The sequence below is a fragment of the Hevea brasiliensis genome, chromosome 18 (assembly GCF_030052815.1).
Source record: "Hevea brasiliensis isolate MT/VB/25A 57/8 chromosome 18, ASM3005281v1, whole genome shotgun sequence".
Classification (NCBI taxonomy): domain Eukaryota; kingdom Viridiplantae; phylum Streptophyta; class Magnoliopsida; order Malpighiales; family Euphorbiaceae; genus Hevea; species Hevea brasiliensis.
Genome location: NC_079510.1, coordinates 44616589 through 44688677, shown reverse-complemented (window position 1 = coordinate 44688677; position 72089 = coordinate 44616589). Strand labels below are relative to the sequence as shown.

The following is a 72089-nucleotide window of genomic DNA, read 5'->3' as shown; positions in this document are numbered from 1 at the left end:
CTTCCAAGAAAATAGCTAAACAGAAAAGGAAGACTAAAGCTGATGGAGGCAAAGGAAAGTGTTTCCACTGCCAACAGGAAAGTGTTTCCATTGCCAGTAAGAAAGTGTTTTCACTGCCCAGAGTATAGCAATCTAAAAGAATGCAATGCCATGGTGAAAACCAACTCAAGTTCAAAATATATTTGGCACTTAAGGTTATGTCATGTTGCAGAAGATAGGATTGTAAAACTGGAGAAAATGGAGATTCTATCCTCATTGGGCTCTGAGCCTACTCCAACTTGTGAATCTTGCCTTCAGGGCAAAATGACTAAATCACCCTTTGTTGGACAAGGGTTAAGAGCTGAAAATATTTTGGAGCTAATACATAGTGATGTATGTGGTCCATTTAAAGAAATGGCTAGAGGGGGTTTTCATTATTTTATTACCTTTACTGATGATAAATCAAGGTTTGGGTATTTGTATTTGATGAAATACAAACATGAATCTTTTGAAAAGTTCAAAGAATTTAAATCTGAAGTAGAAAATCAAACAGGAAAGAATATTAAAACTCTTCGATCAGATCGTGGAGGTGAATATTTGAGTACTGAATTTGATGAATACTTGAGAGAGCATGGCATTGTTTCTCAGCTGACTCCTCCAGGAATGCCACAGCTGAATGGTGTATCTGAAAGGAGAAATCGTACCCTATTGGATATGGTACATAGTATGATGAGCTATACTGATATGCCAATCTTCTTTTGGGGATTTGCATTAGAATCAGCTTTGTATATTCTGAATAGGATTCCATCAAAATCAGTTTCTTCCACACCTTATGAGATATTGCATGGAAGAAAACCAAGTCTTAAGCATGTTAAGATTTGGGGTTGTCCAGCTTATATCAAAAAGCTGAACACTGATAAATTGGAGACCAGATCAGAAAAAGGTCGATTTGTTGGATATCCAAAAGATAGTTTTGGATATTATTTTTATTTGCCTACTTCACAAAAGGTTGTGATAAGTAGAGATGCCACATTTCTTGAACAACAGTTTGTTCAAGAAGGAGGCAAAGGAAGGCAAATAGAGTTAGAATTTGAGAATTTTGACCAACCAACAGATCAGATGGATATAGATCCATCTAGTCAACCTATACCCGTTGATGAAACATCTACAGCTATTTCTCGTAGAACAACCAGGGTATCTCACCCACCAGTGAGATATGGTTTTCTTCATGAAGAAGAACAAGAGTTATCTACTCATGAAGAAGTAGATCATGGAGATGATCCACTTACCTATGAAGAAGCTATATCAGATATAGACTCTTCAAAATGGATTGATGCTATAAAATCCGAAATTGATTCCATGTATAAGAATCAAGTTTGGGATCTTGTTGACCCACCTGAAGTAATTATACATATAGTGAATAAATGGTTTTACAAGAAGAAAATTGGTTCTTATGGAAAGGTAGAGACCTATAAGGCAAGGCTAGTAGCGAAAGGGTTTCGCCAAAGGCAAGGAATCGACTATGAGGAGACTTTCTCGCCTGTTGCCATGCTTAAATCAATTAGGATTTTATTAGCAATAGCTGCATACTATGATTATGAGATTTGGCAGATGGATGTCAAAACAGCTTTTCTCAATGGATACATTGAAGAAAACATTTTCATGGAACAACCTAGGGGATTTGAATCCCAAGATGGTTCCAAGGTATGCATGCTAAAGCGATCCATTTATGGGTTGAAACAAGCTTCGAGGAGTTGGAACATCCGTTTTGATGAAGCCATTAAATCCTTTGGTTTTATCAAAAATGAGGATGAGCCATGTGTATATAAGAAGGTTAGTGACAGTGCTATCACTTTCCTTGTCTTATATGTGGATGACATACTGTTGATGGGTAATGACACAGGTATGTTGACGACTATAAAGGTATGGTTGTCAAATACATTCTCCATGAAAGACGTAGGGGAGGCAACCTATATTCTTGGAATTCGCATATATAGAGATAGAGCGAAAAGAATAATTGGTTTATCCCAAAGTCTATACTTGGAAAAGGTGTTAAAGAGGTTTAACATGCTTGATTCCAAGAGAGGATTGTTACCAGTGAGACATGGTATCCATCTTTCTAAAGAGATGTCTCCAAAGACACCTGAAGAAAGAGATAAGATGGCCAGGATTCCATATGCTTCGGCTATTGAAAGTTTAATGTATGCAATATTGTGTACTAGGCCGGAAATCGCATATGCTGTTAGTTTGACTAGCAGGTATCAATCCAATCCAGGTTTGGAACACTGGATAGCTGTCAAGAATATTCTTAAGTACTTAAGAAGAACTAAGGATTTATTCTTGATTTATGGAGGTGGAGACTTGCAATTGGATGGTTATACTAATTCTGATTTCCAATCAGATATCGATGATAGAAAGTCTACCTCTGGATATTTGTTCATTTGTAATGGAGGTGCAGTCAGTTGGAAGAGTTCCAAACAGAGCACGACTGCATATTCCACTACAGAGGCTGAGTATATTGCTGTATCAGATGCTGCAAAGGAAGCTGTTTGGATAAAGAAGTTCGTGACAGAACTTACAGTAGTTCCTTCCATTGAGTCAGCAGTTCCACTACACTGTGACAACAATGGAGCAGTCGTACAGGCTAAGGAACTAAGGTCTCACCCAAAATCCAAACACATAGAAAGGCACTACCACATTATCAGATATATAGTTGGGCAATGCGATATAGCCATGCAGAAAAATAACATCAGCTGAAAAAATCTAGCTGATCCATTCACTAAGCTTTTATCACAAGCTCAGTTAGACCGACATCTTGAGAAGATGGGTCTAAGGTGTTGTAATGAATGGCTCTAATGCTAGTGGGAGATTGTTAGTAGTATGCCCTAGAGCATATCATTTAGTATGTATCTTGTACATATTTTATTAATAAAAGGCATTTTCACTTTTCCGTTTACATAATATATTTATGTGTAATAGAAAAGGTTCATTGATATTTTGTTAGAAATATTATTCTTAAGTTGTTAAGAATATGAGTGACAATATTTCTAGCACGAAGTATCATAAATAGGTTCACAATCGAGGATACTTCATAATAAGGACATGACTTATCCAGAAAGATTGTATTCATGTTTGTTCCCAAGTTATTTATATGAGATATAAATAAGATGGAATGGTGAGTCTCATGCCATATAACAAACATGATATGCACTTATAAATGATAAGTAGGCCGAACCAGTGACACTTATGACAAGCACATGGAGTTTACTCTTGTCAATGTTTTGTCATAAATCATATCGATGCATATAATCTTTAGACTGAGATAGCATGATTATCTTGTATATAGGTAGTTTGAGTTTGATACTGCTTTCATACTTGTACTGTGTATGGGTATATGGGCATGTGTTGGCTCCTACTAGTTATATATGGAGGTAGGTGTTGATCAAGATGGAATCTGTTCCTCTAAGTAAATAGAGATAAAATCCTATGTTCATTTAATTGTTCTTGATGTTTCAAGTTCCTGGCCAGGACAGATAGATTTATTCGAGAAAGAGTTTACGATGAGAAAATCTTTTAATCAAGAACTGGAATTAAAAGAGAACATAATATTCATAGCAAATGGAGTTTGACATAAACCATGACTCCAGCTTGAGTTGGGATTTTGTAACAGAGAGATTTTAGTGCATGGTAACATATGATTATAGGTTCATTTAAGGTAAACCTTATTACTAATTGGGTGGCCATGACATGCTATGCTAGGTGTTAACCATGGTCTATGAGATTCATAAAATGATTTAGAGAAATCATTTATGGTAAGAAAGAGTTCTGATGATATTAAGAGTTGATATCATGTCTCATTGTCAATTAGTGATGAGCCTAGTAAGTCACACACATACACAAGTTATCACCTAATTAAATATGATTTAATTAATTAATTAAAGAGTTTAATTGATTAATTAAATAGGTTTGGTTTGCAATTAGTTTGCAAAGTCCCTCGCATGACTTGAAACCAAATCTAGATTATTGGATGTATAATATAAGTTAAATTTATATTTAAAGTGTTTAAATATGAATTTAATTAATGAGAAATTAATTAATAGAGATTAATTAATTAATTTATATTTGATATAAATTAATTAGAAGAAGAAAAATAATTATTTTGGGTTGAGAACTCAAAATTAAGACACAGGGACACTTTGGTCATTTTGCAGTGTGACACGTGGCACCATGAGATGGTGACACATGGCATAACACATAAGCTTGCCAAATGTTTTTTTTTTTAATCATGTAAGATGATTAAAATCAAGATTATATATAGGTTTGACACTTGACACAATGTGATTGGGTCACTTAAACCTAGAGCTAATCAAAGGGTGACATGTGGCAAGGGTTTAATGTGTTAACCTAGCTATTTAAGTGTTGTTATGAGAAAATAAAATACAACCAGCAGCCACACTCCTTGGTCATGCCATTTTGCAGCCCTTCCTCTATTCTTCTTCATCTCTCATCAATTCAAAGAGATTAGCCATCAATCTCTTGAATTAAGAACTCTAGAAATTGTTTCTAGTGTCCTGTTTACATCTCTAATCTCTTAAAAGGCAGAACTTGAATTTCTAATTAATAGAAAAGGCTTTAGAAGCTGTTCAAGGGCTGCCATAGGTGTTCTTGGTATGGACAAGCTAGAGGGACAACATCCGTGTCTCAAGACGAATCTCAAAGCGCGCAGACTGCGATTGCATCAAGAGGTTAGTGTAATCGTTCTTGATTTAATCTAGGATTCTAAAATTAATCTGATTAATTTTAAAATCTTAAATGGCAAATACATATCCAAAAACATATTAAAAGAGTTTTAATATGTTGTTTATCATTGAAATCAAATAGATAAAAATAAATCTTGCATGATGCATGTGACCCTAGGTAAAAAATTTTTGAATTCAATGGTATAAACTTGTGTTTTTCACGCTTCCGATCCTTCAAAATAATAACTTATTGAAGTGTTTAAGGGGTATTTTGATTTATATTTTAGATACAGCTAATAATTAATAAACACCAAAACAGAAGAATTAAGGTGTTTAATAACTTTAAAAAAATTAAGCCGCTAACTTAGGGACAACTTATATTATTAGCTACAGTTTAGAGTTGTTTCTCATCAACTCTATTATTAGACATGTTTCTCATTAGCTGATAGCTGATTTGATTTTATTTTTTATTTACACTATATTATACTTTTTCATATAACTCGAAAATCAATATTATTAATATTATTTACTTTTATCTTTTTATTTTACAATATTAATACTTTAATTAGCATATTACAATTTTATTAAAATATTTTTTATTAATAATATAAAATATAAAATATTTATTTATTATAAAAAATAAGTTTTTTTCTAAAAAATTAAAATTATAAGATTAATTACTTTATTATTTTATAACTATATTTTTAAATTTATTTAATTATTTTTTTAAGGAATTTAATTATTTTCTTATTTTAATAATAAAATAAATAATATAATATAATAAATCAACAATTATATTTTTATTTTAATAATATAATAAATGATATAATATATAAAATTAATAATAATAAAATAAATAATATAACAAATTTCTAATTTTATATTTATTTCAATATTAAAATAAATCATATGATATATACCTTTATTGGTCATTTTATATATCAACAACAATATGTATATAAAGTTTTACTAAACACTTAATATAAACTCGTTATCATTAGCTACCAGCTATCAGCTATCGATTAACCGCTATCAGTTACATTCAACAGCTCATATACTTTATTTTATTATTAAAATAAATATAAAATTATAAATTTATTATATTATATCATTTATTTTATTATTAAAATAAATATATAATTATTAATTTAATTTAATATATTATTTATTATGTTATTAAAATATATATATTAATTTATTATATTATTTTTTTATTTTTTTATTAAAATAAAAAAAATAATTAAATAGTTGTAAAAAATATATTTATAAAATTATAAAATTATTATTATTATTATAATTATTATTAAAAAAATTATAATTTTAAAATTTTAAACTCACTTATTTAAATATCTAAAAGTTATCGTACCAAAACGATCAAGCACCCCTTCATCCCTCGTTTGCTCGACTAAGTCCCTATTTGGAGCTATCGTTTTTACTCTTTCCTTTTCTGGCGTCATTCCAATTCCAATTGCTGGTTCTTGGAGCTGTCATAGATGGTCCCTATCTGGAGCTGTTGTCCATGGTCCCTGATGTTGTTGTTGGCTCCTTTACTGTCTAAGCGTTTTGCATCCATTAACCATTTGATTATAAAGAACTGATGCGATTTTCTATCTTAGTTCTTTCAGCCCTTGACAAAAATAAAAATTGAAGCTCTGCTTGTCATTGAATTTCAGAGCTTGAGATTATAAATTATTTTTTTGAATAAAAATAGAAGCTTGTTTCGCCTACCTTCATTGCATCCCCTTCTAGACGGTGTGCTTGACCATGCATTAACTGACCACTACCATGTTATGGGAGACACTTTTGAAGCGAAATAAATAAATAAAAAAAATAAATTCAAAAAGTAAGATGCTAAGTTGTTGGTCAATTAATTTTATTTGCTCTGTTTTTCTTATTTTTAGTTATCTAATTTCATATGGATGAGTTGACAGAAAAGTCAACATTGGTGAGCTTATTCAGCTGGTGTATACAAGTGAGACGGTTATTGTTTTATGATCAATGAACGAAAATTATATTTCTCTTCAGCAAACACTGATTAACAAAATTTTCATGGTATCAAAGCAGTTATGAAGAAACTGAATTTTTTTTTCTCTCATTTTTCTCTTGATTTCTTGAGAAAGTAAAGGAAAATCGATGAGAAAATGGCTGAAAGTAGTGACAATAGGAATCATAATGTTGCGAGGAACAATAAAGAAGAAAGCTCAAATGATTTACTGGTTTTACAAAGCTCAGATCATCCTAGCCTGATCCTCGTTTCAGCTCCTCTTACATGGAAGAATGACAGAACTTGGTGTCGAGCAACGAAGATCACGCTTAGGGCTAAGAACAAGTTATCATATCTCCTGTTTACTGAATTCAATTGCAAAAAATCTGGTTGGAGGTTTCTTGTATACCTCTAATGCTAGAGATTTGTGGAATGAAATTCGGGAGCGCTTTGGAGAAAGTAACAGTCCTATGATTTATCAAATCAAGCGGAAGATGGCTTCAATTTCTCAATGAAACTCTTCTGTGATAGAGTATTATTCTCAATTGAAGCAGCTATGGGATGATATGACTAGTATTGAGGCCATACCACCATGTACCTGTGGCTCTATGAAGTTAGCAGCTAAGATCTTGAATACTGATCGACTTATGCAACTCCTAATGGGGTTGAGTGATGCGTATGATCAAGTTCAAAGTTAGATCTTGCTTCTAGATCCCTTACCAAATGCTCATAAAGCATACTCTATGGCACCAAGTGTTGAGACACAAAAGGAAGTCCAAATGAGCTTAACTGAGAGTGTTGATTTTGTAGCCCTAGCCACTAAATCTAAATGGCCTCGAAAAGAGTATAAGAAATATGATCCTCGCAAAGGTCATTTTGATCATTGTAACTTAGATGGGCACACTAGGGAGAGTTGTTTCAAGATTGTTGGTTATCGGGATTGGTTCAAAAACAAGAACAGGCTACGGAATTCTTCATCACAATCTAGGTTTGCTAGTCAATCTCAGACTTCTGGTTTGGCAGTTAATAATGTTATTGCTAAAACTCCATTAGAGGTAGGTGTGGATAGTGAAACTTCGAAGTATGAAGAGCTCAGTACCAAATTGGGATCATTGCAACTAGAATTATAAAGGTTGTTAAAGGGCAAGGCTCCCATTGCAGTTGCTATAATTAATCAACCATATCCCAATTTTAGTGCCACAAGTTTTATTGGTAAACTCTATTTTAATTTGTTTTGTTGTGCTGCCACAGTAGGTTTAGATTCCTGGATAATAGATACTGGTGCCACTGACCACATGACCCCTAACCATAATTTTTTTCACAAACTTAAAACAAATAATTCACCTATATCAGTTTGTTTAACGGATGGAAGTGTTACCCAAATAACTCAAACTAGTAGCATATATCTTAGTAGCCATTTTTCTTTAGTTGATGTCTTGTTTGTTCCATAGTTCAAGCTTAACCTTCTTTCTGTCAGTAAGTTGCTTCAACAAACTACCATGAGAGTAATGTTTTACCTTTTTTGCTGTTTATTTTAGGACCCGAAGACTGAAGCAATAGTAGCAATTGGTAAAGAAGATAAAAGGCTTTACAAACTTGATAGTTCTAGTTTTTCCCCTTCTCCTATAAACTTGTTTCTTGCAAAGGTTCAAGATTTTTATGTTTCTCATTTCACACCTTAATTCCTTTGTAAATACCAGTCTCTCTAAGACTGATATCAATAAAGAGAGTTCCCATTTTTTCAACTCTTCTTCCACTGTTGATTTTCGTATTTTACATGCTAAATTGGATCATACTTCCTTGTTAAAGATGAACCATAATAATGATTTCTACCAGATTATTGATTGTAACCTCAAATGTGAATTGTGTCCTTTAGCCAAACAAACTCAACTTCCTTTTCCTATAAGTGATTCTTATGCTCAAAAACCTTTTGACTTGTTACATATGGATATTTGGGGTCCCTATGTTGTGTCTTCTGTTACTAGTGCTAAATATTTTTTGACCATTGTAGATGATCATACAAGGGCAACTTGGACCTATATGAAACCACCAGCAGGTTACACTAAGGAACTCCTAGGTCAGGTTTGTCTTCTTAAGAGGTTTATCTATGGTTTAAAGTAGGCATCTCGTCAATGGAATATATAATTTACTTCGTTTCTTCAATCTCTTGGTTTTGTTCAATCAGCCAATGATCATTGTTTGTTTACTAGATGCATTGGAGATGAGTTTTAATGTTGTTGGTGTATGTTAATGATATTATTTTATTGGGTACTAGTGTTTTGAGTATGAATCAAGTCAAGCAGGCTTTTCATGATAAGTTCACCATTAAGGATCTGGGATTCCTTTGATATTTTCTTGGCTTGGAAGTTGCTAGATCAGCTACAAGAATTTTTGTTAGTCAAAGAAAGTTTATTTTGGATGTCATTAAGGAAGCAAGTTTGCTAAATGCTAAGTCCACTTCTTTCCCACTTCCTAAAGGCTTAAATTTGACATCAAATGATGGCGATATCTTACCTGATCCTGACAGGTTTCGAAGGCTGATTAGAAGACTATTATACATCAATATAACAAGACCAGATATTAGTTATTCTATTCAACATCTTAGCCAATTCATGGCTACATCGCGTAAGCCTCATATGGATGCTGCTATTCATTTATTGCGCTACTTGAAAACATGTCCTGATCAAGGCTTGTATTTTCCTGTTAATTTTGGTTTTCAGCTTTTGACTTTTTGTGATGCTGATTGGGCATCTTGCTCTTTCTCTCGCAAATCTCTCAAGGGTTTTTGCATTTTCTTAGGAGGTGCTCTTATTAGTTGGAAGACTAAGAAACAAAATATTGTTTTTAAGTCTTCTACAAAAGCTGAATACAGGTGTATGATTGCTACAGTCTATGAACTTTTGTGGGTTTCTTATCTTCTCTGTAACACCCTAGGCAAATCTCACATCGGCAAACAGAGATGCTGGGTTTATAAGTTGGTGGTTCGTAACCCCTATTAAGGCGTTTTAAAACCGTAATAAAAACAGGCAAACGCTGTCAAAATCATTAATAAAATAACTTCATAAAACATATATATAAAAGAAATTCATTCAATAAAAATTTTATGGTACAGTGCACCAGGGTGATGATACCCCACATCACCATAACAGATATCAATGCATATGATACTAATGCAAACCATAAACTGCAATGATGCATGACTTGACAATGCAACCTAATACCGTAATAGTCCACACGGCAAGGTCAGATAATAGAAACAGATACTGGGCACAGGCACCAATTCAAAATAGAAAATCAATTTGCACAAATCAATCAAAATCAATAAAAAATTTCAGATAGTAAATAATAACTGATAGTGGAATTCCAATAATATATTTCAATAGTTTCAGAGAGTCAATAAAATCAAATCAATATCAAATCAATTCAGTAACACATCGGTAAATTTTATAGTCAAATATCAATCAATATAAATACATTAAAGGCCTGTTCTCGGAATCCTAATGGGTCTAATGCAGAGATAGTTGACAAAATTAATTATTTAATCAAAATCGAAATAAAATTCAATAATAAAATAAAACTCAGAAAAAAATCACATATAAAATAATTGTTAAAATATTGATTTAAAATTTCATTTAATAACAAACTTAATGCTAAGAAATTTTAAAAGGGACTAAAACAGTGCCATATAATATAATTACCACTCACCTGGAACCTCCAAAATAATAGCTAGATTCAATAAAAGAGAGACAATTTCAGCTGACAGAATGAATATTTGAATCTCCTATATACCCAAAATATAAAAAAAAATATTAAATAATAATAAAATAAAATAATTTTAATATATATATATATAAACATTTGTATCCCTATTCGTATAAACCTTGTATCCGTCCACCCAATATCCACAAATGTAATGGCTCGGTCCACTAGTGATATTGTCCACTCTAGGCTGAATCCCTCACGGTTTTAAAACACGCCAATAGGGTTACAAATCACCAACTTATAAATCCAGCATCTCTCACATATTTTACCGATATGAAATTTGCCTAGGATGTTACATTCTCAAACACTTACAAGTTTCTGTTCAGTTGCCTATTTCTCGTGTGAGAACCAAGCTGCAATCCATATTGCTAGCAATCCTATTTTTCATGAGATAACCAAGCATTTAGATATTGACTGCCATCTGGCACGAGAGCAATTGCAAAAGGGTTTTGTTCAGCCTACTCATTTGTCCTCTGCCTATCAAATTGCTGATATATTCAGCACTTGGGTGCTGCTTCTCATCATTATCTGAAGTCCAAGTTGGGTTTGATTGACCTTCCCCAAACACCAAGTTGAGGGGGGGATGCTGGTAGATTAATTTTATGTACTCTGTTTTTCTTATATTTAGTTAGCTAATTTCAGATGGATGAGTTGGCAAAAAAGTCAACATTGGTGGGCTTATGTATATACAAGTGAGACGGTTATTGTTTTCCAATCAATGAATGAGAATTATCTTTCTCTTCAACAAACATTGATTAACAAAATTTTCATAAATAGTTGGTTTTAGTTGAAGTAGTTGGTTTAAGAGAGAAGGCTTGAAACTTAGGCCGAGTACATAATTTTATACTTAAATTTTATTAAAAAATTTTCGTGATACCATAAATTTTTAATATCTCATGACTCACTTTCACTGTTATAAATCTCGCTTAATACATTTAACTCTTATAAAGTGAAATTAAGATACCATTCTAAATGAAATGGTATTTTAATTTCACTTTATAAGAATTTAAGTGTATTATAGAATATTTACAAGAATTAAAGTATATCATAAAAAATTTTAAAAATTCAAGTTATTTTTTAATAAAATTCAAGAATAAATTTATGTATTCCACTTTTTAGGATTGAGAAAGAAACTAAGCTATCGTGCTTGATGCAGATAGATGCCATCATTCTCTACTATGCCAAACTATACCACCTTTAAGATGGAAAGTTGCCAACAAGTGAAAAATCTCAAAAAGACCCCAACACAAACTCTAATTCCTGTTTCAACCCTGTTAGCAAAGATCTCTTTACTATAAGTTCAAAACCATATTCGTTGTCAGGAGAACGAAAGAAGATTATAAAATATCTCTAATGCATATAAAAATAATGTTTTTCTCTCATAAAAAAAATGAATCTTTCTCACAATATAGAATATATCCCGAGAAATGGTGCACAGCGAAGCTAATAATCTATTCAAAGAAAAGCTCAACTGAAAAAAGACTCGAGTCTCTCTCCCTAGAAATGGAACGGCCCCACCACCACCTTTTCATTATTGTAATATTGAAATTAAAATAACGTTATCATCCTAGAAGACGAAAACAAAACGATAGTCACTCATGACTAATGAATACGATTATTGGCAGCCAGGTGTCCAGTTTAAGCAAGATAATGCAATATCATAATCATTTACTATTTTAAATGTTTGGATATTATTCATACCAACCCATAATTAATTATAATTATATGTGTGCAACTTGTCAAACTATATTATAGCATTGTTTGGAAAGTTTAAAATTATTTTTTAAATGTAATATAAAAAAAATAACATTTAATTGTATTTTAAAATTTTATATTTAAAACACATCAAAAATTAACTCTAATTGCTTAAAGATATTCATGAATTAATTTTATACATATAAATCAATTTAAAAATACTATTAATGGCAAGTAAAAAAATCAAATGATTGTTTTTATAAATTTTATTGCACTTATCCTAAGAATAATTTTATCTTTTGAATGGTTTTACTAATGAAAGTTTAAGATAATTTTATTTTTAAAATCCTAAATATTACTTTTCAAATCACCGACCTTCTTTTATTATTATTATTTTTTAACCAAACCTTCTTTTTATTATTATTATTATTATGTGATATCCATTATAAAATTTAAATATGCGTTTACTTGTGGGCATTATTGTTGAGTAGAAAATTATTTTCCTTATTTCTTCTTCCCACCTGCAGCAGGCTCACGTCATAATGATGAAGACTTGAAGATCCATGCTGCCATTTATTTAACTTATCCAGTTTGCTAACCTCTTCTTATTTTTTTCTATTCATTAGGATATCACTGTGTCCATCTTATGGTATACAAAGACTTCTTTTGAAATTTATGACTACTCCTTTCAATAATATATTCTCTAAAAATTGAACACATTTCCCCCCATAATCCTTAAAGTTCAAGACAACTCTTAAAATTTACCCTCAAATATAATTCTTAAATATATTTTTTAAAGCTACAATAAATAGATATTTTTTTTCTGGTAGACATAATAAATAAACAAATTAAACTCAATATTTTAAAAAAAGTAACTGAAATTCTTAATAATATTAATTATCATAAAAAAATTATAGTTGTCATATATTTATTATAAATGATAATACAAGAAAAAGTTGAATAATTGAAATGTTAATTTAAGTAATTTTTGTAATTTAATATTAAGAAATTAGAACAATTTTTCTAACCTGTATAATATTATACTCATTAAAAAATCGAAATTATAAATATAAAATACATGCCAATAGTTTCACAAAAGGTTATTGTTTCCAGAAAATTTTAAGAAGCGAGATGATAATGAAAGCTATGAAGCAAAAACACAGCAAATTGAATTAGACGACAATTAAAGCAGTCGTTTTTAGCATTAATTTCTAACTTCTTAACGTAAAATGTTAGACTTAGACCTGTTTATCTTTAGAGTCGGCTTGGTCTAGTAAAACTTCAATTTTTTTTTTTATTTTTTTTTATTATCTGGTATCCGATGGTCCATTAGTCTGGATTATTTATGAAATTGAGAAAGCTTCAAATATTTAATAAATCAGACATTATTATTTTAATTTATTTCATTTTCAATTAAATATAAATATATGAATTTTTTAAAACATAACCTGTTATTTTTAATTTATGAAATATCTTATTAAAAAATAAATATTACTGAGAGATTATTATGTGCAACTGAACCTGATACATATATGCATATACACCCTCTCTCTATAAATATAAATTTTATTTTTTTATAAGTAAAAAAAAATTATTTTATTATATTTAAAAAAATATTAATTTTAATGCTTATGGTATATCTAATAATAACATTCAGACGACCGATCAATTAGTAAATATACCAACGACTTAAGTTGAATGTATTGATTCTTGAAGACTGTCAACACCTAAATATAATTATAGCGCGTAAATGTCATAATAATAATGAACATGTGTTCAATAAATTTTGGCAGGATAGGAAGCAACCCACTTCCCCAAAAAATCTAGTATTCTCAAAAAATATGTCAGGAATTGCCTAGACCAAAAGAGGTTACAATTCAATTCTAGTTTTCCTTCCTTTCTGTTTACTTCTTTTTTTCATTTGAGATAATTAATCATTTGAAGTTTTTTTTTTTAACCGACAAAAAAAAAACTATCCAATTGTGACGGTCATTGTTTCGTAAGCGTAAGGTCCGTAATTAAATAGTTTAATTCACTCTAATTTCGCGAAAAATTTACTAGTAAATTTGAGATAAATCCTACCATGATACGCATTAGATAATTTATTGTCAATTTACATCTAACCATTGAATGAATATAGTATTTAGCCATCATATTATTGTATAGAATTGAATCGAAGTTAGCACTATATCTCCATATCCAACTAATCATTAAGTCATCATGCTCGGTAGTAATAATTTGAAGTTAATATTAATATTAGCAATTGTCACGACCCAACCTATGGGCCGGACCGGCACTAGGACCTGGGTCAGCCTAAAGCCCCCGAGGCCCGTAGTAAGCCTAACTGTTCATTTACCCAATTCTAAGGCCCATTTGGGCCCAATTTCAAGAAAACAAACGGACAGAGTCCGGCCATAAAATGGACTTTCCAACGGGGAGTTTTCGACTCACCCGACCTGTAAACACAATATAGTCAATTGGGGAGCTCAGCTCACCCTCCACATACTCATCAACATAAAAATAAATGGGAGCTCAGCTCCCTCATCCAATCCATCAAGCATGCATAGCATATTTAGTTTACAGGTCCCAAAATAATAATTTAGTTTACAGACCCAAATCAAATAAACATTTCTAACACATGCGAAAATTCTAAGATTTAACAAGTTTATACAAACAGTAATAATTGACCTGCGAGGGAGAAAGCAGGTTAACCTCAAAAAAATATCCTCCTGTGGCCTGTAAAATTTTTTGAACAGGAGTGAGCGTTCGACTCAGAGAGTAAAATATCAATTTTAACCATAATCTCTATAACTATCTAGTACTAATGCAACTGTGGGAGTGAAATGCAACAAAGAACAACATTTTCACATCATAACATCAAAAGGTAATTTGGAGCACTCACGCACTCGTAGCATCAATCATAACATATGGGAGCCGATCCCTATACTGACTCTCTTAAATCCAACTTTGGTGCGTGAAGAACTCAAGCGGACTTTCGCAATAAACCAAATCGAGGGTCCCATGAAGAACTCAAGCCGTGACTACCCCTCGAAGGATCGGGTTCCCAGCGAAGAACTCAAGCCGTGACTACCCGTCCTATCCATAGTCTACACCACATCACACGCACGCCAACGCACGCACACTGCTCCAAATTACCACAACAACACTCATGGCACGTTAACAGTTATGAATGCGACATAAATCGTGCCTAGAGTTTAACTACATAAATATATGCATATAAGTGATGCATGGGCATGCTGAACATATAATAATATCGAAATTACAATTAAAATTAATATTTTACTCACAGACTTGACGACAATCACTGTGGCGGCTGGGCGGAGGAAGAAGGCTGTCCCGGCTCACCTGACAATCATATTACATTTATTTAATACAATCTGACTCAATACAAACAAAGAAAAGACCAATTACGTCCTAAGTCGTGCCGAAAATCCGGCAGAGTCTCCCCTATACCTAGGACCTACCCAACCTGCAAAAGGGCTAAAAACGCACTTCTATATTCACAATCCATATATCAACAGTTCAATCATATCACACAGCCCCTCCTGGGCCCATCAAATCAGTCATCCATCACAATACGCAAAATTTCAATTTAGTCCTTATTATTGATCATTTTTGCAAAAATTGCCCAAACAGGCTCTAAAAATTATAAAACTTTGCTCCGCGGTCCTTAGCAATATTACTAAGCTATTGCAAAAAGAATCGTAATTTTCTAAGCTACCACAAATATTTTATGGATTTTTAATCCTATTTAAGCACTAGAAAATTACGAAAAAGCAAGGTTCGGGTTTACCTTTGCCGATTCTGACTTTGGGGACGCACTCGGGACGTCTGACAATGGGGGGCTAGCCAAAACCTCGGTCCAATTCGGAGACTTTTCCGGTAACGGGTCTGTCTGGTCGGAAATTCACAGACCCGGTCAACTGTTGAATTTCCGCGAATCGAGGATACCTACACGAAGCCCATAACACGGGGGTTAGTACATAAATTTTTCAGAATTTTCTAAGCTCATTTAATGCTCAAAAATACACTGCGAAGTTCCGTGGGACCCACCGAAAAACGGTGTCGGAAAAATTCGAAATTTATGTCGTTGCGAAGCTCTCGACGAATGGAGCGTGCTGGTAGCCTCGGTTTTCTCGTGGGATTCACGGTTTTCGAGAAATCTAGCCCAAAAGCCGAAATTGGCTAAAATCTTCCCGAGCAAAAATCGGACAAACCGTTCGATGGATTTCGGCGTTCTTGGTGTCTATGGAAAGCTCTCGCCGAGTAGATGATTTTAGACACAAGACCCGGTCCAATCGGTGGCCGGATCGACCGGATTTGGCCGGGAAGTGAAGCGCGCGCGCCAGAGGGCGCCGCGCTTTTTCCGGCCGTTTAGGCGGCCACGGCTTAGTCAATGGGCGCGGCGCTGGCTGGGGTCAAGGTGGCTAGCCGGCGGCTGGGGGTGGGGAGGAGAGAGAAACGAGAGAGAAAAGGGAGAGGGCCATCGCGCGCGGGAGAGAGGAGAAAAAGAGAAGAAGACCAGTCCGATTCAACCTGTCCGATCCGGTCCGGTTCGATTCGAAATACAAAATTTTGAATTTTTACTCTGCCTCGGGACCGAAAACGAGGTCCAAAAATTCTGAAAAAAATTCCATAAAACTCAGAAAAATACGTAGACTCCAAATATATTTTTAGTTTTGCCACGTGGTCTTTAAATTAATTTTTAAAAATCATCAAAGTTTATATTTTCGGAAAATCGAACCCGATTTTTAAAATCCGAAAAATCTCAAAAAAATTTCTAAAATTTAAATAAAATTAAAGTATCAAAAATACTCATAAATAATAAAATTTAAAATCTTGGGGTGTTACAGCAATGGCATCATGTGATTTCTTTTGAATCAATTGCTCAAATTACCTTTTTAAAACATTATTCGACTAGTCTTCACACACTAAAATTAAGTAATTTTATTGAGTGATATTAAAGTCACATTATTAATAAATAAAAATTATTTTTAATATTTTAAATAATTAAAAATATTTAAAAATAATTTAAAAAAAAAAGTTAAAGAGAAGAGAAGATAAACTTGGAAGTCCCTTGGCACTTGCAATAAACAATGGATAATTGTTTAATTAATCTATTATTGTCCATCATTTGTTGTGAATGTTGATGGCAATTATTACAAGAAATGGAACCATCTTCTCCATTGTTTTTAGCTCAATTCTTGTCATTTCTTAGACATTGGACTTTGTAAATTTTGTCAAGCGTATGCGTTGGCAGGTGCTTTGGAGCATGAAGTCTCTCTCTTATCTATACAATCAGACAGTGTTGATGTTGCTATCGCGCTTCTTTTGAGTTCTCTATTCACCAGGTACATCTTTTTTGTCATTTTCCTTTTATATTTTTTAAAAAAAGTAAATAATTAAAATTTTAAAAATGAAAATTCTTCAAATATTTTCTTTTGCATTATATATATGTATAATTAAGAATAACCTATTATCATACTTAAATGAAAGTTAGAAATTGGGAAATAAGAATGAAAAAACGGAGTAGAATTAGATTAAAACTTAAAATTTTAAAATTTAAAGGATATTTAATTTGATTTATAAATTTGTTAAATTTATTTATAAATATAAAGTCATTAATATATTAGTATTTAATTTAATTTATAAGTTAAAAAATTTATTTAAAATAAATAAGAAGTTATAAATAAAAATACTTTATTTATTAATTTATTTTAAAATTATTATTTAATCAAGTAAAAAAGAATATTATCTTAATAATTTTAAAAATATTAACATTATCCTAACACTTAATTACATATATTTTTATATAATTTTAATCAATAAATTATTTTTAAGTACTTTTTAATTAAATATTTAAACTATTTAAATATTATTTTTAAGTAATTTTATTAAATAATAAATTATTTATTTTTAATTTGACTCAAAAATTAAAAAATATATTTTAATTCAGAAGTTAAAAATAAGTAGCTAAATCAAACATTCTCTTAATGAGGTATAGCTAATTAAAAAATTAAATATTTTAATTAAATGCAAACAAAAAAAAATCTATTTAGCTATCAAATCTAAATTTAAAAAAAAAATCAATTTGGGCCTTTGACATTCTTTTTAAAAAATAAAAAATAAAAAAACAAAACTCAATCAAAAAAACATATGGATTTTGAGTTGCAAATCCTAAATCAACTATTCACACATAATAAATATTTTTTAGAACAAATATCCAGACACTTATTTGCAATATTATTATATAAAAAATAACTCAGTTAATAAGTGAGTATATTTCTTCGTCTTATTAATTATAATAATTTAAATTACGTGATTTTATTATAAAATATATTTTTATTTCTTCGTGAATCGTCTAATTCTAGTGTAGATGATCTTTATTTATTTGTATTTATAAAATAAATATAATACGATGCATACAACTTATCATCATCTCAATACTAAAAAAATAAATAAAGAAAATTTTAATTATATATTTAACTCACAAATATATAAAATATTTAAATATTTTTTAAATAATATTAAATTAAAGATATTTATTCATTTAATATATATGCATAAATAATTACGGGTCAGTGACTTTGTGCATGGAGTTACTACTTTAGAATTCTACATATATCTCACTATATATTAATAAAATTATCATAATTTTTTTTTTAAATGTGTAAATTATGAAAAAGGATTGTAAAAATATTTTTTAGGTTAAAAAATAAGTTGTGAAAAAAATATTTTTAATAAAAATATTATATTATTTAAAATAATTTAAAATTCATCACTATTTAATATATATATATATATATATATATATATATATATATATATATATATATATATATATATATATATATATCTATATATTTGAGCAGTGAACATCAATAATTAATAATTAGCTGTTTATAGCACTTATTATCATTACTGGTACGACTATTTGGTAGGTTAACAATCCACGTTGAGATCAGCTGCCCCAAAAAACAACAAGACGTTGAGATCACAATTTTTAATAAAAATATTTCTTTTTTATATATTATAATTTTTATACGAAATATAAATTAGTGATTTAAATTAAAATTTTAGCAATATATTACTATTTAGTATTTTTATATTTTAATTAGTTATTTTTATAATTTTAATAAATTAATATGTGTTTGATTTGTTTTCGCATTTTTGTTGTAAAAAAATATTTTTAAATTAATTTAAAATTAAAATTAATATTTTTTAATTAAAAGATCTCCAATAAAATAAAATATAAATTTTATAGAATTAATAAAGGATAAGTTTTATAGAATTGTAGTTAGCCAACCATATCATATCAGAATAATTATTGAATATCTAAGATACAATATAATCAAATAATGACACGTAATAGAGACACACGATTAATTCACGCCTCTCTTTTTTTTTTTTTTTTTTTTTTTAAAAAAGGGCTTTTCCTTCTCACAACAAAGTTTCCAACAAGGTTTTTGTGGTCGTGGATCCTCCTCCTATTATTGTTTCCTTCAGTGGTATAGGTTTATTATTATTTTTTTTTTTTTTAGTCTTCAGTTTAGAATTTTAGTGCCTCTTTTTTGGATAGGGCTTTTGTTGAATATCAGTGGAAGGATTTACATGTTGAAGCTTCCTGTTTGACTGTTGTGAAGCTCTTCGAAACAAGTGTTGATTGATTGTCAACAGTTGGTATCATTTTGGTTACCTTTGCGGCATAGCTCAATTAAATTGCACCAATTATCTTTCAACTTAAGGAACACTTTCATTCATTCTTTAACTTTATTTTGTTAAAATACAATTATTTTTCTCTTTTATTGCAGAGAAATTTCTTCTCAACAAAATTTGGTGAGAGTTCCGGCCAAACGTATAAGTGACATTTTTAACTTAACTTTTTTAAATTAAAAAAAAAAACGTGCCACGTTCACAAACTTCTCTCTCCTCCTTTAATCTCTTCATCTTCAATTCAAGTGATTTGCAACAATGAACACAAAGCATGAAATTAAAATTCTCAGATTTCGAACAAAATCTAAACATCTAGAATCAAATTTTCAACAATAAACACGAAATTTACACAATCGATATTTCACATCTTTGGACCTAGCATCAAAGCTCCACACGAATCCTACCAAGTTCATTGACTATGGGAAAGAGGCTGGTTCTTGCAGATGTATTGTTTGGGGCATGAAATGGCCTTTAAAGTCATTGAACTTTGTCTATTTAGTGTTAAGAAATGAGAAAAGAGAGAATGGTGGTGGTTTTATTATGTACTTGATAGTGATAGAGGAGCTTGCATTTTATGCTAGTGGCTTTGTGACAATAGAGGAGCTTGTGTTCTGTGGTGGTGCCTCTGTGTCAATGGAAAGGAGCAGTTGGTGTGTCATAGGACAGGCCGAATAATAGCTTGTGAGGGAGAAGGACAGTGGGTTAATTTGGAATACGCTAATGGAAATTTCGCTTAAAATTTGCTAAAAGCGATGAGATTTCCCTTGCTTCAGTCTCTACCCTTATTGGTTGAGAGGAAAAAAGGCGGTGTTAGGATGGTGATCGTGGGTATGTGGGTTTAGCAAGGAAGCAAGTATAAGTGAAATGGGTTTGTTGCGAGGTGAGGGATGAGAAACAGATAGCGTGGGTTATTGTTTGTACTGAGAGATTTGAGGGAAGATGGTGGCTATAGAATGGGAGATGTGAAGTGGTAAGGGTAGGTGTTGTTTGGTGTTGTGAGACCTTTTAATCTTTGATTGCAAAGAATGACATTGACACTAATTTTGTGATGGTCTGTGTTTATGGTGGTCGAGGGAAAATCAACAGAAAAATGGGGATGGCAGAGGCATAGAGTTGGGGGATTCAAAATCGTTGATTACAGAACTTGAGGTTGCTAGCAAGGAAAATTTTGTGTCACCAAAGGAGGATTTAGCTTCATGCAGATGTTAATTTGTAGGATTTGGCAGCGTCAAAAGTGTAAGCATCAAATAAGCCTTTGTTTTCTTTCTTTTATACCATTGATTCTTTTAGGATATCTTTTTTTTTTTTTTTTTCCTTACACTATCTGCTCGGATTTCTCAACGTTGCAACACAATAAAGGTAGAGGGCCAGAATGAGAAGTTCAAGATTGATTTGATGATGAGAATCTCTCTTATCGCATTTCTATTAGATTTTGATTAATATTTTCCTATCAAAATTTATCAAGAAGATGAGCGTCTTTCAAACAGGCTTCTCGTATGGTATCTTCTTTATAATAAAATGGCTCTATTGATTTTTTCTTGAATCCTAAGCCTACCGTCCAGGATTTTGAAATGGTGAATACAGAAAAGAGGTAAGAGAAAAACGATGAGAGAAAGAGGGGAAGGAGATGAAGAAATTAGAGAAGGGGAGAGAAGTATGTCAACGTGGTACAACTTTTTTTTTTTTATTTAAAAAAGTTAAGTTTGAAAAGCTACGTGTATATTTGGCTGCAGCTCTTACCAAATTCTGGTGAGAAGAACTTTCTCTACAATAAAAAATAAGTTGAATAATTTTATTTTAATAAAATGAAGTTAAATGATAAAAATCAAATCACCTTCTAAGTTGCCAGTATAGCCATACTCCTAGTTACTCTTTTTGATTCTATTGCACTTCCCTAATTTTTCATGGGCTTGCAAGTGTTGAGCAAGTTAGCATTTTCTCCCATGCATGGTAATCAACTAAAAAAGAGTAATATAAAAAAAAAATCATATAATCAACCTAAATAGTTGGAGATTCAAGTTCAACTGTTATAATGTTTTAGTTATAAAAATATTAAAATAATTTTTTTTATTTTTGAATAATATTTAAAATAATAGATATTTGAAAAACATTTTTCTTTACTTTGAATTTCAATATTAACAAATATTTTCATAATTATTTAAAAATTTAATGTATATTTATATAAAATCAACTTTTAAGCTAAGATTTCTTATTCGGGTTTTTAAAATTTTATATTATAAAATTTTGTATTATACATGATAAATTTATTATATTCTGTGATAATCTTTTTATAAAAAATTAATTTGTTTTGTGATTACTACTCTCCATGTATATTATTATTATTATTATTATTATTATTATTATTATTATTATTATTATTATTATTATTTTATATTTCCTAAGTGAATTGAGTGAAAATTCGAAATTAAGTCTATTAAATGAGCGATATATTTCTTTATTATTGAACTAAGTTAATATATAGGATTTTTAATTAATTAAAAATTTCAATTATATATTATTATTATTATTATTATTATTATTATTATTTCATAAGTGAATTGAATGAAAACTCAAAATTAAGTCTGCTAAATGAGGGATATATTTATTTATCTTTGAAATAAGTTAATATATAGGATTTTTAATTAATTAAAAATTTCAATTATATATATTGTGAAAACATCACAATATATATTTTTAGTGTCATGTATAATATATTAGTTATTTTTTAAATGTGCATTTTTTATTTTTTATACTTTTTAATTTAATATTATTTTATATAATTTTTTTATTAATTTTTATATGATATACTATTATTATAATATATTAATTATTATTATTATTAATTTTTTATCCTGTAGACGTATGTGTCTTATGTGCACTTATTACTTTTATATTAAGTTAATGAAAATAAAAATATATAAATAAAATAAGAAATCATTTTAGTAAATTTTATAATGAAAATTTTATTATTATAGTATAATTTTATAATTACAAGTGCTTCGTAAATATATAAATCTAACTATATGTTATTTTATTAATTCATATATTTTTATGTTAAATTTCTTTAATAATAAAATGTATTAGTTTATCAAGACGAATTAGTTTTTAGTATTATATAATTTTTTATAAAATATATATATAATTAGTATGAAAAATCTAAACTTTTTTAAGCACTATTTAAGAGTTTATATATATAATAGTAAAATAAATTCAATTTAATATAATTTCATATAATGTTGATTTTTTTGTTATTTTTGATTTGATCTTTAATTTTATTTGATAAAATTATTTATGGACACTCATATTAATAAGTATTAATATTATTAGTTTTTATTTGATATATAATATTTTATATAATTTTATATTTTCTTATGGTATTGAAAAAAACTCAAAAAATAAGATTGATAAATATATTAATATTAATAAATTTTTATAAATAATAAATTAATAATTAAATTTTTCTTTTTATATACAAAATAAAAAATAATGCTAATAGAATAAAAATTACTAACGTTTGTATATTATTATTTTTAATTGAAATGATTATATTAAAAAATGTATAGACAATTATTCGATTTACAATAAAATATTTTGTTAAATTAATTTATAATATTTTTTAAATTAATTTTTTTATAATTATTTCTTTAAAAGTAAACATCAAATTTTAACAGAAAAATTATTAAATCTAAATAAATTAAAAAATATAATAAATAACGTAATGCTTATATGATTTTTAAATCAAAATATTAATTTAAGTTTATATTTAAATATAAATTTATTTAATTAAAATAATAATTATATGTTCAAAATATGATTCCTATTTTTTTTATATGTATTTATTATTTGCCATTATAGTATTAACAAATTAAAAAATCCTTATTTTTTCATATGTACACATATTAGCATTTTTTAAATGTCTATTAATATACCATTTTAAATTAAAAAAATAGTATTATAAAGTTCAATAATTCTATTAATTATATTAATTTTATAATTAGACTAGGCCTAGCATATTATGTTAATTATTAAATTTTTAAATAATATATTTATCTATTTAATTTTTTTTATATATATAATTTATTTTATATGCTTTGTATTTAATTATATATTATTTAAAAATTTAATATTCACATAATTTTATTATTTATTACATACTAATTAATTATTTTTTTTATAAATTAATGAATATAATTTTTTTATTTTATATATATATATATAAAGCTTATCAGTAAATATAGTAGTATTTACATAGGATTTATAAATTTAATTTTAATTTTAATGAATTTATATATTAATGCAATAATTAAAAATTTTAAAAATATATCTATAATTAAAAATATACATTTATTTTATATAAAATATTTTAAAATAAACTTATAAAAAATTAAATTAAAAGAAAACTTTAAAAATATTAATAAAAGAATTCATATATTTAGCTAACCAAAATTAATTTATTTTCTTATTCATTTAGATAAATTTAAATGTAATTGTATTAAAATATTTTTATATAAATAATTATAAGTTAATAATAGAAATATATTAGGATTCATTGAAAAAGTTATTCATATAAATAAAATAATTTTTTATTTTTAAATAATAAAAATTATAAAGATATTTGATAAAATTTTAATTTAAATTATATTATAATAAAAATTTAATTAAACAGAATTAAATATAAATACTATTAAAAAGTTTAAATTTATATAAATTTTAAATTATATATAATTATATTTTAAATTTTAATAATTTTAAATTTATATAAATTATAAAATTAAATTAAGTAATAAAAAATATAATTATAAATATTATAAATAATAAAAATCAATTTGAATAAAACTAATATTTTCCTCTTTTTACATATTTATATATAGATTACAAAACATATGGAATAATCATTTCTTTTATCTGGCAACATAAGGAATATTCAATTTGAAAATTGGGATGTGGACGGTGGACCGTTCTACTAAATAACAGCCGTTCTACGTAATTAATAAGCTCCAAATAAAACCTGCCTGGGATAACAACGAATCAGAATTCATAGCCAAAACCAACTCCAGCCTCTTCGCACATCTTACTCCCATAGATTCAGCTCTCAGATTACAGATTTACGTCTCGGATTCTTTCCTCTTAGGCTCCGATCTTCCGCCAGATCTCCGCCACTCTATTTTTTTTTCCTTTTTCAATTTCCCCTCATTAAATAAAAAAAAAAACCCAACAACAAGAGCAACAATATGACAGTTGCAGGCGTGAAAAAGCTGTGATTTTTCCGTTTCATTTACGTGACAATCGATCGAAGAAAGATTTTTTTTTTTTTTTTAATTTCCTCATGGTTTTAACGTCCGTTGATTTTTCCGACTTTATGGGTTCCTTGTCTGATCAAACCGTCGATTTTTGTTTGCCTTTATCTCTCGACACATCTCCCTTGATTCTCGAGATTTAAAAGAGTTGTTTTTTTTTTTTTTCCCCTTTTGTTTGAAGCTTGTTCATCGTAGGAACTTTAGGGTTTCTATTTTCTATAATTAGTTTTCGTTTTTTGCTTTAATTTGAAGACGATGAGGGTGGTAAAGTCTCAGGTGTGGCAACCCTGCAAGAAGAAGAGGTCTTGATGAACAATTTCTAGGGACTGAGAGAGAGACGCAGGATTTGCATTTTGCAATTTGAATATAGGGAAAGTGAGAGTTACAGAGAGAATTTGGAATCCTACACACGCACAAAAACATAGAGAGAGAGAGGGCAGAATGACGTCTCGAGGGAGTGCTGCGACTAGCAGTCGGACGCGCGTAGGGAGGTACGAGTTGGGAAGGACGCTGGGAGAAGGGACATTTGCTAAGGTGAAGTTTGCTAGGAATTCAGAGACCGGAGAAAATGTCGCGATTAAGATTCTCGATAAAGAGAAGGTTCTCAGGCATAAAATGATCGGTCAGGTATTGATTAATTTTATATTATATCTTCCTTGTTTTTGAATGGTTTTCGTTGATAGCTTACACATTAATTCCATTGGATCCTATGATTTTGCAATTTTTTCAATCGTCTATTAGGAGGAGTTTTATTATTGTTTGCTGTTTGGTTAACGAGAAAATGAGATGGGGAAAAGGTCAAAAAAAAAAAAGAGGAAAAGTCAACTTGACAGGTTGAATCGTCGTTTTGCAATCAGGGAGGATAGTTTATTATTTTATTTCTTACGCTAGTACTTCGTTACTGTTTCATTGTTTATTTCTCGTTAGGTAAGCGGTGAGCTTTGCGTTTCTGTTTTATTGTTTTTTATTTTATTCAATTATTATTTCTCAACTTGACCGAGGGGAAGGAAAAATAAACATTTTGAGAAATTCTATTAATTTGCTTATTTTGAGGAAGAAATAATTTTTTAATTATTTTGGTTAAGCTACGCCTAGTACAGTAATATTGCGTTGTCAACTATTGAGGAAAAGTAAAATAGTGTGATTTCTTTTTTAATATTGTAAAATACAATAGAGAATAAAAAGAAAAAGAAGAAGGGGGGAAGGGGGGAACAAATTTAGCTGGCTAACCAAATGGAAATTTTGTTTCTGGGCATTGAAGTTTATTATGTGTTCTATCATACTGATGATATCTGATCTGTTTGACTATTAAATGTCATTTTTTTCTCGTTTGCCTTTTTGCAGATTAAACGCGAAATTTCAACCATGAAACTAATTAGACACCCAAATGTGATCCGTATGTATGAGGTTAGGAGGCCATTTACGTATTTTTAGTTTTTTTGAACCTTTTTTATTTGAGCTAGTAGCTTAGATTCTGATTTAGCTAATCTTCCTCTTGCATTTTCACTTAGGTTTGCAATCTTCTTTTTAATTTTTATTTTGTAATGTGTCACTACTAATGCACATGTTAACATTTTCTGTTCTTTGGTTATATAACTGACTTCCAGTGGTATTGCTGTTGTAGGTGATGGCAAGCAAGACAAAAATATACATTGTTTTGGAATTTGTTACTGGCGGTGAACTTTTTGATAAAATTGTAAGTGGATATGTCCAAAATAATTGCTTCCATCGTACAAAGTTTTTAACAACTCTCATGTCTTTATTTGATTTGTCTGCTATTTCCTTGAGTTAGGCAAGTAGAGGGAGGTTGAAAGAGGATGAAGCAAGAAAGTATTTTCAGCAGCTTATCAATGCTGTAGATTACTGTCATAGCAGAGGCGTGTACCATAGAGACCTAAAGGTTTAAGATTTTACTGTTTACTTCACTTAAAATTTGCTACTGATGTTCACCCTCTGAATTTCTTCAGTAGAGTTTTGGAGGCTTTTTGTTATGTAAGATTGGAAAATTAATGTGGTTTTGTATCGCAGCCTGAAAATCTGCTACTGGATGCTAGTGGAGTTCTTAAAGTTTCAGATTTTGGATTAAGTGCACTACCTCAGCAAGTTCGAGTGAGTGCGATGACTTCATGGCCTGGATGCTTTGCCATTGATTTATTCAATAAAAGTGGCAAGGCTGGCTTGCATGAGCATTAGTTGTTAACTTTGAATTTTTTCTTAGATAATTTCATTACTAATTTCTTTTCCATTTGTGATTTAGGAAGATGGATTACTTCACACAACATGTGGAACACCAAATTATGTTGCTCCTGAGGTATGCTAGTTTTATGGCAAATCTTTCGTTCTTGCCTTATCTACCCTTTGTTCTCTTTTTCTTATTATTTGGTGCCTCACTTTTCTAGGTTATCAATAATAAAGGCTATGATGGAGCAAAGGCAGATTTATGGTCATGTGGTGTGATTCTTTATGTCTTAATGGCTGGTTACTTGCCTTTTGAAGAATCCAACCTTATGGCTCTCTATAAAAAGGTGACTAGTTCCATCATCCTTATAACTTTACTTGTTCATGTACACAAGCTTTTGAGACTAAGTCAAACAAAGTATGTAAAAGATTTCTTGTGTGCATCTTAGCTTTAAATTGAGACTGAGAACTTCCAAATGAGGCAATCAAAAGCTAGTTGTCCTGATCACTTGTACGATATACTTTGTTATAATATTCTTACCTGCTGTTCAATATATGTGAGAACTCAGAACTCAGAACTCAGATGGAGTAAGGATTCAAATAACAATAGGAGAGTAAATATCAGGTTAACATCAGGCGTTGTAAAGTAGGAACTGTTCATTGTTGGGATTTAGTAACCTAGTATACTGTTGTACATCTCTGTTTTTTGTATATTTTAATTTATTATATGGTTCCTATGTGATTACAGATATTTAAGGCGGACTTCACATGTCCTCCATGGTTCTCCTCAAGTGCAAAGAAACTCATCAAAAGAATTCTGGATCCTAATCCTTTGACGGTATGTTCTCCTCTCACATTCTTTTATTTACATGTATGTGTGCATCTTAATTTATGGAAAGAATGTATCTCAGCATCAGGCACCTCTGAATTTACTTTGTATGCTAATGGTATGCAACAGCGTATTACTATTGCTGAGGTTATTGAAAATGAGTGGTTTAAGAAAGGATATAAGCCACCTACTTTTGAACAAGCTGAAGTTAGTCTTGATGATGTGAACTCTATCTTCAATGAATCAGGGGTAAGATTCTTATATTTCAGTTGTGTATCTTGTCATTTGCTCCTAGTATGTGCTTGATTTTCTCTTGGTGAACAGTATTGTCAAAACCTTGTCGTGGAGAGTCGAGGAGAAGCTCCAATAGGGCCTGTGGCACCTATAACAATGAATGCATTTGAACTTATTTCTACATCTCAGGGCCTCAACCTCAGTAGTCTTTTTGAGAAGCAAATGGTATATATTGTGCTGCTTATATGTCCTCTGCTTTGTTTTTGGTTTAAATTTTTTTTTTTTTAATACAAATGGATATTGAAATGTTCTCAAATTGTGACAAAAGTGTCTGGATTGTTCTAGTGCCCATTGATCTGTAGATTTAACATTCGTGGCATGTTTTATCATATACCTGTTGTGTGCTAATATTTATTTGTAACCCCATGTCCTCTCCCTCTTCCAATAAGAAAAAGAAATAGAAAACCCAATAATTTGTTTGAGTAAACAGGGTTAAGATTTTGAAACAGTTGGACTGAAGTGTCAATAGTAACTGTTGTGTCACATACTTAATGATTCCATAATTTGATGAGTCATACTTTGTATATGTAGTCATTAGCTCAGTTATTCATGAACACAAACTTAACATTTTTTACTTTTCCTGTTTGGACCAGGGACTTGTGAAACGGGAAACCAGATTTACATCCAAACGTTCAGCTAACGAGATAATCTCAAAAATTGAAGAAACTGCAATGCCTTTGGGTTTTGAAGTCAAGAAAAATAACTTCAAGGTTTGATTATGTTCTATTTTACAATCTTACTAATGAGGATTTAGATTGATTATCTAGGGCAAGAGTCTGGATTTTATCTTGAACTTTATTTATTTTCTCTAAAAAATAATGCCATACTGAAGTGTCAAAAAGAATTCCTGACATGACACGCAGGTTCTGTTGCTGTAGAATCCCCAAACAATGAATCCCAGTTAATGTCCATTAAAATGATAGAATAATTAATGTTAAATTCGGAGAGTGTGCTGAGAAAATTATACCTTAATTCATTTTAATACGGGCATATATAAGTGATTGATTTACTTTACACATCAAATGTGACTAGCTAATTCAATGTTGCAACCCAACCATTTATATTTTACCTTTATATATTTTCAATGGAAATATCTAGGCTCAGTCCTTCAAGTAGATGGGGGATGTGAGGAGGATGTTAGTCATAGGATTAAAGCCGGATGGTTGAAGTGGAGACGTGTCACGGGAGTTTTATGTGATCGTAAGATTCCCAATAAATTAAAAAGAAAATTTTACCGTACAGCCATACGTCCGGCTATGTTATATGGTAGTGAATGTTGGGCACTGAAAGAGTCGTATGCATCTAAGATAAGAGTTGCAGAGATGAGAATGTTAAGGTGGATGAGTGGCCATACTAGACTAGATAAAGTCCGTAATGAAAGTATTAGAGAAAAAGGTAAGAGTGGTGCCAATTGAAGATAAGTTGAGAGAAGGGAGATTGAGGTGGTTTGGTCATGTGAAGCGTAGACATACGGAGTCTCTAGTTAGACAAGTAGAGCACATTAGGTTAGAGGATAAAAAGAAAAAAAGGGGTAGACCTAAATTGACTTGGAGGAGAGTAGTACAACATGACTTAGAAGCATTACACATTTCTGAGGATTTAACCCAAAATCGTTCAAAGTGGAAAAAGCGAATCCATATAGCCGACCCCAAATTTTTGGGATAAAGTCTTAGTTGAGTTGAGTTGAGTAACTTGAGTTGTATATTTTCAATGGACTTTTTAGCCCAATTTACTTCACAACAGTTACCAATAACCACTGCATAGAGTCCAACAAGAATTAATACAATGACTTAGCAGAAAGGGGGTTAAAGAAAATATTTTTATTAATCTATTATTTTGATTGCTGGTAGGTCCATTTGCAGTATAAGTTGGCATCTTTTCTACACTCAAGCATGCAAGTGGATTAAATATTTATGTCTCAGCCTTAGGCGTAGGTGACTGGAAATTGAAAATTGTCAATTTTTTTTTATTTTAATTCTTGATTCATGCAATTATTATTTGGGGATCACATTGCAAAGTGCATAAAGGTTAAACATTTGGATTTATGCTGATTATATCCATCTCTTTGACCAACAAATATAGTCAGTATGTGTCCTATTCCTTCCCGTCTGTATTGGTTTGACTCTGCTACAGCTTTATTGGGATTGTGAAAGATGCCATGGATATGATCAAATCAAAATAAATTTCTTTCCATGTTTAATCATTTTGCCTTTGTAATGCATGAGCTGAATGAACTTTTATTTCGCTGTTGCTGGCCAATGTGTATTGTTGAAATAAGTGCGCCAGAAATTCAGCTGTTTTGTAACTATTGTTTTAGGTCAACTGTTAGTTTGTTAATTGTGAACCATTCGTCTGTTTCCAATTTCAGATGAAGCTGCAAGGGGAGAAGACTGGACGTAAGGGTCATTTATCTATTGCAACTGAGGTATGTCTTGAGGATTATCTATGATGGCAAATGATTTTTCTATGGTATTACAATTATTTGTTATTGAGATTTTTTTTCCTTTCAGATCTTTGAGGTGGCCCCTTCTCTTTATATGGTTGAACTTCGCAAATCTGGTGGAGATACCCTAGAATTTCACAAGGTTGGTATTAAATTGTTGTGCTTGAGTGGCAGCTGGTTAAAGGAGATGCAAGAAAAATGTTAAATATAAAAGAATCTTAGCACTGACATCAATAAAGTGAATGCCTGTGTAGGCAGTCCATGTCTATTCTAGTTTTTTATTTTTATTTTTTTAAAGATGTAAAATAAAAACAAAGGACACACATGCTATAAATATGTTACTGTCTTTGCACCCTCAATTGTTGAACAATCAGCCACAATTTAATCTTGTTTTCTGGGCTTCCTGGATTGACCAGATTGGGCCTGACAAAAATAGTTGTCTCTAGCCTAGCATTGTTGCTTAATTAATCTTTCTTGTGGAATGTCTTTCTTTTTTTACTTTTTGAGGGAGCGCATGTTTTCTTTTAATATTATGAGCTCTAATTTTGAAATCAATTGGCTTAACTTACAGTTTTACAAGAACCTGTCAGCTGGACTAAAAGATATTGTTTGGAGAACCATTGATGAAGAAAAGGAAGAAGGAAAAGAGAAGATAAATGGTTAGTATGATGGTATATGTTGACAGTTCTTTTATGTGCAATCTTTCACATATTCATATGACAAATTTTATGCGGAGGCAGAGAAATGGGGCCAAAAACTGGAGTTCAGGGCACATCATTTTGCATCTGTAGGATGTTGAAATTGTTACAATTAGACCCTGATTTGATTACAAGTGTTTGCAGAAAGATTGCTAGTAGAATATTTTTACATCTCCGTCTTAACATGCCAACAGATATATAACTCTATTATTATTGTTATTATTAGATCTTTTATGTGAGGAAAATTTTTTTTGTCCATGGAAGAAGAAAATTGGCTTAAATGAACTTTTTAAAGGGTCAAAGACGTCGGTGTGCTGTGTTTCATTGCCATTTATTTTTTTTCAGATGCTTTTGCTCCTCTCTAATAGTTGTCTATGGACAATCGATTTATTCTGGATTTCTTTCTTTCCCTTCAGGTGCTGCTGTGGTACCGTCACTGACATGATATGTGGGGTTCTTTTAGTGGTTGAATTGTGTAAATAGGTGGAAACTCCAAATGCAATAATTTTTTAAGATTGTTATGTTGGATTGTTATGAAAAGTATGAAGCATCTATTTTAATTTTCCTTAGAATGAACTTTTGTGGTTCAGAACTTGCTTATGTATACCTTGGCTTGGCTTGATTTGGTTCAAACCTGTAATGTATTGTAAACTTTCCTCATTCCTTGGTAGGAAAAACATAATCATATTGTGAATAAGACAAAATTTCTGTGTCTCGCTTGCAGATGCATGCACATTCTTCACTCTGTATCATACCATTAAACCCTTAGCCAAATTGGCCTCGGGTCCTGTTAGTTAATATTAGATGTTTTAATATCCGTTATTGTTTTAGTAGTTGTCTACTATTTAACTAGTTATTAACTTTTAAATATTGGATGTTAATAATTAATTATTTATATAATGTTTAATAAAAATAATAGTTAAAATACTTTTTCAATCTCTAAATAATATTATAAATTTTATGCTATCAAAGTGCTACCTTAAAAGGTTTTGATCATTTTCCATAATTGCATCCTAGCATATTGTTAACTGTAGATTGTTTCGGGTATTGTTAGCAAATTGTTCCTTACCCTATATATGCATTTGCTAAATTCTAAGTTCATGTTACTAATTAGCATTAGTTTAATATTATTGCAATCATCTTTTAAGATTGAGATATTAGATTCTGCAAATTATGTATTTAAAAATTAAAAATGTTCTTTTAAGCTATTACCATTAGAATAAATTATTGCTTGCAGACTAGGCGACTAATTAATTTATTAGTTGCAAAAGATATATTCTTCCACGTAAATATATTTTTAAAGTGATTTTTTTTAAATATTATAAAAGAAAATTCATGTATGCTTCACTTTATCCTAACTTGAATAAAACTTCCAAATTTCTATAAGCGAATGAATTTTATCCAATTTTTGAGTTAAATCAGGGAATTGCTTTAAAATAAGTAAACCACAATTTATCAGACAATCTTTCTTTTTTTTTTTTTTTAAAAAAAAAAAAGAAAAGTTATCAATTTAATAATATGATTGATTATTATGTCCCAATTTTTTTGTTGTGCATACTTCTCTTTCTAGTATGAAATCCAGACTCTCCTCATGGAGTAAAATGATGGCATAAGATGAATCAGAATTTACCAAATTATTGGCAAGTAAATTTGTTTTTTCAATTTATTAATCAAAATAAAAATTTTGAGGAAATAAATGAAGGTGGTTCACTTTTTTGCCAATAATTTATATTTAATTAAATTACAAAAATATATATAAAAAGTTGTTTTTTAATCCTTCGCTTCCTCTGGTCAGATAATGAAAAAAACTAATTTATCAAAAAATTATTCAGTGTTTTTGGGAATATATATTTTTTCTCTTTTAATATATAAAATTTGTTTTCTTTGATTTAAGAAAAATTGAATATTAAATTATTATTTTTATAAGGAACACGTATTTTATAAATTTCATTATAAAAAAATTCAAAAATTATTATAAATTAAAATAAAAAGTAGTTTTGAGACTGTTGACTTTGACATTACGCGCCACGCAAAGGGGAATAGAACACATGCTCGCTCTAAAGGCAAAGCCTTTGACGCGCGCGTTCTCATTTTCCGCTTTCAAAACAGGGGGAAAACACCCCAAAAAATCAAAGTTTTCCCTTTGAAGAAGCCCAATGAGGGAAGAAGTTATCAGCTCCGGAGGTACCATGGATCCCACTCCTGCTGCTAGGTACCACATCACCCTTATCTCCCTTCTTCCTTACCTCAATGCATACACTCACTCACTCTTTATCTTTTAGTCGGGGTTTTAGCTGTTAAAGTTTTGAAATCACTCGAAAATTAGGGTTTCTGAATTTTTTCTGTTTTTGTTGTTTCTGCCTCTGATTCGTTTGGGGTACTTGGATGTTTGGTTTCTGGAAAGCTGAGGAAAAGAAATGGGACAATAATTTTCAAGCTTTCTGGTTTTGCTATATTGAATTTAGTTGAGCTCAAAACAATGGTTCTTGTACTTTCTTTTCTATTTTTTTTTTCACTTTTCTCAATTCTCAGGACCTCGACGGGGCAGTGACTAGTGACTGAATTGGGAATTTTACAATTTAATGAAATAAAATATTTTAATGAATTGAAATCATGCCATTATGTGTATCTGTTAAAGCATGCTTTTTTTGTTGTCATGAAGTAAAATTTTTTATGCATGTTGCCTTCCTCCAGTTCTGCTGGGGCATCCTCCCCTACTGTCCCAGCAAATGCACGTGCTTCCAAAGCAGCCTCTCTATCTCTATCTGGTGTTGGCTCGCAATTACCGTGGACCTCCTTGAGCACCAGTGCTGGTGGTTTTGTTCTTGGATCATCAAGGCCTTCATGCAGGCCATGGGAAAGAGGGGATTTATTGAGGCGGTTGGCTACTTTTAAGCCGTCAAATTGGTTTGGAAAGCCTAAGGTAACACCCCACCTCCCACCCCCCAAAACTTTAATGAACAGTAGACAGTAGTTGTATGCTGAAGTCGTGATTCCATGACGTTTAAATTTTTAAGCTTGCTAAAAAGTAAAAATTGAAGGCAATTATTAGGCCTGATAATTATTTTTATCATGTAATTTACTTGGACGCTTGCCACTTATACATTCTTTAAAGGAAGTAAATGTGTAATTGCTAGGTGCTGGTTACAGAAGGAGCAAAAATGTAGTTCCTATAGATTCCGGGATCAAAAAATTTCTCCCACATTAACATTTAATTGATGGAGACCTAAAAACGACAGTTGCCTTTAATATGATAAAGAGATTGCAAGAATGATAATTCTGAGCTTTGAGCTAGACATCCAAAGAATGTATGCGACTCATTGTAGCTTTACAAAAGTTGTTTTCTAGAAAATACATAAAAACCACTTTAGCTCTTTCATGTTTTGGTCCTAACAAACCGATTTCTAAACTAGTTTCAATTTATGGCAGTAGTCAATTTTGCATCGGAAATACACTGTAGAAAGGGCATGAAAAACAGTATAACTGGAAGACCTGAGATGGTTATTTAGTGAAATTGTTCCTGGTATTCTATAGAGATAGAGGAATAATAAATTTCTGCAGTCTCAATTTTAGAATGCTTTCATAGGAGGAGTTGTTGTTTCATAGGAGTTGTATAATAATTGTTTCCAAGGAAGAGATGATGATATTCCACATCACATTTTTTCAGTTTAAATATAGATTTTGAATTTAAGTAGTTGTGAACTTAAATTATTATGATTTGAAGTGTCCTTTCTCCTTTTAGTAATAGACTTGGTTAAATTTTGGGTCATGATCATTCCTTTTCTAATTTCTTGCAGATTGCTAGTTCATTGGCTTGTGCTCAAAGAGGTTGGATGAATATTGACATTGATAAAATTGTGTGTGAATCATGTGGTGAATGCCTGAGTTTTGTTTTGTTACTGTCCTGGACCCCAGCTGAAGGTCAGCTATCTTAAGTCCAGTATTTTAAATCTCTATCTCAGCTACAACACATAATGGTTTTCCCAGCTTTGTTTTGTATGTCTGATAACCTTCACGAGCCACAACATTGATATTAAGGAGGAGGTGTTATATACCAGAGAACAGTAGAGAAGGTTTGAAAATAGATTAAGTGATAAACTCACAAAAAAAGCCTAGTTTTTTGCCTATTAATATAAATAAATAAATTTAATTAACTAATTTTGAATTTTTTAAAATTAAAATTTCAACATTCATTATGTTATATTTACATATATTTTAATGGTGTTTCTAAATTTTGTATAAAAATATTTAAATTTTAAACATTATTATCATTTTTTTTTAATTTTCAACATTTATAAGTAATAGATAAAGAAAATATTTCTATAAATGAGTAACTATCTTCTTAATCAAGGTTCTCAAACTAAGCTCAGTCTTTGAATCGGTGAAGGTATAGGATTAGGGGTTTAAGATTAATCAAAATTAATTAAATAAATATTATGTATTATCTTGAATTCATTCAATATGTATAAATTTATATTAAAATAAATTGATTTTATTATATTTTATGAGTAAATTATCAAATAATACAAGAAAATTTGAATAAAATAAATTTATTTTTCATAAATTATTTTGACATTTTATTAAGATTTAAAATTTAAAATCTAAAATTATTAATGTTGTATGACATAAGAAATATTTGGTTAATTTTATTTATTATAAAAATAAAAATGTTTTTAATACATTTTATATGTGGTAGCTTAATTGACATAAAATAATTAGACTAGGAAATTCTAGAATAAAATGTGTATGAACAAAAAAAATACAATTATCAAGTTAGCTCAATTGGTTGTGACTTCAAAGACCTCTCGTGAGGTCTTGGGTTCGAATCTCCTTGCTAGTATTCACCGGTTCATTGGGTCAACCTGGGATGCCGGTCTGGGTTTAATGACACTGGTTAGGAGAGTTGGCATTTCTGTTTTACTTGCTATTCTGGGCCAATTACTCAAAATTTTGTTATAGCTGAATTAAAATCTCAAAGCAAGTTACCTGTTTTTCATAATTTGGAACTTTCCCTTTTTTTTTTTGTGCTTTTGATAAGGGCCTCATGTTGCAGTACAATTGCTTGGAATGGTAATGGTAAATTTTGTAGTGGGATACACATTAGAAAATCAGCTAAGACTGTTTCTTCCTAATATTGCCTTTTGTAAGGCCATGGTGTGTTCTGATCTTGTTTCTATGATTGCATTGCAAGTTGATGCATCTGTTGTTTAGACAAATTTATTTAATCATTAAATCATTGTCTGTTGCTCATATGATACATTCTTTGTATTCCTCTTTCTCCTTTCTTCTTTTTGAAGTTGAAAGTGCTGCTGAAGCATTTGCCAAACAGCTGGATGATGGCCACAAGGCCAGCTGTCCGTGGAGAGGTAACAGCTGTCCTGAAATCTTGGTGCAGTTCCCTCCAACTCCTCAATCTGCTCTAATTGGGGGATATAAAGACCGATGTGATGGGCTCTTGCAATTTCATTTTCTTCCTATTGTTGCTGCATCTGCAGTTAAGCAGATGCGGGTTTCTTGGGGTCCAGTGGTTGATCGCTTTTTGTCCCAGTCACAGAATTTTACTTCTGGAGAAGGAGACTTCAAGTCAGAGGGCATACCAGAACTTGAGACCTCTAGAGATGGGAACTCCTGTTTGTATTCTCATGTAAGATACATTAGGCTCTTTTCATTGCATGTCATTGTTCTGACTGATTTTTAACTTTAGCAATCAGCTAAATGCTGATGCTCTTCTACTTTTGTATATGATCTTTCTTATCATTTCATCTGGCAGGCCCAAAAGCTTATAAGTCTCTGTGGGTGGGAACCAAGATGGCTCCTAAACATTCAAGACTGTGAAGAACATTCCACTCAATCAGCTCGCAATGGGTGTTCTTTTGGGTGTTCTTTTGGTCCTGCCCAGGCCCAAGTCCATCTTTCACATGATCCTGGTCCAAGCAAGAAAGCACATTCTGCTTCAGCCAAAAAGGACACTGGAAAGAATAAACTGTTAGCTGAGTCAAGATGTGATTCCAGGTCACCCTTACTAGATTGTAGCTTATGTGGTGCTACTGTGAGGATACTGGATTTCTTGACTGTTGCTCGACCTGCTCGTTTTACCCCCAACAACATTGATATACCAGATGCAAGCAAGAAAATGGCATTGACACGTGGAGTGAGTGCAGCAAGTGGAATAAGTGGTTGGGTTGCTGCTGACGACACAGAGAAAGAGCATACAGAAGACCGTGATGAGGTGGCAACAACAGACAAGGGTAAATTGCTGCAAAACTCAGAAGTTGATCTGAATCTTACTATGGCAGGGGGCTTACCTTTTGCTTTGGCAGACAGGGCAGCAATCCTTGAAAATGTTCGTGATGTGGAAATGGGGAGAGATTTAATGATAGGTCAGCCTTCAGGCAGTGAGGTTGGTGATCGTGCTACTTCTTATGAATCACGAGGACCTAGTTCTCGTAAGCGGAACTTGGAAATAGGTGGCAGCTCAGATGATAGGCCTCATCTGATGATGCAACCTGTTGATAGTGTTGAGGGAACTGTCATTGATCGTGATGGTGATGAAGTCACAGATGGTAGACAATTTTCAGCTGGACCTTCAAAACGCGCTCGTGACTCAGATTTTTTTGATACACGCTGCTCACCATGTCAAAGAGACTCGTCTGGTGCTGGTCCTAGCTATTCACTGGGTATGCAAATTTATGCAGATGGAAATATAGTTACTTTGTTTCATCAAGGAAGTGACCAAGTTGTTGGAATTCCATCAGCTAGGAATTCAACACGTGCATCATCTGTCATTGCAATGGATACAGTCTGTCATAACATAGATGGTGATTCTATGGAAAGTGTTGAGAACTACCCCGGAGATATTGACGATGTTCATTTCCCCTCTTCCAGTACGCATGGCAATCTGGACATGAATGAGACATCTGAACTGAATTATAGCAATCAAGCCCAGAAAAGCATTTGTGTCAGGCATGCTGCTGAAGTAGTTCCTGGAGAAATGGGTGTCAGTAGTACTAATGATGGTGAAGGGGTTTTCAATGCAGAAACAGTAACAGCTCAGGCTCGAGATTGTCCTAGTTTTGGTATTAGTGGAGGCAGTGTTGGCATGTGTGCTAGTCATGAAGCTGAAATTCACGGGGCTGATGTTTCTGTCCATAGAGCAGATAGTGTGATTGGTGATGTTGAGCCCAGAATAGAAGACCTTGAAAATCAAGGTCAGACTGGTGAATCTGTTCCTGATCCTGGATTAATGGATGAGGTTGTTCCTGATGAAACAAACAGGGAAGATCCTCATGGTGATAGCCAAGAGATGTCTCGATCTGTGGAAAGGGCTGATAGTGGCTCAAAAATAGATGGTTCTACAAAGGTTGAATCTGTTGAAAGTGGTGAAAAGGCAAGTCAAAGCTGTAAGTTAGCTCTAGATAAAAATGCCCACCCTTCTCTTTCCTGCAATGCAAATATGTACTCTGGCTATCAAACAACTAAGAAAGGGATTAGCAAGGCTGGAAGATCATCCTTTACAAACAATTGTCCTTGCATTGAGTCAGATTATGCTGTTGCCAATGGGATAGGTAAGTTCTGTTAGGCTCACTCTTTTCTGCGTTTTCCTGCACTATTGTGCTGTCTTCTTTCCCACTTTTTTTTTTTTTTTTTTTTTTTTTGCCTGATAATATCCCTGCATTGGATGATTTTTCATAAAGTAGAGGCTTAATGTAATTTCTTTTTGGCCCTGCCCACACTGAAGAGAAGCCCACTAATATGAAAGCTTAATTTATTGAAAATTTAACTTTAAAGTTCTTGGTTTTTGCTTGCCATCTCTCTCTCTCTCTCTCTCTCTCTCTCTCTCTCTCTCTCTCTACCTGTTTGGTTGATGCATTATTCACACTACTTGATTTTCAGGGCCTCCAAAAGGTGAAAGCAACTATGAAGAGGCTATAGAGTTTGATCCACTTATTCATCACAAGCAATTCTGTCCATGGGTGAATGGAAATGTTGCTGCTGCTGGTTGTAGTAGCTGTGGTTCTGGCAACAATGCTGATGTGGTTGCACTTTGTGGGTGGCAGCTGACATTGGATGCATTAGATGCTCTGCGATCACTAGGGCAAATTCCAATTCAAACAGTACAATCTGAGTCAGCAGCGTCATTGTACAAGGTCAGTCATCTCATCTTGAATTTATTTTCTTCTGTTCGAGCAGAAAACGGACACAACTTTTAATTTCTCCCTCAGGTTATCAAGAAGCTCTCTTGGTTAAAATTTGTTTCTACTAATTAAAATATAACTGGTGATTACTATTGCATTTCAGATGTCAGCACTTTATTCGCGTGATTAGTGCATCAGCACTTTGACTGGGTTTGGAACTTGGAGTTGCAACTGCATTCGAGGGGACGACATAGGACAGGATAGGGTGTAATGACACAGGATAGAAGAAGATAAACAGTTGTCCGATCCTATGCTTGGTGCGAGTAGGATAAGTTAAGTCCATTGAGGGAGAGGGCAGTTTTATTTGTTTTGGATGGAATTTAGCAAAAAAGTAGTACTTTTAGTTGGCTAACTGAAGCCAATGGAGGTTGGGAGGGCCAAAAAAAAATGGTGATTAGAGAGGACAATAATCTTCCCTTCTCCTGTCCAATGAGTACGTGAGACACCATATGATAGGGTTTCTTAGTACAGTAGAGGGCTTGAAACCTAACTAACTCCTTAAAATGGAAATCAATTACCGGGGGCGATTAGCTTGTCTGTTGGTCTGTCTTGACCCCTATACCAAATGCAACATTATTGCTAAATGGTGAATTCAATTCCCATTGGTCTATTATGTAGTTACAATAAGCTTTCACCTTTTTCACAGTAAGTTAGGTGACAAAGGTGCCATTTAAAGCTACGGTTTCAATCAGTGAATTGGATTTAACTTCGTATAGATATGGATGTTTTCATTTAAGCTTTTGTTTTGAAGGGCAAATTTAGCTAAAAATGTCTGCATAGTTTTTCATTAGGTGTACAGGGACATTCTTCACTATGAGAATAACATTAATTCCAACCTTGTGTCTATGTATGGAATATAAGAGACCAAGGGATATTGTGGGCTAGGATTATTAATAATAAATAGTAACTGATGGCCATGCCTTTTTAGTGGGACTTCTCAAATGTTGGGTACTGATTCTGTGATCAAATCAGTTGCCCCTGTGAAATGCATTTTCTACACTTTGTTTTAGGTGCCTCCTTTGTTCTAAATATCATACATATTTCAAGCAATTGTCTTTGTAACTCAGACCAAGTCACTGATTGAGCTTGTGCAGTGCGGGTTCCATATCGAGCTAGATAAATAGGCTAATGATCCTGCCTGCCTCCTGGAGATTACATATCTCCCAAATAATCAAATATATATAGTTAAATTACTAATGAATTTTTCGTGACTTGAATCTTAGCTCTGGTGTACATATACAGAGCTGGCTATTTTATTTTTTTGTTGGGTATTTCAGTTTTTTTTTTTTATCTTTTTTCTTCTCCAACTTTAGATTTGTTTGCATTCTTTACCTCTTTAGCTTAACATGTGTGTGACATGAGTTTTTTTTTTTTTTGTTCCCCACAGGATGATCGTCAAACTCCTGGTCAACAGCTCCTTCGACGGCATTCTATGAACAGAAGCCATGTGCAGCATTGATATTTAATCAGAATAGTAAAGGTACTTGCAATTATTAATAAGATCATTTCAACTCAACTAATATTTGCCCTGAGCTTCCTGTGGTGAACTGGTAATACACCTTTTTACATGTAATTGTCATTGACTAGAATGAAGCAGTTTGTGCTGTCCCATTTTTATTTGATGAATTGCATTGGAACTCGGAGAGAGAGAGCCAATTGAAACTCCTTCGCAATTCCATTAAGTTTGAAAGAACAAAATACATATGAGTTGAGTTGAATGGAATGTACACAATTAAAAGAATTTTTTGGGATTTGATAGCTGGACTCTTGAGGTGAAGTCATGTCACCTATGAATGGAGAAGTAGACCAAAATTGAGGAACTCAAGTTTCGATGGACAAGAAAAAGGAAATGAAGAATGCTGCCATGCATGTAGGGACACGCGGATGAAACTAGCAGATATTTGATTAGAAGATTTCGAAATCTGTCCTCCACGTAGGGTCAGGTAAACTGACCTGATCATTCAAAATTCATGCTTCATAAGCCTTATTATGGACTCTCACAAAATACATTTCTTTTGAGCCAAGTTCTTTTTAAGAATGTAATCATGTAATTGTGATTACATATAATTTATTATGTCAATGCTATGTAGGGTGAAACTGTATCAGTATTGGCAGTAAAATTCGTAATTGATTTTGCTAATTGGCTGAAGAACCGCTGCTGGTATTTCTTTCTTTCTTTATTTTTTTCCTTAAGTTGGATATTTATATGATATTCAGAAAAATTTGAGGTGCATGTTTACGCAGCATAATTTTCCTGTTCTTCTATGTTCAAGTACTTTGCTTTTTGTTATTATCACTACCTTCATGTTAATCAGTGATGCGATGGTGAATCAAATTTAAAAAAGGTCCTCTGTGCTTTTCTATTGCTGCAATTTTTGTTTGCTGTTGTTGTGTTGAAATATCAAAATCATGATGGTAGTTGCAAGTTTAAGAGTTCAATCTTTGTTTCTACAAAGAGTGATTCTATCTTTATATTCAAAAGGGTAACTTACTGTTTAGTTTATAGGAATTGTTATTATTTACACTTTTGTTTTTTCTATTTTATAAAATAGGTTGAAACATCCCTAAAGTTTGATTCTGTTTACAAAACAGTGGAGAGAAAAGAAGAGAAAGGAGGAGAAATTACATTTCTCAACCTCTTGAATTTAGCCCACAACATTTCTCTCCAAATTGATGGGAAATGGAGAGACATAGGTATTAGTTGTATTAAAATACTTAAATGCCCTCAATTTTTTAGAAGCTTATCTTTCTTAGCTTGTGAGGATAGTCATTTTTCATTTTCTTTAAGAGAAATTATATTTCTCCTCTATTCTAGTAATCTATTCAAACAATATAAAGTAAATTTAATTCTTTCCTAAGCATCTAGTTTATAGACAGCTCATGCTAATGTGTTTTTCCAAATCAAAGAAAATACCCTATGCCTTGAAATCATGCTGAAACAGAGATAATTTTTTGTGTTTTGGGTAGAAAATGATTTCTACCATATTTTTGTACACTTTTCTTTATACTTCTAGAATAGTTGCGTCTCAGAGCGGAGAGAATAAGTTGTTAAAAGTACAATGGACCATTTTGGGAAGTCCGCCATTCCTTTTACTTTTATTCTGTGGGGTAGAGGGCAAGTTTCAGCAGAAGGGTTGAGGTTTCCGTGGGACCATCAGGTGGAATTTGGTTGAATCCTGACAAGGCATGCACTTGGTGAAAGATGAGCAATCCATTAAAATTAGATGGAAACTTACAGTCCAAAAACACAAATTATTATGTCAAGATACGGAATATGAATGATTAAGCACAATTGATCTGCAGGGGGAGGTGGAATTAGTGTTGATTTGAATAAAATCATATTGTACAAACCCAAATACCAACTGAGATGATATCAACAATACTATCATTCTCATCCTCATATCGTTTTCAGAATGGAAGAGGAAAGCAAGTTAGGCATCAGATGAACATACAAAATTCTTGAATATATGATTTTTTTTCTCCATTCTTCAAATATTCCAGCTAGCTTGCTATTGGTTTCAAACTTACTTCACAAAACTGATTACCGAAGGATCCTGAATTGTCTACTAGTTAAACAAGACATCTTGGGAGATGAATGCAGCCCACGCATCCTGTAAAAGCATGTAACAAGTGAATCACTACCCACTGCCCTTGCTATTGGAGTGTTATTTTGGATTATTGATTTCTTTTCTCCTCCTACTGAATCAATTTTGGAAATCTATTGAAATAAATTCTTTTATGTGCTCTGAAACATTTTTGCTGCCACATCTAAGATTTACCTGGACAATGGAAAAGGCCTTTTCTGCAACGTACTTCTGTTGTAGCGTAGCCCCCCTTTGTTGCAATTTGTCTGGGTGGAGACACAACCTTGCTTTCTGATAGGCCTTCTTTACATGCGAGCTTTCAATAAGGCTTGTCAGAGAGGTGGCGCACCAACCGCTGTTGGACCATAGAATCTGAATTCAACGACAATAAAACATTTACATTCAAAGCCATGAGCATCGTCATATTTAACATAAGAAAAGATTGGAGATGTTACATGATGCAGTGTTGAAAGCAGCAAACGAATATTGGTCTCCTTGCCTTCTGACCACAACCGGACATCTTCATCCAGTAGCTTCAGCTCTATCTGTAATTGCTGCACAAGGAAAGGAAAAACATCAGTCAATCTCATTCCTTGTGTATTGAACTAAAATGCTACTGGTTCAAACTTCAGAACACGATTATTTTTGCAGATGTTATCAGAATCTCATTCCTTGTGATGTTATCCTATCATACCTAAAGAGTTTTTCAGGTCACAAATAATGCATCACTTGTTGCAAGAAAGCTATCTCCTCAACCCAAACTTTTATTTTATGCAAGCACAAATTGAATCTGATAGTATGAGGAGCTTACATCTTTTTCTGATTGATCTTTTTCTTCTTCACTTCTCCATTTCTTTAGCTCTTCTTCCTGCAAAAGTAGAAGGTAAATTATATGATTAAATTCTCCCTTGCTCTCATCACTCGGTCCTTTGAATTGCATTCCCTTGTATATTGATCACCAAAACTATATTCAAGCACAAGAAAACAAATGCCACGTTCAGGTTAGTACCTCATACATGCACCTGTCTGGGTATATATCTAGTGGCACAGGTTTAGATTAAGGGAACCGAGATATTAGGAAGCGAGGGTGCCTTATCTATCTAGCTATTATGGAATCAGTAATTATTAAACATTTCCAGTAAAATGCAATAAATTGAAACAAATGTCTGATGCGTCATTCAGTTACATTATTCCATCATTCCCCATATGGTTTGCCAAACACGCCTTTTAGATTCTTGACATTATTACAAGTGATCAGCACGGGCAAAATTTCAGATACACGGTTTGTCTAAGTGAACTCGATCTATTCCAAACGCTATGTATTGAATCATTCACAATCCATCGTTATATTTCATATACGGATTATCTTATCTTTTATTGTTTGTACTTTCAGAAAACAGTACTTTACCGAGGGAGATTGCGTCCTTCCGTGTCCATCGATTTGAGGTGATGTAAATTCGCGCGTATTAGGACTTTCTGCAGAATTCGGGGACAAACGAAACAACTTGTCATTTATTCCTGCAACCTCTCAATGTGAAATTTGAGTTCAAACTATATGAGTTACAATATCACCTTCTACCTCAGGTGATAGATCTTTCTTTTGCTGTCTGTCAAGACTTTGTGCCTGAAACTTTTCCTTAGCCCACGCGATTGCTTCATCAATTGAAATTGCTTCGCTAGCTGCTTCTCTATGGTCAGAATTGATCTCAATGACATAAGAGCTCATAACTTCATCTGCCGCCTGTTCCATTTCTTCATCTTCCGCCTGCTTGCCGGCACTTGCCTCCTGTTCTTGACAAAGCGAAGAGACAAGAGATGACGGGGAGTTGACCTCTAAATCATCCACAGATACTTTGATGCTTTGATACGAATTGGGTTCGAGACTAATGGTTTCTGGGGATGAGACCTGCCGTGAAACTTTGATATAGGAGCTTCTGAAACTGTCATTGTATTCATTTTCCATGTAATAATTGTCCGCATGGGAAGGAAAATTTCTTGGAAAAGATGGCATCTCTTCTTTCCTTGCTTGTTCTTCAGGTCTCATTGCGGTGGAGTTCCACCTATATGGCACATTGATTGGCCTGTAAGAAGATGAAAAATCTAAGCTCTCTCCATTTTTGGGACGCCAATATATTTATTACAAAAAATAGGAGTTATCCATCAAAGAAAAAGATATTAATTAGAAAAAAAAATACAAATTAAAAAGGTGTGTGCTTGGTTTAGGTATGAAGCTATTTAATATGGAAGTAAAAAGTGAAGAGTAAAACAACGTTAGGGAAAACTTTTCCTAGAATTTCCAAAAAGTATGAATGGTATATGTTTGTTGAAAAACTGTGAAGGACCCAATTAGGGAATCTCGAATACTGTGAAATGGCTTGTGGCGCCATAGCTACCCCACAAAGCATGTGAAAAATTATCTCCAAGAAAAGTTAGCATCAATTTGCTCATTGCTTAAAGCATCTTAATAATGATGTATTAACAAAGTCCACGATGGTGGCTTTTGCTAAAATGAAAGGAGGGTGGGTCGCTAACTAGCTAATTGTGGAGGCTTGGAGCACAACCTGTCTCCCTCCCATACACGACAATGAGATATTGAATTATTTACAATGTTAATAAAGGAAATTTTCTTTCTAAATCACTAAACACACAATAAATAAATGATTTTTATTTAGAATCAATAACAAAATAAATTTAAGTAAATTTTTTCTGTTAATTAAATAAATCTCTAATATCTTTATACACTTTCTATAATTATTAAAATTAACACAGTTATATTCAAATATTCATGAATTTTAGAACACATCGTTAAACATATGAATTTGACAGATGGAATTCAACATGTTGAAAGCTTGAAAATGATTTTACCCTCAATTATGAATTTAAGATTTACGAGAATTTTATCTACTATCAATTTGAAGAGCAAAAAAATTTTAAAGACTTCTGAAATTTTTGGAAAAAGAAAGGTGAAGTGTTCAAAAAAATCTTACTTTTGTAGAAGCCACATAAGGGGCATAAATGTCAATCGATAAATCTCAACTGAAAGAAAACGGTTAGCGCTGTGGATACCTGAGCTTCGAAGCAAAAGAGGACAATGCAACATCATCGCCGGTCACTGTGCGCCGATGAGGGCTCAGCTCCTCTGAACTCAGCACCGACGAGGAATTCGACTTCGATTTAGCCTTAGAGTTGGGCTTCGATCTGTCCCTCGACCTCCGTCCCTCCTCCCAACCAAAAACATCACTGTAGAATCCTTCACCCTTAGCGGGGATCCTGAAAGCCGGCAAGCTCCGTCCTCCACCACTCTTCTTCTCTACGGAAGCAACAAACTCCTGCGGTCGGAAAATCTCCTCGTAAAAAGAAGTGGATGAACTAGTGAAGTCGCCTGAGAATTTACGGGACAAAACGCTGCGAGGTGGTCCGCCGAAAACATCAGCGAAGTCGTCGGGGTCCATGGCCTCCATGGAAAGCCTTGTGGAGCCGGCCAACGTGTCTTCAATGGAACGGCGCCGTGGGAGGCTGGGCATTCCCATCCGCATCCGCCAGGAATCGTCCATGTATATATGTTTAGCTTTCGTGAGGATTTATAAGCTAGTACACACATCTCAGTGACACATAAATATATATATCTGAGAAATTTCAGCCGCTGGCTGATATATATATATATATATACACACACACACACACAAGCCTGTATGAGAGAGCGCTTTGAGAAAAAGCTGGTTAGCTTTTGAATTATTTCATTTTAATTAATTGGAATTCTAATTTTATTAAAAAATATTCTAAAATTATTTATTTTAAAAAAAATGTATTATCAATAAGATGAATAAATTATTAAAATGTGATTATATATAAAGTAAATTAATAGAATATAATTATAAAAATTAAATAAAAAAAGATTTATTAGAACACTATAGACGCAGAGTGGGTCATTATGTATCTAACATAAGTGCAGAATTTATATGAAAAATGTAACTGTTAAATTATTGAATTAATAATTCAGAGCGTAACTATTAACAAATTGATCTTTTCTATGACTCAACAGTCTGACCGAAAAGTTAAAATCGAAAACTGCCTGAATTATGCTCATGGACATACTGACTATTTTTTTTTTCTGTTATTTAAAAAAAATGATGATGATGATGGGAGAGAGATATGCACTGTGGAGTGGAAAATGATAATGAAAGTAGGCACTCCCCATGCTTATCTGGAAAGATGTTTTTGGATGGAGAGGAGGGTTTCAATCCCACACCACAATATTGTGTCGTGGTTGCCTTTTTTTCAGATGATGGGCTTGCAGACCCGGCAGGGCCAGTTTGATTTATGAATCAGATCAAAATTAAATTAAGTTAAATTCAAAATTAAATTGAATTAATGATTTGGGTCTTCAACCGACTTGAAATTGGATAAAAGAGATTGATTGCGGTGGAATTTATGCGTATATATTAGTGTGTGTATGTGCACACAATACTATAGAGAATTTATTTTCAACTTTCGTGGGTTTTATTTTCTGTTTGCTAAAGATGAAAGTGGAGGAAAAGGTAAAGAAGAGAGAAAAAAAAAAAATAAAAGGATAGATAAAAGATGTTAAATTAATACTAATAGTTAGTCAAAAGCTTGTAATAAAAGACTATATCATATATGATTTTTGCTAGTGAGATTATTTTAAAGTAAACATTAAAATTCAAATCTCATTCTTTTAAAATTAAAAAAATTATTTCTTCCAATATTCATGTTAATGGCTAAGTTACAGTAAATGCTAATAGCTAAGTTACAAAGTTAGCTAGTAGTTGAAGTTCTGATAAAAACAAACATCATGCGTGGCTTTTTTTTTTTTTTTCATTTTTCTTTTTCAAATTTTTTTTTTAGACGACTATTTGTGGTTCCTTTAAATCGATTTTCTTTATTTTATTTTATTTTATTTTATTCTTTAAATTTTTCAAAAAAACTTTCAAAATTTATATCCCTTTAAAACAAATATGAGTTTCTTTCTTTAAATTTGTGTGTGTTACGAATAGATTTAAGATTTTTTCACTAATATTAGGATTGAGAGAATAAATACGATTTCTATATTTTTAAAATAACTCATTGTAAAACAAATATGAGTTTTTATTTTCACCCTTTAGTGGGGTTTTATTTATTTATTTTTTAAGTATTTAAATGAATTATTTAATAGTTGAAAATACAATAATTTTTTTTAGTTGAAAACTTTAAATTAATGTAATCTGATAGTGTAACATATTCTTTCATTAATATTTAATGGTTTAATCTCTTTTACGAATAATAACGTAAGTAATAAGTTTTATAAAGGTAGTATTGTCGAATATTTCTTTAGTAGTCTAAAATGAAAAAAAAAAGATTAATTATTACTTGATAAATTATTTTGCTCTACCAAATTACCTTTGAATAAAATATTTTAATTATTTATATTTATTTTTTTATGCGAAGATTATATTATCTTTATCTTATGATTTTTATTAATGAATTATTAAATTTTATTAAAAAAATATAAAAAGTTAATAATTATAATTTTAAATTTTTAATATTTCAATTACAATGTATATCGTTAGTAAATTGTAGAATTTAAAGACATCACTCCAACAATCATTATAATGTTCATTAATAGTCTACTCCCTATAAATAAAGTTATCAAATTTTGATTGGATTTAACAATCTAATTTAAATTCGTAATTTATTTTAATTTATGTAAAAATTTAAATGATCTATAAAATTGAAGGTTATATGATCCAACCAACCCAAATCGGTTTGTTTGGATTGTTGATGAATTCGAATTTTAATCTAAAAAATAATATTGAAATAGGTTGTAACTTGCAAATTGATTTAAATTTAATTCGAAATCATTTATATACAATGACCCAATGAATAATCAAAAGCATTTTGCATTCTGAAATGACTTAGATCGTACTTTGTATAAAAAGATAAGGTCCGAAAAAATCCGCAACCCTTTTTATCATAACTTAATTTTTAAGATTAAAGCAAAAATAAAGTAATTATATAATATATTTAATATAAACAGCCTAAAACTGAGTCAAAGAGTTAAAATATGATCAAAGAGTCAAACATTCGATCTTAAGATCAACGTAGCCAAGAAGTCAATAAAATCTAGGGATGACTAGCTCCTAAAATTAGATGGTTCAGTTTGGTCCGTAGGACCAAGCATACATAAGGGTGAAGCAATCCAAGAGATGGTTGGATTGGATGCTCTCCCAACAGGTTTGAGGAAAAACTAATCGAGCATTAGCAAAATGAGTTAACTGATAGCAGCTGAGTATGTTGAAATTCTCGGAACTAATTCCAACGACTCTCTAATTTTCACTTTATAAATATCAGAATAAGACATAAATTAGGTAAGCTTATTCTACTAAAATTACTACTGAATTACATCTTGATTTTTCTAAATACACTTTCAATTAAACTCTAATTTAAGTATTGGAGTGATTAGTTAATAGAGTATTAACCTCACCTTTTCTCTTCATATTATAGTCTAATAAAGTGATAAGCTGGTCAAAGGAGGCTCACAATAACATCAATATTATTTTAAAAGTAATTTAACTCATCTTTAAATAATATTTTTTAAGGATATATATATATATATATCATGAAATTAAAAGAAGGTAATTAATGAACCGAAAACACCAGACAACAGGTAAAATCCGGTTGCTTCCCGCCATATTCAACTCTATAATTGGCCCGTGAATTGAATCTTGGTTGTAAAATGTCATATGCTAGTGTTTTCTTGCTAGAGATAACATGGCCAACTTTTGAGAATGTGATTGAAGAAAAAATAATAATAGCAGTGCCAGTAGTAGTAATAGAACCTCAATTGGAATTTTTTTTAAAAAAAAAAAGAAAAAAATGATCTGAGAATTAAGTAATAAATTTTGAGATACAACTTCGAAATTTTGTAACTTCACTTAAATTGATTTTTATTAATTCTTACAAGTAATCAAATTTGATATTTTAACCTGCTTTATTTTTTTTTGAAATATAATATTTTTATAAATTGTATTAAATAATTGATTGAACCGATGGATTTATAATATGATCTTAAATTTAGTTTTCTATCGTGTTAGTGAAAGATTACATCATATAATTATCCTTATTATTGACACTATTGATAAGAGAATATATATATAATTGGAGATAATGGGAGACTGAGGGAGTAAAGATTCAAATTTAAATTAATGAATTTGCTAGATAAGTGATATGTCTCCGATCACTGAACCAAATTAAGCGAAGCAGACTGAAGACATATAACTATAACACATTAACTGTAAAATAGTAATAGTAATAATAAAATGATAATAATAATAATAAATTTATGGAGTTAAAATATTATTACGAAAAAAAAAAAATCTACAAATGAAAAAGATAATAATAATTAAATATTGTAAAGTGTGAATATGTATTTAAAATATTCTAAAAATGAAGTATTTATATGCTTAATTTATAAATGATTAATTGATAGTATTTTTTTTACAATATATAATAGGTTTTTAATCGATAAAATATATAATCAGTCTTTTATTAAAATAATTATATTGCAAAATTTTCTTAATTCAAAATATGTGTATCAGTGAGTTTGAACAATAGCTCCTAAAAGATCTGGGTGTAGTATAGAACTTATTTAAATTAATTCTTAAATTTATATATTAGAAAATACATTATAAGCTATAAATATAAATTTTAAATATAATCTTAGTAATATATATTAAAAATTTAATATTTAAATACTTAAATATATAAAATAAAATAATTTTTTAATAAAAAATAATATTTGATTATGGAGACTGATTTCATTGATTCAAGACAAGAAAAAGGCCTCTCCATCCCTACATCTCACAATATTAGGAACATGACGAAGTCGCCAAAAATATATTGAATATAGACGGGTTGAATCGAAATTAGTAACAATTGACATCCCTATTAAATTTTGACCTCTTCATATTTAATACTATGTTAATTAAGTTAGGCAATTAGGCAAAGAGTTAGAAATTTGAGATGCTAAAATTAATTAGCTGTAATGAAGAAAGGTGTTAAAAAGGGTAAGTGAGGTGAAGGATATGGTTGATAGCTCAAGAGGGGACAATGCATGCCCTAAATTGATTGTGATCAAAAGCTTTATGCCTCACCTCTCTACTTTCCAACAAAGCTAATAATCAATCGTTGAAGCAAAGACTATGATCAATCAATACATACACTAGTCATGCCAAGAAAGGGGGGAGAAAGTAGTGGAGGTGCCAAGAAAATATAAAATTGAAAAAGAAAGTGAGCAAATTAAAAACCCTATTAATGATTACAAATTAAGGGATAATCCAACATTAAAATCTCTTTTATTCAAAGGTAATGTCGTCCACAAAACAAAGCACAGGCAGTCTATATGCAACTGTGCTGTTCAATGAGGAGGGGGAGGGGAACATGCTCAATATATTTATAAGAATTGGAAATATTTATAAGAAAACATTTATATTCTGCCAAAAATGAACAACTTCTTCGCACTCTCCCTGATGAAATGGGAAGGCTCTGCGTCTGCTGCTAGGGAGAGAAAACAATATATCCCACTTATATATAATTGGACAGTCTTTGTTAAAATATTTCAATATCATCGTGGAGTTCTTTTCTGTGTATCTGCATGATTTGGTTGGATTTTTTTTTTTTTTTCTCTCTTTCAGGAGCTGTATTTCAGCCGGATCAAAATAAGCTCTCCAATTCTTTAAAATCGTCTAAAAATAGTGATCCTCCAATTATTAACCAAGGTTGAATAGTTCATTGGATAACCAAATGATCTAAAGTGCATATCCTTTTGTTTTTTTCCATCCTAAATTTGATATATTCTAACAAAAGAAGGGGAAAAAAAAATTTTTATCCAACAGCAATACAATCTTTCTTCAATGGTTGGGTCGGCCATAGAGCAGACAAGTTTCAAGGTTCCATATGTGCCTTTCAACATAAGATACCCTTTTTATCTCTTGAAAACAAAAGCAAACATGCATGTAAAATTCATCATTAGGTGAGTTTCAATGCAATTGTATCTTGAATTTATAAAAAACTGCATGTCAATAAAAAAAAAAAATCTTCAAATTTTTTAATACTGTTCAATAATATTAATTGTTCTGCCAATTTATTTTACTAATCGTTAGCTGTTTATATAATAATTTAAAGTAAAAGTATTTGATGAAAATAACTGTTGAATTTATTATTAAATATAAAAATAGTAATATCATTTTGTTGAACCCTAATTAAAATCATTTTTCAACTTTTAAAAATTAGAAAGAGTAACTTTTCATGAACCACTCTCCTAACTTCTAAATATTAATATAAATACTATGTTAATGTTAAACACTACTTAAAGCTACTGTCAAACAGGACTTTTGAATACTCATTTCATTTGTGAGATGTCCATCATTATTATTTGGTAATATTATCATGATATAAATAATCATGAACAACGAAGCAGAACATGTACCGTATTATGAAATGGCACTTCACAAGTGCTTGAACAATAGAGCACGGCAAAGTGAATTGGTGATTTGAGAGAAGTATTGGATCGTTTTAATGTCCTATTATTGAGATTGTCTGGCAGTACTGAACTATGGATGCAAAAGTTCTCTTAAGAAGTTCTAATACCTCTCTATAACCCAACAAATATATGGTCCCTATCTTTGCATGTGCATCCCCAAAATTTCTTGAAAAAGAAAAAGAAAAAGAAAAGCGTTCACATCAACTTTAAATCAAGAATTTCAATACCCCAGTGCTGGTTCAGTTAAGCTTTGTTTCAAAGACTTGGTAACTTCCTGTCTAGCCAGATATGGAGCTCTGAGTGCCATTCTTCACATGCTAGTTCATGGATTACACCGAAGCAAACGTTAGTTGATGATTAGCCACCCTGAAGAGAAATAAAATTCTATTTCACTAGGAACCCATTACATAAAACAAAGAATTTCCCCATCAGAAGAAGCTGTGTTCAACTTTCAAAGATTAAAGGCCTGTTTGGTATTGCTGTTGAAACTGCTATTGAGAAAATCACTTTTTTAAATATACTAGTTATAGAGTGTTAAAAAATAATTAAAAATTAAATTTAATCAATTTTAATCATAAGAATACGAAAATAACAAAACAGCTTTTTTCAAACTGCTTTTCTTAATAATATTTAAAATGATTTTTTTTTTTCAGAAAAGCCATTTCAGGCTTTGAAACTCAATATCAAATAAAGTTTAAATCAGCAGCACCATGGACAATCTTGGAAAAAAAAAGGCCTAATATGGTCAAACATTGATGCTGGAATCATGGTAAAACATTTAAAATACATAATCAATTAATTAATTTTGTTAAAATACATAAATTAAATAGTAATTTTTCCTGTCAAAATTCTATATCCCTAATTAACCAAGTTTCTGGCGGGCCTGCAGTTGGAATTGGACCGGCTGAAATGGGCTCTTTATCAACAAAATGTTGGTTTGATTTGCCATAAGCCCTTCATATTGCCCATGTGGGACTTGCTCCCGTCTTTCCAACGCTCTGTATTTCACGGATAGAAGTACTGATGACAAGTAGTAGTTTCTAACGCTTTTATTTATTTTTCTATGGCAAGTTTTGTTTAAACTTATTAAACCCGTAACTGACAATACAAGAATTCCAGGAAAGAAATCATGATGGATTGGTTTAACAAGTTTAAAAATTCAATACCAGGAAAAACAACAAAAAATACCACACGTAGCTGAAAGAAATCATGGAACTTCATGTTTATGACGATTAGCAATGGGCTTTCGAGTAGCCGGGTAGGAATTGAAGCCGAACTGCCGAAGCTTCTTTGAAATGGTTCAATTGCAGGCCCTGCTCATTTCTAGAAAACTAGGTTTGCATTTCTCGGATATCTTCATCAACGTTTAAAAGCCTCTACCTCAGCCTGTTTTTGGAGGAAGTTTTGCCAGCCCATTCTTTTCCTACTTTACAACTAAAATAAATTATATATATATAATTTGGTATAATTGAGTTGGAGAAATTTCTTTCCTGCACCGAGGTGTATAAACACTTAATAAAAAAAAATTATTTACATATATTTTTAAGTAAAACTTACCATGATTTTAATCAAAATAATAATTATTGATCAGTTAAGTTAGGTGTATATACTCAGGTATAGGTAAAAATTACTCTTGAGTTAGAGTAGGACTTAAACTCAATGCCTCATAATTTTAATGGCTATTTCAATACCACTAAGTTCATTATATATTATTAGATCAAGAATTAGAAGAAGGCACCAAGATTTCGAAAGTCAGTCAGTTAGTTAATTGATTAGTTTGATCTGTTAGCTAATCAGGTAAGAACTGCTACTCACGTGTACATAGTTAGTTAGAAGAAGATTCCTTCAACTTCTTTATATATGTATTAGCTGTAGATCAATGTAATCAATTAACCAACTGACTGACTTTCGAAATCTTGGCGCCTTCTTCTATTTCTTGAGATAGATTGTCATTTGATGCGAGAGAGTTCATTCTGGTTTGATCAAATTGCTTCCCGTTCCCTCTTCAGCCCAATTTGCAGATGTTTGTATTAAGCTGCTTCCTGTTGTTCCATTCCAAGAGCTCATCATCAAGCTGGGTATGTTTAACATATACTCCCCAATTTGCGGGGGGTATTAGATCAAGAAATAGAAGAAGGCCCCAAGATTTTGAAAGTCAGTTAGTTAATTGATTAGTTTGATCTGTTAGCTAATCAGTTAAGAACTGCTACTCACATGTACATAGTTAGTTGGAAGAAGATTCCTTCAACTTATGTATATATATGTATTAACTGTAGATCAATGTAATTTCGATTCTCTCTATCAATAAAATTCTCTGCTCATTCTTCTCATATATATCTTTGGGTCCCTTGTTTTGTAGAAAATATTTTCTTATTTTCTAATGTTTAAAGAAATTGACTTAAGAAACTGATTAAATAAAAATAAATTATTTTTAAGGAAAATATTTTTTATTTTAAAAAAAAAGTTATATATATATACACGTGTTCCAATGATGCTTTCAAACTTATATTAAATGCTTGTAAAAAGATTACATGGCTAGGCCTCTCCAGCATATAATTCTCTTTTCCATTTTTCTGTTCTACATGATTTAAGGATTTTGTTTCACCAGCTAGTGCCATCTGCAACTGATTATGCAATTGCGTTGCCTGGGTTTCTTGGTCTGAAGGTTTTCTCAGTGGGCAGGATGACCGTTTAATGAGCCGATTCACCTCTTCAACCAAGAATCGATCGTCGAAGCATTGAACTCGTGAAGAAAAATGAGGGAACCTTGAAACTTCTTCAGGTGGCAGAGGTAGCATAGAACAGGACACCTGGCTATTTCGAATTCTCATCTCAAGATTTGAAGAAGAAAGAAAGAAAAAAAGAAAAAAAAAAACTTGGGTTTTTTTTTTTTTCCACAATAGTACCTTATATTATTTTTTTATAAATATATTATGAACATTTCTGTTAAATATGAAGTTACGTGCCCGCGCGAACACTTCTAGTTCCCTTAATTTAATACTCATTAAGTCTAATTTATAATAAAAAGAAAAAAATTCATTTACAACAAAATGACACTAATCACTAGTACAATTAAGAATTCGTGTATTTATCTTCTAGCTTTCTGCCTCTCGGTCACTATCTGTCCTCAACCTTCATACCTCACAAAATCATTTGACATCAATTTTCTACATTCACTCACTCGTCATCACGACTAGCATGCTTATTCTTCTCTTATCGCATTAGAACATATATTATATCTCTAAACCAACTTTCATTTTTTATGCGACGCTCACTTTTACCCAATATTTAACCTAACTTCCCATTAACGTACCCTTTTAATAACTCAATTATATCTATCTTAATAGTTTTAAAATAGGACCTATTAATTCATAAATTAAGATTTATTTTATTATGAATTTAGCTTAATTAGTTCTAATTTAGAGATTAAAAATGTTAACTTGACATTTCTGTTAATATTTAATGAGACAACTAATAATAATTTAGGGTAATATCTAAAAATAGATAAAATTTGAGATTTTTATGAACATTTTCTCTATGCTAACAAGATAAGCTTGTTAGAATTAATGGTGGAATAGACAATAAGCTATAATAATAATTGCTAAAAAACCCTAAAGTTTGATAATTTTTATAATTAAACCCTGAAATTTATATAATTATCAATTAAACCCTCACATTTGATTGATGTCTCAAATTGGCCTAACTGTCAATAAACTGTTAATATATTAAATGAAAATTTCATATCAGTGGCCATATCATCACTAAAAAAAGTCACATCAAAAACTTCAAATCAAGTTTAATTGTCAAAAAAATTATGAAGTTTGTCAATTTTTTGCAATTAAATCTTGAAGTTTATATAATTACCAATTAAATCATCATATTTGATTAATATCTCAAATTAATCATGTTGACAAAGACAAAAAAAAAAAGAAATTAAAGGATGAACTAGTTTATTTGAAGAAAGAGTTGCATGTGCAGAGGAATAATTTAATTTTGTTTTATTTTGCTCTGTTTCTAAGGTTGTATTATGTTGTTATGCATATATATATAGTAATAGTGAACAAGCTTTGTTAATGTTAGCTTGAATGTGTAGATTGATTATAATGGGATACGGTAATTGTATCTACTGAACATAATTTAGCTTATAATTTCTAATTTATTAAAATATACTAATAATTTATAGATTGTCAAATCAATTTGAAATATCAATGAAACGTGAGAGTTTAATTGATAATTATTTAAGCTTTAGAGTTAAATTGCAAAAGTTGGCAAATTTTGTAGTTTTTTTGGTAATTAACACAAATTTGAAGTTTCTAATGTGGGGTTTTAAATGATAATATGACAACTGACATGAAACTTCGTTACGTATACTAACGGCTTTTTGACGGTCAGAGTTAATTTGAGACATCAACCAAACATGAGGGTTTAATTAGCAATTATGTAAACTTCAATGTTTAATTATAAAAATCACTAGACTTTAGAATTTTTTAACAATTAACCCTTATAATAAAGTTAATAATTCAAAGCATCTTTGTTAAAACAAAGTTTGAAATACTAATTTAAAAAAAAAGCAAGGATTAAGATTTTTTTGACATAAAATAAAGTTTTGCATTTATATATATCAATATTCTAAATAAAGAATTAAAAAATTAATTTTTAGATTTTTAAAATTTAATTAATTTTTTAAAAAATAACTTAACAAAAATTATGTTTTCAAACTGTTTTCTAAGTTTTTATCTCCAAAATAATATTTATAAATATATTTTATAATATAATTTTGAATTATGAAAAGTATAAATTTTTTATTTTTTGAGTTAAAAATTTATTTTTTATTATCGATAAATAAATATTTTTTATATTTTTCTATTTTTATAAAAAAATAAAATTAGAATTTTTTTTAAAAATAAAAATAAAAATAAAAATAGAAAATTGTTTTTCAAAAGCAAACATTTTAAAATGAAGAATCAGCTTTTTTTATATTGAAAAGATAATTTTTTAGTAAAAAATATCAAAGTATTTAATTTTTGAATAGGTTATATAAAATCTAATAATACACTACAAAATTATTTTGAATAAGTGAAAAAAATATCTGATTGCATAATTGTAATACAAAATATAAAATTATAAAATATATCTAAATTTTGTGAGGTTTTTAATTTGAATTTTAATTAAAATTAAATGAATTAAAAATATAAATAAATATGTTTTTATTAAACTTGAAAATGATCTTTTACGAAAAAACAAAACTATGGGTAAACAATTGTATCTATTTTGTCAAAAATAATAACAATAATATATATATATATATATATATATATATATATATATATTATTGTTATTATTTTTATATATATATAAGAAAATGGATCTAGACACTTTTAGTTTCCAGGCTGAGACTTCACCATTAAATTTGATGGTTGAATAACTCAACATTAAATTAAATTTAGTAAATTATATTATAAAAAAAAAATAGTCTGAAGAAGGCACACTAAATAAATTCAGAGCAAGCGCGTGATAGAATCGGAGCCGTGAACATAACAAACTCCACCAACAGCAAAAACCGTTAAGTTTCGCGGGCGAGACCTCGCATATAAATTATCTAACCCAACCCGCACCAAGATTCCCTCTCCACGTTCTTTACGCGACTCAGGTCTCTCTCTCTAGATCCCTGGATTCCCTTTCACATTAACACAGAGACTCAAATTGCAATGGAGTCTCAAATTCTTTACCAGAATGGCATTGATGCAATTTCTTCCTCGGTTGCTAATGGCGTTGCTGGTGGTGCTGCTAGTTCGGCTCTCATCTTTCTCGGTACTGGCTGTTCCAGCGCTGTCCCCAACGCAATGTGCCTGATCCAGCCGTCGGATCCGCCTTGCCATGTTTGCTCTCAGGCGCTCTCTGTCCCACCGGAGCAAAACCCTAACTACAGGTTCAGTTTCTTATTTTAATTGCTCCTCTTTTTTTAATTTCAATAAGATCTAAATTTCTATCTTCAATTAGATTTTCTTTATGTACCGTGTTTGGTTGCTGAGAAAATTTAATGAAGAGGAATTATTTCTTTTTTATTTAGAGAAATAACTTTTTATTTTATTTTAAAATATTTTTAGGTGCAATACATCTCTGCTCATAGATTATTGCCAGAGTGATGAGAAACATAGCTATATATTGATTGATGTTGGGAAGACGTTCAGGGAGCAAGTACTTAGGTGGTTTACTTTCCACAAGATTCCTCGAGTGGATTCCGTGAGTCATCTTTTGTCTCCATTTATCTCTGATTAATAATTTGCACATCAACGAAAAACTTTCTGCTATGCCGAGGAAAGCATTTTCTCATGTTTGTTAGATAAAATATCCATACGAGTTGCTATAAGAATTGGGATTGATTCTGAAAATTTTTTTTTTAATTGTTAAGTCTTTAGGTCACATTATAAGAATCAGTGGATTTCTAATTTGACAGAAAATAAGACTATTGAGAATGTCAAAATGGGGAGAAATGTTAGTTAACATTATTATTTTTATCATAAAATTCGGTCCTTGATGGAGCAGGATATCAAAAAAGTAACCATTTTGGCTGCTCCAAGCAGTTAGTGTTCTAGGTTTCCTTATGCTTATTCAACCATCTTTTTTATACTTTAAAGAAATTGCAGAAATGTCATGAACTGAATAGTAGATAGAGAGGAAAGAAACAAGAAGGCATTGGAGATCATTTTTGGAAAACATTATGGGTTCCTTTTCTGAAATGCATATACCATTTTTGTCTTTGTTAGGCAACTCATGATTTCAAAAGGTGCTGGTTGGAAATAAATCATAACTTTTTAAATGGCTTGATCAGGTGTCTCCTAACGTCCACTGGCAGCTACTAAGTTTAGTTACATAACTGAATCATCAAATTGAATATTTTTGAACCATAGGGGATATAAGGGAGATGTTTGGGAGAGGACTTTTACAAATTCAAATATGTGAAATCTATCTTTAAAGTGCACAAGAATGATCTATTATTCTTAATATTTCAGAGCCAAATGTATTAAATCCTGTTGATATTTACTTAGCCTAGGTTGGAAAGAAGAATACTAAGGGAAAGCTTAGGCAAGGAAAAGCTCACCAAAATTGGTTGGTTGCTTAGGCAGCCATAGTTGGCAAGGCGAGCAGGCAAGGCAATACAAAAACATCAGCCCCACAAAGTTTTCAATTGTCTGTGTAGGTTATAATACACTATCAAAAGTCTGCTGTTACTTTTAACTACAGTTGTCTGAAGAAAATTATGTGGCATATTTATGTACAAACATATATTAGTAACTTAACTTTTAGAGAAATCTTAATTTGTTTGAGTGGCTGCATCTTGTAATTTTCATAGCCAGACTGTTTCCTTTTTATTTTGAGAAATGAGAATATTTTTTTTTGTAAGAATATGAAATTAAGCTGCAGGTTTACCATCTCCCATGAAATCTTAAAATTTTAAGAGGGTTTTATTTTACATTGTCTTGGATAGTTGGATTTATGACCTATGCTTGTGCTAGTGAACATTCTATATTTCTATTGTTGATTCATAATTGTGGTCTCATCCTTCTGGAATACTAGTGCTAATTTTTGTATGAATTGCAGATTATTTTGACTCATGAACATGCTGATGCAGTTCTTGGTCTTGATGATATACGTGCTGTGCAACCGTTTAGTCCTATAAATGATATTGATCCAACCTCCATTTACCTAAGTCAGTCTGCTATGGATAGGTACATTTTCTTTGCTATTCAGCTATATGCATACAGCTTTCAACAAGTTAATCAATCATCACTTACACTGCTCCATTGTAAGGATATGCATTTTATAATGTATAATAATTATGGCCTTGTTATGCTTTATTCTACTTATGGTTTTGTGGTGATGCAATCTGCAACTATAAACCTAGAGTTAGAAATTTATTATGTAACAAGATGTTTCACGCTTATATGCAAATTAAACTTGACAACTTTAAAGTTATATTGGTTATAAAGATTATCCTATGAGTAGTTATGATAATGAATTAAGAGTATTTAAGCACATTGAAGCTTGAAAACCTTGTGGGATGAACATAAAAAATGATCTTCAAAAGAAAAAATCATTACCATTAGGATGATCCCCAAAAAGATATAAGGAGAAAAGCTGTACATCCTACACTTCTGAAATTACATATTCCTTGATGTTAGAAGAATAAAGGCTTGGACCTTTATATAGATCTGTTGTGAACATTACTGAAAATTTGTACTTAATATTGGATAGGAAATGATCAAGGAGTGGTACTTGATCTTTCTCTCTTTTACTCTTTCCATAGTTAGTCTCTGGAAGTTATTATTGCCATGCAGCTAAAATTAAAACTGAAAATTTGATATAATTTAATATCATTATTTTGATGTCTGTCTATGTTTTACCTTTGAAACAGCATTGCAGTGAAATTTCCTTACCTGATAAAGAAAAAATTAAGGGAAGGTCAAGAAGTAAGACGAGTAGCACAGCTTGATTGGAAAATAATTGAGGAAGACTGTCAAAGACCATTTGTTACATCGGGTGTAAAATTTGTGCCTTTGCCAGTTATTTGCTCTGAACCTCTCTTGAAATATATATCAAACAATTAGTGCATACAAGCTAGCATATACTACTTCTACTTGCCCTTGTTTCTTATGTTTGTTTTCTAATGCAGGTGATGCATGGAGAAGACTATATTTCTTTGGGTTTTCTCTTTGGTGAAAAAAGTAGAGTAGCCTATATATCTGATGTTTCACGCTTCCCTGCAAGTACAGAGTATGGTGAGTTTTACTCTCTTTATCTTTCTCATGATGATAAATTTATGCATATTTTACTCCGTTACCAGTTGTTATGAGGCTTTCAATTCCTGTGAAATAAACAGTGATTGATTCATCTTATTGATGAAGAAAGATTTGCTAGTGCTTCTATAGTATGTTAAAGAGAGCATTGCTTTCTAGATATTTTCACATTGTCCATAGATTTTTTGTTTAGTGAATTTTGATTTTTGCAGTGATTTCAAATGCTGGGGCTGGGCAGTTGGATCTCCTCATCTTGGACACTTTATACAAGGTCAGTCACCAAAGCATGTTTAATTATACTTCTTCGTTGGCCCTCAGTAGTTCTTATGGAAAAGGAATTCCTCGGCAGTGTCTCATCCATCTGTATGCATGCTGGCATATAATTTGCAGAATATGCATGAAATACCCGAAAATGAGTGTCTGCAGACATGCATTCTTCAATACAGAAAGCCATTAGCTATAAATATGTAAACAAATAAGAAAAAGTATACTTAATTGTCCACAGAGTTGGCTCTGCATTTCTATTTGGACCCCTTAAGTTTCATTGTCATATCGAAGTCCCTGAGTTTGATTAGTGTCAGAGCACTGCCAATCTGTGAACTTCAGATATTTTGTGCAATGCTAAAATGGACCCCACCAAGTCCTTTGATGAAGGGCTAACCACTTTGATGCAAAAACACTGCTAAAACTGCATGTCACTTGCATGGGAGAAGTAAAACTGCCAAAACTGCGTCTAAGAGATAAATCAAATTATAACCAGCATAATAGCTGCCCTTTCTCTCTTTTTTACACACAACAGAAAACTATAAAGTGAGATGTCCAAAAAGGAGTGTCAGCCAGTGGCAACAAGAACACACAAAATGGCAAAATGAATCTCGAAGTGTATTGCATCTACTTACCCAAGTATTTGCAGTCCCATTAAAATCACACCTCAGTCTTTGATTTAGAATTTGTTCATTTTAGGTTCTTTGATTTACTGACTCACCTTATTGGTGCCCAAACATTGTGCAAAATTTTTTTTTTTTGGCATCGCATTGGTGATAAAATGAAAAAATATATGATATTGAAAATGTGAGATACAATCTATTATAATTGACTTTGGCTACTGCAAGAATACACAATGTGGAACTTTGATTCAAATTGATCACGTCTATTCAAATAAGCATGGTTATTGGTTGATGTCATTTTCATTGAAACAGCTGTAGGTTTAATAGAATATGAGGATGATGTATTGGATTCTTCAGGGTAGGCATTGCTCATGGATGGATCTGTTTGATTTTGAATGAATTGGGCATTGAACGAATGGTATAATGCATAGAGCTGCCCACCCATTTTATACTTTCTTGAAACCTCCTTTATTCTGTCCTCACTCTTCCCTCTTATGCCACTGATGACACATGTTTAGGCAATTGTCTGCTGCCATTCTGCTTTGTTCTTTCTGATGGTATCCATGAACTAATATCACTGCTTTTCTGCTTGCCTCTTTTCTGCAGAATGGCTCGCACAATACTCACTTCTGCTTTCCCCAGGTTTGTTTTTAGTTTATTGTTTTATTCTTTTTGGAATGTACGATCATTTATACTTGCTAACTGTGCAGACCCTTGAAGCTGTGAAGAGACTATGTCCAAAGCGAGCTCTTTTAATTGGAATGACTCATGAGTTTGATCATTACAAGGACAATGATTTCCTAATGGAATGGTCTAAAAGGTAGTTTCCTCAATGATCATGGCTCATTGATGAAGTGCATTTTCAATCACAGTTAACATGATTTGGCTGTTTGACTAAAGCAATAGACGATATTAGTATAGCTTAGAAGGATTAAGATTGTGTGTTCTATTTTTTCCTTATTCTGCTTTTTATCACTGGTCAAATAATAAGAAGCTGATGCCTTCTTGTCATTGTTTGCATGCAGGGAAGGAATACCAGTGCAGCTTGCACATGATGGTATGAGAGTTCCTATAGAATTGTGATAAGGTAAAACAATGTCATAATATAATAAGCATTCTTCTGAATTAGAACACCATATTAATATATTATATACCTATGTAATACCTCCTGAATCCCATAAGCATATTACACTGGAGCTAGTGGGAGCAAGAATCACATAAATTATTTATGTTGTTTTACTTCCCTTGATTAGAGCGCTTCTTCAATCACGCACCTGAATTTTGGTGCATAAAAACTAGTTGGGAAATGCAATGAAGTGTTTTTCTTTTCTCCTTCATGCAGGTTGGGATATGAGCTGTAAGATAGGCACATGGTTCCCAATTCCATCCCATACTAATGGGAGGAATAAACAAAGTGAAACTATTTATAGCCTTCCCTATGTCCAACTTGTACTGGCATCTTTTTAAACTTTCGATAAATTACTCTAGTTGATACGATTAGCAAATTTTGTTGAAATATAAACGTATTTTTTTCTTTGGGAAACGTGTGGATTTTGGTGCCTTTCACATGACATGAATGTGGTATTATTATTTATAATGTTGGTTTCATATTGGAACCAAGGGGATGGCCTTGGTTAAAATATAGGAAAATTTACTACTTAATTTTTAGATTTTACCATTAATAATGATTTGATTTTATATTTTAAAAATTAAATTAATCTCTCAATTTTCAATTTTCACTTCAAATATTGCTGTTAGTCTCACTGGTCCAATGAGAGAGAGAACTTTGAATGACTAAATTACCCCCTCTCCCTACTGATTCTCTCTCCCCCTCTCCCTGTTGTTTCTCTTCATCTCCCTCCCTCTCTCTCTCTCTCTCTCTCTCTCTCTCTCTCTCTCTCTCCATTTATGTCTCATCACCACATTGTAGCAAATACAAATTTTCAATAAAATTGTAATTTCACTAAATTAAAAGCAATCCAAATCCCTTTTTTGATCATTTGGATTGAAGAATGGCCAACTGCCCCAAGAGCTTTGAAAGATGGAACTATGTTTCTTTGCCCAGAACAATGAAGATTATGGAGTTATGACGCTACTGGATGGTTTATTGATTAAAGGCAGAGAAGAATACACCCCCAAGAGGCACCTGAAAAACAGAATTCTTTTAAATTCTATTTATGGAAGACAGAACTCTAATCCAATCCAAATTCCTTTAAATTCTATTTCTGGATATCTGTCTAAAAGTTTCTCTTCTATAACCTGTTCTGTTTTCCTTTTCAACCCATCTTTTTCAATTTTCATTGACCCAAATGCCACCATTATAGAAATCTATGTAAAAAGAAAGAACAATAATGGCACCAACAATAACAATAGCACCAACAAAGAAGGAATTCGATCTTTCAAAACCAATCTATTCAAACAAATTACCAAAACCCATCTTCCACAAAGTAAATTTCCCCAAAGTAATAACAGTAAATAGGGAAAAAGAAGGAAAAGAAGAATCCAAATGACAATGATGGTGAGGCAACAAGGTTAGGCACATGCAGCGATGATGAGGTGAGGCAACGGGCCGAGAATGAAAAATTAGCCTGAGAGCTTTCAAGGTAGATCCATTGTGACCCATGAGATCAAGAGCTAGTGCCTTAAGGAGTAGAGAGGCAAGATCTCTAGGATAGAGAGAGATTGCAGTTTCAGCTTACTGGATTGCAAGGAGGCTCTTTTCTTGGTGCAAAGCATGGCTAGAGCTTGTTTGGGAAAATATTGGATGGCTATGACATGGCAATGACAGATATGGTGGGTTGATGGTGGTTCAGATGGGGGAAGGTGACTAAATTGTAGTGTTTGGGAAAGTGGAAAGTTGGAAAGAAAATGAGGGAAAATTATAAGGAACAGGAAAGAAAAGGAAAAGTTGAATTAGGGAATTTTTGTCTTTTAATTTAATATTGACGGGTAAATAGACGGAGGGACTTCCAATTTGGACGAAGTGAAAATTGAGGGATTAAATTGTTTATTTTTTAAAATAAAAGAATTAAATCATTATTAATATTAAAATTTAAGAATTAAATAATAAATTTTTTTAAAATATATAATAATACAGTCGATATAAATAAATTTTTTTATATATAATTGAATTCAATTGAAATTCAAATGATTAAACTAATATTAATAATTAGATATTATGATTATTAATCAAGGTGAGATCTATCATAATTGAAATATATTTGTATACTGAAAATATTTCTATAATTGAGATAGAGGTGTGCTGGACGAATCTCTGGCTCCAAGTTTATTTTGAAGCTGCTGCTCACATCTCTATCAGATCCTTCGATCATCCCAATTTTTCTTGCAATGACGATTGGCACTGACCAGTTCAATTGTTGTTTTATACAAATGTCTCTTAACAGATTGTTTAAGTAAACGAATGCCTGGATCTTTCTTTTTTTTTTTTTTTTAATTAAGAGATAAGAAAGATAAATTGGTCAATTGCGTGTCAAAATGGAATTTGAAGTAACATATATTTAGAGATTGATGGCATTGGCAAAGGAGAGCTTGACCCCATCACATCAGGGGCGACCCTGGGGAATTTCTGTGGGCATGGGCAAAAGGTGGAAAAGCAACAAAACAATTTTAGACGGCTAAACCAAACGTATGAGTAAGATTTCTGCAATTTCTTCGTTTGGTTTCCCTATATCATATTATACTTTACGCAACCATGACTTTGTTAACTACAACCTGTAGAATACGTTAGGCATATATGTTCTTGCTTCCACCCATGAGCTTGGCTAACCTCCAACAGTCAGTCCAAAGATGTGTTCTCGCTTCCACCCATGAGCTTGGCTAACCTCCAACAGTCAGTCCACAGATGTGTTATTGCTTCCACCCATGAAGTAAGTACTTATGTTTTACGATATGAGAAAAAAAAAAAAATTATTCACACAAGTACTTGGTCCAATCATTTGAAACTTGAAAGGGCAGACAAGGTAATTAAGAGGAAAAATAAATAAAATTTGGTTTTTTCTACTATATATGCATGCATCTTTACATTATGAATTAAATATAGTCTTTAAATTTGTTCAGCTTACTTATTCTCACACTCAATTTTCACATTTGGCAAGACATGCATGTATCATAGCAGTAATCGATAAAATTGGTTTAAGTAATTTTTGAACTTTTCATGTTTTTTTACTATTAAGCCTTTTTAATTAAAGATTATTCTAGTAAAATTTGAAACTATGAAGTACTAAATTAATGGAAATTTTATCTATTGAGGATATGAATATATGATATTTAATTGTTCAAGAAAATAAATGATCTATATTTTTATTGAAAATAAGTATTTGAAGACTCAGAACCTCAAAATATTTTGGCAAATAGCTAATTAGTATTCATTGCAGTTAAATTAGTAGTCAATAATATAGAGTTAAATAGGGATAAATTTTAACAACTATACCTGAACTTATATAATTGTAACACTACAGTTCTTTAACTTTAAAATATAACATAAAACTCTCTAAACTTTTAAATTTTACACAATAAAATCTATCTAACTTTCAATTACTGATTTTTCAGTTAGAAACTGATTTGAATAGCTCCTACATTACACTTAGTCAATATTTCTCTCTCATCTCTTATGCAAAGTGTAAAATTATTCTCTTTACACACGAAAAATTATTCTGTTTATAGAGAGAAAAAGGATTCAATTTACACATGGTTTGAGAGAGGAAAGAGAAATACTGACTAAGCTTCATAATTGGAGGTTAGAGGGATTTTATTGTGCAAAATTTGAAAGTTGATGGGGTTTTATATTACATTTTTTAAGTTGAGGGACTATAATATTATAACTAGATAAGTTCAGGGACAGTTATCAAAATTTATCCAGTTAAATAGTTTAAATTTTTAATAAAACACACTTTATGGGGTCCAAAAATTAAGAAAGTCGAAGCCAAATTGCTTAGCTTCTGGGGTGGTTTATGATTATTTCACCAAAGTTATTAATAGAGAAAAAAAAAAAATCAAATTTGAATCTTCTGCTGTTATACAGTCAAAGCACAAGACTCGTGGAATGTCCATTTGTCCAAAGTCTACTGTCTTTGTTTTCTTCTCCAGGAATTTAAAAGCTAGCTCAGGTGATTGCTATGATCATTTGAATTCCTCTTTCAATACATCTTAATTAGCTTTAGGTCCTCAGTCTAATAAATCCTTACCACAAACAATCTTTTCAATCCAACTTTCAAGTACCCTTTACCCTTTTATTGCTGTCCCTTGATTCATTCTAAGAGACAGGAACAACTACTTAAAGAAAGAAAAGGAAATTGAAAGGAAGGCAGAATAGCAAGCAGAAAGAGATCCATGGCATGCTTTGTGCCTTTCAACAACAGGAATTTGGATATAAGCTTTTTTGTCTTCAAGCCCACAGTAGTCTTGGTTGACAAGTTTGTTGAAACGCTTAAGCACTTTTCTGGAAGCACTGAGAATCTTGGTTGTGTTCAGAGTTCTATATTCAGAAGCATCCATGGAAATATGGTGAGAAACTAACCTTGCTTTTTACAAAGTTTAGAGTTCCCAGGTTTAATTAGGTGGGGTTATCACAGGACTTAGGAAGTAGTAAGATGTTCTTGGCATGATTCCAAGAGCCCTATTTTGGCTGTTGATTGATATTATTATTGTTATTATGTTTACCATTGTTCAATACTTGAGATCATAATTGGATCAATTTTCCCTTCAGATCATATGGTACGGTGCATGGATGAAGAAATTTAGTGAAAACAAAGAGTTGTTAACTTCAGCCCTAGTAAGTCAATTGGAATTTCTATGCATTTTCCTTAGCTTGATCATTTAATAGCTTGGAATCTTCTTCAATCATCTGTAGTTTTAAAATGAAAATATAATTTGAAATACTAATTTTTCTTTTTTGCTAGTTATCAATGTTAGCAAACACATCAAGCATGGCAATCATCACTGAACATGGCTTCTTTGATGCATATGCTGGAGAATCAAGAGATGGGAGCTCAGCTGCGAAATTTTCAACTGGAGATGCAATTTCCATGAACATAATAGTGCCACAATCAGGAGACATAAATGACCTATCCTATGCAAATTTGGCAATTTTCAAATCTCACTTCCTGAAGATGGAAGGTGCAAGTGCTGGAGTGTGCCTGAATTGCCAAAGCATGCCTAGTGTCACTTGCCTTTATGTGTGGAAATCTCTCCAATTCTGCTACTCTTGGATTATAAATTCTGACCATAGGAGGACAATGCTTCCCTATCTTGAACGTTTTTCTCTGGATATCAAGTATGACATTTTTAGGGTCGTTTTTGTTAGCAGTGACAACCTACTGAATTACCAAAATCTACCTTCTAATCAGGCGTTACAAAATGGGGGGATAAGTAAAGAAGAAAGCCAGGTAATTATGCAAGATTGAGAATCATTCGCTACAACACTTAGCGATCCTAAATTAAATTATTAGCGTTACTAATAGCGTGTTTTCTATTATTGATTGATTACTAAAAATGGTGTCAACCCTTTTGTGCAAAAATCATCCTATTGTAAATTAATTAATATTGTTTAGCACACTTGTGTATTCCATATTATTACATAATTTTTTTTCCCTTTTTGCTCATTTTCTTCCTTCTCATCTACATTAAAATAACATCTATTCTCTACTCAAATGCTAACCTTGTATTTGTTGAAACTCAAGTTCTGATACTTTATTGAATTTAGAGAGAGTATTGATGAAATTATGTATTAATTAATTTTAATTTAAACTTATATAAGTGATTAAGTAAAATGAGTAGTCAAATTTTTGATAAAAATGATTAGCCAAATTAATGTTATTACTCAATCACTTATATTTACACTTTTATAGTTGTACTTTTTTGTCTGTGACAAATATTTTTAATACTACTCCCTCAATTCCTAATTAAAAAAAAAAATAAGCATAATTTCAATTATCATATTTATACCATTTCCAATTTTGAATTTAAAACCCTAAATATATATTTGTGGTTAGAAATTAGACCTGATTAGTTGGATCAAACAGAAGATCCAAGAACAGCATGTCTGGGCCACATAGGCCCATTTTTTTCACCTAAACAAACAAAGTGAAATGAATTGGGTTTTTAACTGCAATATCAATTGCATAGGGGGATCCCAAACCAGGACAGAGCAGGAATACATGAGATCCAATTACATGGAAGACTACTATTTAACTTTATTTTAATCATAACAAATTAATAACCCATCTTACTTGATTTTCTTAAGAATAAAAACATCAAGCACCCAACTTTTGTAGGCAATTAAGCAAGCCTTTTAATTATGTTGGTGAACATTATTTTATCCCTAATAATACCCATGACCCACATTAATAATAATTGAAACTTTAAAAAAAATACCATTTTGAAGAACTCTCATTAGCTAGTACTTTGGCCTCTAAATAAAAAGAATATGAAAAAAAAAATGACCAAACTGAGATTAATTGAGATTTTTGGATTGCCACCTTCAATATCTGTTCCATCTAACTTTAAATCCTTCCAAAAGGCTATACAATACAACATCATTGACCATAAATCTAAACCAGCATAACCTCATTGATTGAGCAAAGGGGGAAAAAATGACTTGCATACCAAAACTTTCAAAGATTGGAGGGAAGGTAATGATCCAAGGAACCCATATTGTTAGAAATCTAAGATATATACACTGACGAAGCTAAGAGGCTCAAGAATGTCATGACCCTTAAATTTGTGAAAGAAAAAATTTGCACATAATCTTTTGAATATATATATATATATAGTCAAACTCCATGTTTTTGAATGTTCTCTCCAATCTCCATTGCAAGTCCCACATTTTTTTCCCCTTCCATGAAGACCATGCGTCACTTGGCCCAAGCTATGCATACATGGTCCTAAAATTCTTTGATGGTTGTTAAAAGTTTGAATTCTTTTAGAGGGAAAAAGAAAATGAATTGGAAAGAGAAATACACAAAAGTAATGTGACCCTTTGAAGAAAAATTAGGGAACTAATAATGTGATCCCAAAAAATTAGGGAATTAATAATGTGATCCTAAAAGAATAAGAAGAGAATTTTTTTTTTTTTTTCAGATCATAAAGAGAGGCCAACTTCTGGTTTACTACCTTTTTCTTAAGATTCTATAAGGATAAGTTTGAAGGTTTTTCAAATAAGCATTATACTTGTGCATCCTAAAAGTTGTGTGATTTCTTAGTTATGCTACATTGTGAACACTTTGCCTTATTTGATATTATAGACATGAAACTATTTGTTCATGATAACTACTTTACATGTAGCTTCCACAAAGCAAATGTAATAACTAAGAAAGAATTATTTTAAAATCAAAGATTTGCCTCAAAAAGTAAATGTAGTTTTGCATTACAAAATAATAATAATAAAGGGGATTTTAGCATACAAGGATTTTTTTTTTCTTGCTAAGGAAAGATATGAAGCCATGTGGGGTAAATAAGTTAGAAAATGACAGTGCTTGGAAAATAGCCATGATAGAATGGAGACAATTTTGTTCAAAATAGGAGACAAATGACAACTATGCTAACTTAGTGGTTAACCTGGTGAAATAACTTTGTCTCACTCCGATTCGATTCCTTGCATCAATATGATGACTAAATATTATTTTTGTTTAGGAGTGTAATGAGAGGAGGCAGCGAGTTATCCAATGGTTTATCTTATTGGGTGTCACCTTAGGTTCGGTGCCGTGAGAGTTGAATTAAATGGAGGACGTCAAGTAGTGACCCTAAGCCTCTAACTTGGTTTTGACCATTATACCTAGAGAGTCTTTATGTTTTTGCAATTAAAAAATAAAAAAAGACAAATGCATTTAAGATGGATACCTAACACTCTATCAATTTTCTTGAGAAAGATAGCCCTCTAAGATTTGATTTACTTTTGGAAGAGAAAGGGAACCTTTAGTGCATGCCAATGACAATGAGATCAAGTCCATTGTTTCTTTTGAGTTCAGCCACTTCTTTTCCATTTTGTTCCTCTATTTGAACAAGAACTAAAATCTTCTAAACTATGATTACAATCTTTCAAAAATACATATTTTTAGAATTATGAACTTTTTATAATTAATTATATATTTTAGTAATACAAATTTATAATTAAATAAATAACTTGCTGTCTATTGTCAATTTCATAACATACAAATATTCAGAAACTAAAACTCAAAAGTCCAATGTTAATAATAATAATAATAATTAGGGGTGTGCAGTTTTCGGTTTTAACCGAAAAACCGAACCGAACCGATTAATTCGGTTCAATCGGTTCGGTTTTAAAATTTAATCGGTTCGGTTCGGTTTATAATTTTGATAATTTCGGTTTAATCGGTTCGGTTCGGTTATTTTCATAAAAAAATCAAAAAAACCGAACCGAACCGAAATTATTAATATATAGAAAATCAAAAAAAATCGAATCGAATCGAATCGAACCG

General features: G+C 31.4%; 5 protein-coding genes across 13 annotated transcripts; 4 read left to right on the top strand and 1 right to left on the bottom strand.

The window, feature by feature from the left end:
• The first annotated feature begins 24871 nt into the window (after nt 1-24871).
• Nucleotides 24872-32344, top strand: LOC110651317 (CBL-interacting serine/threonine-protein kinase 23). Its single transcript, XM_058140408.1, has 15 exons — nt 24872-25817; nt 26535-26597; nt 26815-26886; nt 26983-27090; nt 27219-27299; nt 27448-27501; nt 27590-27715; nt 28117-28206; nt 28327-28446; nt 28522-28656; nt 29085-29201; nt 30860-30916; nt 31002-31076; nt 31506-31593; nt 32049-32344. The coding sequence occupies exons 1-15, from the start codon at nt 25632-25634 to the stop codon at nt 32075-32077; spliced, it is 1401 nt and encodes a 466-aa protein (XP_057996391.1). The 5' UTR covers nt 24872-25631; the 3' UTR covers nt 32078-32344.
• Nucleotides 32345-33696: 1352 nt separating this feature from the next.
• LOC110651318 (uncharacterized) lies at nt 33697-45432 on the top strand. Of its 8 annotated transcripts, none has more exons than XR_009146119.1 (8): nt 33697-33844; nt 34327-34555; nt 35430-35553; nt 36930-37276; nt 37403-39197; nt 39526-39779; nt 41215-41770; nt 44805-45432. XR_009146119.1 is itself a non-coding variant. In XM_058140968.1 (8 exons), the coding sequence occupies exons 1-7, from the start codon at nt 33789-33791 to the stop codon at nt 41284-41286; spliced, it is 2877 nt and encodes a 958-aa protein (XP_057996951.1). In that variant the 5' UTR covers nt 33697-33788; the 3' UTR covers nt 41287-41307; nt 44805-45432. The 8 variants fall into 8 exon arrangements, 6 of the variants coding, with proteins under 6 accessions (XP_057996951.1, XP_021662309.2, XP_021662308.2 ...); XR_002494154.2 differs by lacking the exon at nt 44805-45432 and adding an exon at nt 41918-42086; XM_058140968.1 differs by having other exon boundaries at nt 41215-41307.
• On the bottom strand, nt 43020-47068 carry LOC110651319 (auxilin-related protein 2). 2 transcript variants are annotated; one of them, XM_058140971.1, is made up of 7 exons: nt 46478-47068; nt 44984-45471; nt 44820-44887; nt 44223-44279; nt 43867-43965; nt 43607-43783; nt 43020-43438 (listed from the first exon to the last, which is right to left on the bottom strand). In XM_058140971.1, exons 1-7 carry the CDS (start codon nt 46963-46965, stop codon nt 43394-43396), a joined length of 1422 nt encoding a protein of 473 aa, XP_057996954.1. In that variant the 5' UTR covers nt 46966-47068; the 3' UTR covers nt 43020-43393. The 2 variants fall into 2 exon arrangements, with proteins under 2 accessions (XP_057996954.1, XP_057996953.1); XM_058140970.1 differs by having other exon boundaries at nt 44984-45492; nt 46478-47066.
• Nucleotides 47069-58459: 11391 nt separating this feature from the next.
• On the top strand, nt 58460-64205 carry LOC110650216 (putative hydrolase C777.06c). Its single transcript, XM_021805072.2, has 10 exons — nt 58460-58878; nt 59057-59192; nt 60552-60679; nt 61366-61513; nt 61624-61729; nt 61960-62018; nt 63241-63276; nt 63345-63454; nt 63660-63721; nt 63977-64205. Exons 1-9 carry the CDS (start codon nt 58658-58660, stop codon nt 63715-63717), a joined length of 1002 nt encoding a protein of 333 aa, XP_021660764.2. The 5' UTR covers nt 58460-58657; the 3' UTR covers nt 63718-63721; nt 63977-64205.
• A 3397-nt stretch (nt 64206-67602) lies between these two features.
• Nucleotides 67603-69225, top strand: LOC110650215 (uncharacterized). Its single transcript, XM_021805071.2, has 3 exons — nt 67603-68157; nt 68360-68425; nt 68553-69225. The coding sequence occupies exons 1-3, from the start codon at nt 67984-67986 to the stop codon at nt 69054-69056; spliced, it is 744 nt and encodes a 247-aa protein (XP_021660763.2). The 5' UTR covers nt 67603-67983; the 3' UTR covers nt 69057-69225.
• Nucleotides 69226-72089: the final 2864 nt, after the last annotated feature.

What these genes read in the sequence shown, in the direction of transcription:
- LOC110650215 (XM_021805071.2), top strand. Translation starts at nt 67,984, where the DNA reads ATGGCATGCTTTGTGCCTTTCAACAACAGGAATTTGGATATAAGCTTT. An exon ending in GAAGCATCCATGGAAATATG is followed by an intron (nt 68,158 to 68,359) that starts GTGAGAAACTAA and finishes TTTTCCCTTCAG; the next exon opens with ATCATATGGTACGGTGCATG. An exon ending in AGTTGTTAACTTCAGCCCTA is followed by an intron (nt 68,426 to 68,552) that starts GTAAGTCAATTG and finishes CTTTTTTGCTAG; the next exon opens with TTATCAATGTTAGCAAACAC.
- LOC110650216 (XM_021805072.2), top strand. Translation starts at nt 58,658, where the DNA reads ATGGAGTCTCAAATTCTTTACCAGAATGGCATTGATGCAATTTCTTCC. An exon ending in CCCTGCAAGTACAGAGTATG is followed by an intron (nt 61,730 to 61,959) that starts GTGAGTTTTACT and finishes TGATTTTTGCAG; the next exon opens with TGATTTCAAATGCTGGGGCT. An exon ending in CTCACTTCTGCTTTCCCCAG is followed by an intron (nt 63,277 to 63,344) that starts GTTTGTTTTTAG and finishes CTAACTGTGCAG; the next exon opens with ACCCTTGAAGCTGTGAAGAG.
- LOC110651317 (XM_058140408.1), top strand. Translation starts at nt 25,632, where the DNA reads ATGACGTCTCGAGGGAGTGCTGCGACTAGCAGTCGGACGCGCGTAGGG. An exon ending in GTGAACTTTTTGATAAAATT is followed by an intron (nt 26,887 to 26,982) that starts GTAAGTGGATAT and finishes TCCTTGAGTTAG; the next exon opens with GCAAGTAGAGGGAGGTTGAA. An exon ending in TGGATCCTAATCCTTTGACG is followed by an intron (nt 28,207 to 28,326) that starts GTATGTTCTCCT and finishes GGTATGCAACAG; the next exon opens with CGTATTACTATTGCTGAGGT.
- LOC110651318 (XM_058140968.1), top strand. Translation starts at nt 33,789, where the DNA reads ATGAGGGAAGAAGTTATCAGCTCCGGAGGTACCATGGATCCCACTCCT. An exon ending in GTCCTGGACCCCAGCTGAAG is followed by an intron (nt 35,554 to 36,929) that starts GTCAGCTATCTT and finishes TTCTTTTTGAAG; the next exon opens with TTGAAAGTGCTGCTGAAGCA. An exon ending in TGCTGTTGCCAATGGGATAG is followed by an intron (nt 39,198 to 39,525) that starts GTAAGTTCTGTT and finishes CTTGATTTTCAG; the next exon opens with GGCCTCCAAAAGGTGAAAGC.
- LOC110651319 (XM_058140970.1), bottom strand. Translation starts at nt 46,965, where the DNA reads ATGGACGATTCCTGGCGGATGCGGATGGGAATGCCCAGCCTCCCACGG. An exon ending in AAGATCAATCAGAAAAAGAT is followed by an intron (nt 43,966 to 44,222) that starts GTAAGCTCCTCA and finishes TTCCTTGTGCAG; the next exon opens with CAATTACAGATAGAGCTGAA. An exon ending in AGGCCTTTTCCATTGTCCAG is followed by an intron (nt 43,439 to 43,606) that starts GTAAATCTTAGA and finishes ATGCTTTTACAG; the next exon opens with GATGCGTGGGCTGCATTCAT.